General features: G+C 43.1%; 5 protein-coding genes across 5 annotated transcripts; 2 read left to right on the top strand and 3 right to left on the bottom strand.

Annotated features, from left to right (window-relative positions):
• Positions 1-18172: 18172 nt before the first annotated feature.
• Positions 18173-19713, top strand: LOC148064675 (ferritin, liver middle subunit). The gene is made up of 4 exons (XM_087809328.1): positions 18173-18404; positions 19033-19179; positions 19242-19367; positions 19430-19713. Exons 1-4 carry the CDS (start codon positions 18303-18305, stop codon positions 19583-19585), a joined length of 531 nt encoding a protein of 176 aa, XP_087665454.1. The 5' UTR covers positions 18173-18302; the 3' UTR covers positions 19586-19713.
• An 853-nt stretch (positions 19714-20566) lies between these two features.
• On the top strand, positions 20567-31673 carry syt5a (synaptotagmin Va). The gene is made up of 10 exons (XM_087808799.1): positions 20567-20643; positions 21944-22090; positions 22919-22933; positions 29149-29330; positions 29401-29487; positions 29547-29714; positions 29776-29943; positions 30003-30120; positions 31129-31262; positions 31334-31673. Exons 2-10 carry the CDS (start codon positions 21946-21948, stop codon positions 31541-31543), a joined length of 1227 nt encoding a protein of 408 aa, XP_087664925.1. The 5' UTR covers positions 20567-20643; positions 21944-21945; the 3' UTR covers positions 31544-31673.
• A 1195-nt stretch (positions 31674-32868) lies between these two features.
• tnnt1 (troponin T type 1 (skeletal, slow)) lies at positions 32869-48031 on the bottom strand. Its single transcript, XM_087808944.1, has 13 exons — positions 48005-48031; positions 43733-43768; positions 43655-43671; positions 43536-43598; positions 43342-43363; positions 43093-43153; positions 42643-42759; positions 42502-42579; positions 42329-42442; positions 35661-35770; positions 35400-35490; positions 33585-33625; positions 32869-32970 (listed from the first exon to the last, which is right to left on the bottom strand). Exons 2-13 carry the CDS (start codon positions 43756-43758, stop codon positions 32925-32927), a joined length of 786 nt encoding a protein of 261 aa, XP_087665070.1. The 5' UTR covers positions 43759-43768; positions 48005-48031; the 3' UTR covers positions 32869-32924.
• Positions 37012-40251, bottom strand: LOC148064673 (uncharacterized; the record flags this gene model as incomplete). The annotated part of the gene is made up of 4 exons (XM_087809611.1): positions 37012-37030; positions 39488-39563; positions 39608-39978; positions 40076-40251. Coding segments are annotated over 4 exons (642 nt in total), but the record flags the coding sequence as incomplete, so codon positions are not given.
• An 8360-nt stretch (positions 48032-56391) lies between the features above and the next one.
• pih1d1 (PIH1 domain containing 1) lies at positions 56392-66183 on the bottom strand. The gene is made up of 11 exons (XM_087808942.1): positions 66060-66183; positions 65732-65830; positions 65562-65619; positions 64486-64680; positions 59220-59281; positions 59080-59161; positions 58928-59024; positions 57534-57560; positions 57399-57477; positions 56531-56674; positions 56392-56471 (listed from the first exon to the last, which is right to left on the bottom strand). The coding sequence occupies exons 2-11, from the start codon at positions 65810-65812 to the stop codon at positions 56436-56438; spliced, it is 861 nt and encodes a 286-aa protein (XP_087665068.1). The 5' UTR covers positions 65813-65830; positions 66060-66183; the 3' UTR covers positions 56392-56435.
• Between the last annotated feature and the right edge of the window lie 4897 nt (positions 66184-71080).

The following is a 71080-nucleotide window of genomic DNA, read 5'->3' as shown; positions in this document are numbered from 1 at the left end:
CTGTTTATCTTAGCTGCTATAACTAACTTAACTGTTTATCTTTAGCTGCTATAACTAACTTAACTGTTTATCTTTAGCTGCTATAACTAACTTAACTGTTTATCTTAGCTGCTATAACTAACTTAACTGTTTATCTTTAGCTGCTATAACTAACTTAACTGTTTATCTTAGCTGCTATAACTAACTTAAGTGTTTATCTTTAGCTGCTATAACTAACTTAACTGTTTATCTTAGCTGCTATAACTAACTTAACTGTTTATCTTTAGCTGCTATATCTAACTTAACTGTTTATCTTAGCTGCTATAGGCTGAGAATGCTGGAGGAGTTTTAGACACCGAGCTCTGTATATCCTTCTTTTCTGCATTACATTCATCACCTGTGCAGTTTAAACACCTTTTATTTCTCTCCCGGAGCCCCAGGGCTCCACTTCCAGAGCTGCTGCTGATCCAGGATCTTCACCACGTCATCAGATCCAGAGTTCTCTCCAGCACCTCCATGGACTCTCCTACAATCTCCTCTTTTTTTTTCCTCACTATATCCTCCCTCACTCCTCTCCTTATCCATCTGTCTACCCCCCCCATGTCCCTTTTGGGGTCCTCACTGTCCATTGGGGACATTCAAGATCCTAGTGATGAAATATGAGGTTTGATGGAGTCACACTGGTCTACAGTAGCATCATCTGTCCTATGATGACGTGTCACAATGTTATATATTGATAACTTCAACAATGTCAGTCGTGATCCCAACATACCGTGATAAATGTCTGTCCTATTGTATCACAAATACCTGTCAATCACACAAGACTCTCCAGACCAGTGATGCAGGTCCAGAGACTCAACATGTCTCAGTCGCACCACAATGAACATCTGCATGAAATACTATCATCAGGTGTTAGTTGCTCACTGTCATCAGGTGTCAGTTTCTCACTGTCATCAGGTGTTAGTTGCTCGCTGTCATCAGGTGTCAGTTGCTCACTGTCATCAGGTGTCAGTTTCTCGCTGTCATCAGGTGTCAGTTGCTCACTGTCATCAGGTGTCAGTTTCTCGCTGTCATCAGGTGTCAGTTGCTCACTGTCATCAGGTGTTAGTTGCTCGCTGTCATCAGGTGTCAGTTGCTCGCTGTCATCAGGTGTCAGTTGCTCACTGTCATCAGGTGTCAGTTTCTCGCTGTCATCAGGTGTCAGTTGCTCACTGTCATCAGGTGTCAGTTGCTCGCTGTCATCAGGTAACAGTTTCTCGCTGTCATCAGGTTTCAGTTGCTCACTGTCATCAGGTGTCAGTTACTCGCTGTCATCAGGTGTTAGTTGCTTGCTGTCATCAGGTGTCAGTTGCTTGCTGTCATCAGGTGTCAGTTGCTCACTGTCATCAGGTGTCAGTTGCTCGCTGTCATCAGGTGTCAGTTTCTCACTGTCATCAGGTGTCAGTTACTCGCTGTCATCAGGTGTCAGTTGCTCATTGTCATCAGGTGTCAGTTGCTCACTGTCATCAGGTGTCATTTGCTCACTGTCACCAGGTGTTAGTTGCTCGCTGTCATCAGGTGTCAGTTCCTCGCTGTCATCAGGTGTCATTTGCTCGCTGTCATCAGGTGTCAGTTGCTCGCTGTCATCAGGTGTCATTTGCTCGCTGTCATCAGGTGTCAGTTGCTCACTGTCATCAGGTGTCAGTTGCTCACTGTCATCAGGTGTCATTTGCTCGCTGTCATCAGGTGTCAGTTGCTCACTGTCATCAGCTGTTAGTTGCCCGCTGACATCAGGTGTCAGTTGCTTGCTGTCATCAGGTGTCAGTTGCTCACTGTCATCAGCTGTTAGTTGCCCGCTGACATCAGGTGTTAGTTGCTTGCTGTCATCAGGTGTCAGTTGCTCGCTGTCATCAGGTGTCAGTTGCTCGCTGTCATCAGGTGTCATTTGCTCACTGTCATCAGGTGTCATTTGCTCACTGTCACCAGGTGTTAGTTGCTCGCTGTCATCAGGTGTCAGTTGCTCGCTGTCATCAGGTGTCATTTGCTCACTGTCACCAGGTGTCAGTTGCTCGCTGTCATCAGGTGTCATTTGCTCACTGTCATCAGGTGTTAGTTGCTCACTGTCATCAGGTGTCAGTTGCTCACTGTCATCAGGTGTCAGTTGCTCACTGTCATCAGGTGTCAGTTGCTCACTGTCATCAGGTATCAGTTGCTCAATGTCATCAGGTGTCAGTTACTCGCTGTCATCAGGTGTCAGTTGCTCACTGTCATCAGGTGTCAGTTGCTCACTGTCATCAGGTTTCAGTTGCTCACTGTCATCAGGTGTCATTTGCTCACTGTCATCAGGTGTCATTTGCTCACTGTCACCAGGTGTTAGTTGCTCGCTGTCATCAGGTGTCAGTTGCTCACTGTCATCAGGTTTCAGTTGCTCGCTGTCATCAGTTGTCATTTGCTCGCTGTCACCAGGCGTTAGTTGCTCGCTGTCATCAGTTGTCATTTGCTCATTTTCATCAGGTGTCATTTGCTCACTGTCACCAGGTGTTAGTTGCTCGCTGTCATCAGGTGTCATTTGCTCACTGTCATCAGGTGTCATTTGCTCACTGTCACCAGGTGTTAGTTGCTCGTTGTCATCAGGTGTCATTTGCTCACTGTCATCAGGTGTTAGTTGCTCGCTGTCACCAGGCGTTAGTTGCTCGCTGTCATCAGTTGTCATTTGCTCACTGTCACCAGGTGTTAGTTGCTCGCTGTCACCAGGTGTTAGTTGCTCGCTGTCATCAGGTGTCATTTGCTCACTGTCACCAGGTGTCATTTGCTCACTGTCACCAGGTGTTAGTTGCTCGCTGTCACCAGGTGTTAGTTGCTCGCTGTCATCAGGTGTCATTTGCTCACTGTCATCAGGTGTCATTTGCTCACTGTCATCAGGTGTTAGTTGCTCGCTGTCATCAGGTGTCATTTGCTCACTGTCATCAGGTGTCATTTGCTCACTGTCATCAGGTGTTAGTTGCTCACTGTCATCAGGTGTCATTTGCTCACTGTCATCAGGTGTCATTTGCTCACTGTCATCAGGTGTCATTTGCTCACTGTCATCAGGTGTTAGTTGCTCGCTGACATCAGGTGTTAGTTGCTCACTGTCATCAGGTGTCATTTGCTCACTGTCATCAGGTGTTAGTTGCTCGCTGTCATCAGGTGTCATTTGCTCACTGTCATCAGGTGTCATTTGCTCACTGTCATCAGGTGTCAGTTGCTCGCTGTCATCAGGTGTCATTTGCTCACTGTCATCAGGTGTCATTTGCTCACTGTCATCAGGTGTTAGTTGCTCGCTGTCATCAGGTGTCATTTGCTCACTGTCATCAGGTGTCATTTGCTCACTGTCATCAGGTGTCATTTGCTCACTGTCATCAGGTGTTAGTTGCTCACTGTCATCAGGTGTCATTTGCTCACTGTCATCAGGTGTTAGTTGCTCGCTGTCATCAGGTGTCATTTGCTCACTGTCATCAGGTGTCATTTGCTCACTGTCATCAGGTGTTAGTTGCTCGCTGACATCAGGTGTTAGTTGCTCACTGTCATCAGGTGTCATTTGCTCACTGTCACCAGGCGTCAGTTGCTCGCTGTCATCAGGTGTCAGTTGCTCGCTGTCATCAGGTGTCATTTGCTCACTGTCATCAGGTGTCATTTGCTCACTGTCATCAGGTGTTAGTTGCTCGCTGTCATCAGGTGTCATTTGCTCACTGTCATCAGGTGTCATTTGCTCACTGTCATCAGGTGTTAGTTGCTCACTGTCATCAGGTGTCATTTGCTCACTGTCATCAGGTGTTAGTTGCTCGCTGTCATCAGGTGTCATTTGCTCACTGTCATCAGGTGTCATTTGGTCACTGTCATCAGGTGTTAGTTGCTCACTGTCATCAGGTGTCATTTGCTCACTGTCACCAGGCGTCAGTTGCTCGCTGTCATCAGGTGTCATTTGCTCACTGTCATCAGGTGTTAGTTGCTCGCTGACATCAGGTGTTAGTTGCTCACTGTCATCAGGTGTCATTTGCTCACTGTCACCAGGCGTCAGTTGCTCGCTGTCATCAGGTGTCATTTGCTCACTGTCATCAGGTGTCATTTGCTCACTGTCATCAGGTGTTAGTTGCTCGCTGTCATCAGGTGTTAGTTGCTCACTGTCATCAGGTGTCATTTGCTCACTGTCACCAGGCGTCAGTTGCTCGCTGTCATCAGGTGTTAGTTGCTCGCTGTCATCAGGTGTTAGTTGCTCACTGTCATCAGGTGTCATTTGCTCACTGTCACCAGGCGTCAGTTGCTCGCTGTCATCAGGTGTCAGTTGCTCGCTGTCATCAGCTGTCATTTGCTCACTGTCACCAGGTGTCAGTTGCTCGCTGTCATCAGGTGTCATTTGCTCACTGTCATCAGGTGTTAGTTGCTCACTGTCATCAGGTGTCAGTTGCTCATTGTCATCAGGTGTCAGTTGCTCACTGTCATCAGGTGTCATTTGCTCACTGTCACCAGGTGTCAGTTGCTCGCTGTCATCAGGTGTCATTTGCTCACTGTCATCAGGTGTTAGTTGCTCACTGTCATCAGGTGTCAGTTGCTCATTGTCATCAGGTGTCAGTTGCTCACTGTCATCAGGTGTCATTTGCTCACTGTCATCAGGTGTCATTTGCTCATTGTCATCAGGTGTTAGTTGCTCACTGTCATCAGGTGTCAGTTGCCCGCTGACATCAGGTGTCAGTTGCTCATTGTCATCAGGTGTCAGTTGCTCACTGTCATCAGGTGTCATTTGCTCATTGTCATCAGATGTCAGTTGCTCACTGTCATCAGGTGTCATTTGCTCACTGTCATCAGGTGTCAGTTGCTCATTGTCATCAGGTGTCAGTTGCTCACTGTCATCAGGTGTCATTTGCTCACTGTCATCAGGTGTTAGTTGCTCACTGTCATCAGGTGTCAGTTGCTCATTGTCATCAGGTGTCAGTTGCTCACTGTCATCAGGTGTCATTTGCTCACTGTCATCAGGTGTTAGTTGCTCGCTGTCATCAGGTGTCAGTTGCTCGCTGTCACCAGGTGTTAGTTGCTCGCTGTCATCAGGTGTCAGTTGCTCGCTGTCATCAGGTGTTAGTTGCTCGCTGTCATCAGGTGTCAGTTGCTTGCTGTCACCAGGTGTTAGTTGCTCGCTGTCACCAGGTGTCAGTTGCTCGCTGTCATCAGGTGTCATTTGCTCGCTGTCATCAGGTGTCAGTTGCTCATTGTCATCAGGTGTCAGTTGCTCACTGTCATCAGGTGTCAGTTGCTCGCTGTCATCAGCTGTCATTTGCTCACTGTCACCAGGTGTCAGTTGCTCGCTGTCATCAGGTGTCATTTGCTCACTGTCATCAGGTGTTAGTTGCTCACTGTCATCAGGTGTCAGTTGCTCATTGTCATCAGGTGTCAGTTGCTCACTGTCATCAGGTGTCATTTGCTCACTGTCATCAGGTGTCAGTTGCTCGCTGTCATCAGGTGTCATTTGCTCACTGTCACCAGGTGTTAGTTGCTCACTGTCACCAGGTGTCAGTTGCTCGCTGTCATCAGGTGTCATTTGCTCACTGTCATCAGGTGTTAGTTGCTCACTGTCATCAGGTGTCAGTTGCTCATTGTCATCAGGTGTCAGTTGCTCACTGTCATCAGGTGTCATTTGCTCACTGTCACCAGGTGTTAGTTGCTCGCTGTCATCAGGTGTCAGTTGCTCGCTGTCATCAGGTGTCATTTGCTCACTGTCACCAGGTGTCAGTTGCTCGCTGTCATCAGGTGTCATTTGCTCACTGTCATCAGGTGTTAGTTGCTCACTGTCATCAGGTGTCAGTTGCTCATTGTCATCAGGTGTCAGTTGCTCACTGTCATCAGGTGTCATTTGCTCACTGTCATCAGGTGTTAGTTGCCCGCTGACATCAGGTGTCAGTTGCTCATTGTCATCAGGTGTCAGTTGCTCACTGTCATCAGGTGTCATTTGCTCATTGTCATCAGGTGTCAGTTGCTCACTGTCATCAGGTGTCATTTGCTCACTGTCATCAGGTGTCAGTTGCTCATTGTCATCAGGTGTCAGTTGCTCACTGTCATCAGGTGTCATTTGCTCACTGTCATCAGGTGTTAGTTGCTCACTGTCATCAGGTGTCAGTTGCTCATTGTCATCAGGTGTCAGTTGCTCACTGTCATCAGGTGTCATTTGCTCACTGTCATCAGGTGTTAGTTGCTCGCTGTCATCAGGTGTCAGTTGCTCGCTGTCACCAGGTGTCAGTTGCTCGCTGTCATCAGGTGTCAGTTGCTCGCTGTCATCAGGTGTTAGTTGCTCGCTGTCATCAGGTGTCAGTTGCTTGCTGTCACCAGGTGTTAGTTGCTCGCTGTCACCAGGTGTCAGTTGCTCGCTGTCATCAGGTGTCATTTGCTCACTGTCATCAGGTGTCAGTTGCTCATTGTCATCAGGTGTCAGTTGCTCACTGTCATCAGGTGTCAGTTGCTCGCTGTCATCAGCTGTCATTTGCTCACTGTCACCAGGTGTCAGTTGCTCGCTGTCATCAAGTGTTAGTTGCTCACTGTCATCAAGTGTCAGTTGCTCGCTGTCATCAGGTGTCAGTTGCTTACTGTCATCAGGTGTCATTTGCTCACTGTCATCAGGTGTCAGTTGCTCGCTGTCATCAGGTGTCATTTGCTCACTGTCATCAGGTGTTAGTTGCTCACTGTCATCAGGTGTCAGTTGCTCATTGTCATCAGGTGTCAGTTGCTCACTGTCATCAGGTGTCATTTGCTCACTGTCACCAGGTGTCATTTGCTCACTGTCACCAGGTGTCAGTTGCTCACTGTCATCAGGTGTCAGTTGCTGGCTGTCATCAGGTGTCATTTGCTCACTGTCACCAGGTGTCAGTTGCTCGCTGTCATCAGGTGTCATTTGCTGACTGTCATCAGGTGTTAGTTGCTCATTGTCATCAGGTGTCAGTTGCTCACTGTCATCAGGTGTCATTTGCTCACTGTCATCAGGTGTTAGTTGCTCACTGTCATCAGGTGTCAGTTGCTCATTGTCATCAGGTGTCAGTTGCTCACTGTCATCAGGTGTCATTTGCTCACTGTCATCAGGTGTTAGTTGCTCGCTGTCATCAGGTGTCAGTTGCTCGCTGTCACCAGGTGTCAGTTGCTCGCTGTCATCAGGTGTCAGTTGCTCGCTGTCATCAGGTGTTAGTTGCTCGCTGTCATCAGGTGTCAGTTGCTTGCTGTCACCAGGTGTTAGTTGCTCGCTGTCACCAGGTGTCAGTTGCTCGCTGTCATCAGGTGTCATTTGCTCACTGTCATCAGGTGTCAGTTGCTCATTGTCATCAGGTGTCAGTTGCTCACTGTCATCAGGTGTCAGTTGCTCGCTGTCATCAGCTGTCATTTGCTCACTGTCACCAGGTGTCAGTTGCTCGCTGTCATCAAGTGTTAGTTGCTCACTGTCATCAAGTGTCAGTTGCTCGCTGTCATCAGGTGTCAGTTGCTTACTGTCATCAGGTGTCATTTGCTCACTGTCATCAGGTGTCAGTTGCTCGCTGTCATCAGGTGTCATTTGCTCACTGTCATCAGGTGTTAGTTGCTCACTGTCATCAGGTGTCAGTTGCTCATTGTCATCAGGTGTCAGTTGCTCACTGTCATCAGGTGTCATTTGCTCACTGTCACCAGGTGTCATTTGCTCACTGTCACCAGGTGTCAGTTGCTCACTGTCATCAGGTGTCAGTTGCTGGCTGTCATCAGGTGTCATTTGCTCACTGTCACCAGGTGTCAGTTGCTCGCTGTCATCAGGTGTCATTTGCTGACTGTCATCAGGTGTTAGTTGCTCACTGTCATCAGGTGTCAGTTGCTCATTGTCATCAGGTGTCAGTTGCTCACTGTCATCAGGTGTCATTTACTCATTGTCATCAGGTGTCAGTTGCTCACTGTCATCAGGTGTCATTTGCTCACTGTCATCAGGTGTTAGTTGCTCACTGTCATCAGGTGTCAGTTGCTCATTGTCATCAGGTGTCAGTTGCTCACTGTCATCAGGTGTCATTTGCTCACTGTCATCAGGTGTTAGTTGCTCACTGTCATCAGGTGTCGGTTGCTCATTGTCATCAGGTGTCAGTTGCTCACTGTCATCAGGTGTCATTTGCTCACTGTCATCAGGTGTTAGTTGCTCGCTGTCATCAGGTGTCAGTTGCTCGCTGTCATCAGGTGTTAGTTGCTCGCTGTCATCAGGTGTCAGTTGCTCGCTGTCATCAGGTGTTAGTTGCTCGCTGTCATCAGGTGTCAGTTGCTCGCTGTCACCAGGTGTTAGTTGCTCGCTGTCACCAGGTGTCAGTTGCTCGCTGTCATCAGGTGTCATTTGCTCACTGTCATCAGGTGATAGTTGCTCACTGTCATCAGGTGTAAGTTGCTCATTGTCATCAGGTGTCAGTTGCTCACTGTCATCAGGTGTCATTTGCTCACTGTCATCAGGTGTTAGTTGCTCACTGTCATCAGGTGTCAGTTGCTCATTGTCATCAGGTGTCAGTTGCTCGCTGTCATCAGGTGTCAGTTGCTCATTGTCATCAGGTGTCAGTTGCTCACTGTCATCAGGTGTCATTTGCTCACTGTCATCAGGTGTTAGTTGCTCACTGTCACCAGGTGTCAGTTGCTCGCTGTCATCAGGTGTCATTTGCTCACTGTCATCAGGTGTTAGTTGCTCACTGTCATCAGGTTTCAGTTGCTCATTGTCATCAGGTGTCAGTTGCTCACTGTCATCAGGTGTCATTTGCTCACTGTCATCAGGTGTTAGTTGCTCATTGTCATCAGGTGTCAGTTGCTCACTGTCATCATGTGTTAGTTGCTCATTGTCATCAGGTGTCAGTTGCTCACTGTCACCAGGTGTCAGTTGCTCGCTGTCATCAGGTGTCATTTGCTCACTGTCATCAGGTGTTAGTTGCTCACTGTCATCAGGTGTCAGTTGCTCATTGTCATCAGGTGTCAGTTGCTCACTGTCATCAGGTGTCATTTGCTCACTGTCATCAGGTGTTAGTTGCCCGCTGACATCAGGTGTCAGTTGCTCATTGTCATCAGGTGTCAGTTGCTCACTGTCATCAGGTGTCATTTGCTCATTGTCATCAGGTGTCAGTTGCTCACTGTCATCAGGTGTCATTTGCTCACTGTCATCAGGTGTCAGTTGCTCATTGTCATCAGGTGTCAGTTGCTCACTGTCATCAGGTGTCATTTGCTCACTGTCATCAGGTGTTAGTTGCTCACTGTCATCAGGTGTCAGTTGCTCATTGTCATCAGGTGTCAGTTGCTCACTGTCATCAGGTGTCATTTGCTCACTGTCATCAGGTGTTAGTTGCTCGCTGTCATCAGGTGTCAGTTGCTCGCTGTCACCAGGTGTTAGTTGCTCGCCGTCATCAGGTGTCAGTTGCTCGCTGTCATCAGGTGTTAGTTGCTCGCTGTCATCAGGTGTCAGTTGCTTGCTGTCACCAGGTGTTAGTTGCTCGCTGTCACCAGGTGTCAGTTGCTCGCTGTCATCAGGTGTCATTTGCTCACTGTCATCAGGTGTCAGTTGCTCATTGTCATCAGGTGTCAGTTGCTCACTGTCATCAGGTGTCAGTTGCTCGCTGTCATCAGCTGTCATTTGCTCACTGTCACCAGGTGTCAGTTGCTCGCTGTCATCAGGTGTTAGTTGCTCACTGTCATCAAGTGTCAGTTGCTCGCTGTCATCAGGTGTCAGTTGCTCACTGTCATCAGGTGTCATTTGCTCACTGTCATCAGGTGTCAGTTGCTCGCTGTCATCAGGTCTCATTTGCTCACTGTCATCAGGTGTTAGTTGCTCACTGTCATCAGGTGTCAGTTGCTCATTGTCATCAGGTGTCAGTTGCTCACTGTCATCAGGTGTCATTTGCTCACTGTCACCAGGTGTCATTTGCTCACTGTCACCAGGTGTCAGTTGCTCACTGTCATCAGGTGTCAGTTGCTGGCTGTCATCAGGTGTCATTTGCTCACTGTCATCAGGTGTCAGTTGCTCGCTGTCATCAGGTGTCATTTGCTCACTGTCATCAGGTGTTAGTTGCTCACTGTCATCAGGTGTCAGTTGCTCATTGTCATCAGGTGTCAGTTGCTCACTGTCATCAGGTGTCATTTGCTCACTGTCATCAGGTGTTAGTTGCTCACTGTCATCAGGTGTCAGTTGCTCATTGTCATCAGGTGTCAGTTGCTCACTGTCATCAGGTGTCATTTACTCATTGTCATCAGGTGTCAGTTGCTCACTGTCATCAGGTGTCATTTGCTCACTGTCATCAGGTGTTAGTTGCTCACTGTCATCAGGTGTCAGTTGCTCACTGTCATCAGGTGTCATTTGCTCACTGTCATCAGGTGTTAGTTGCTCACTGTCATCAGGTGTCAGTTGCTCACTGTCATCAGGTGTCACTTGCTCACTGTCATCAGGTGTTAGTTGCTCACTGTCATCAGGTGTCAGTTGCTCATTGTCATCAGGTGTCAGTTGCTCACTGTCATCAGGTGTCATTTGCTCACTGTCATCAGGTGTTAGTTTGCTCGCTGTCATCAGGTGTCAGTTGCTCGCTGTCACCAGGTGTTAGTTGCTCGCTGTCATCAGGTGTCAGTTGCTCGCTGTCATCAAGTGTTATTTGCTCGCTGTCATCAGGTGTCAGTTGCTCGCTGTCACCAGGTGTTAGTTGCTCGCTGTCATCAGGTGTCAGTTGCTCGCTGTCACCAGGTGTTAGTTGCTCGCTGTCATCAGGTGTCCGTTGCTCGCTGTCATCAGGTGTCAGTTCCTCGCTGTCACCAGGTGTTAGTTGCTCGCTGTCACCAGGTGTCAGTTGCTCGCTGTCATCAGGTGTCATTTGCTCACTGTCATCAGGTGTCAGTTGCTCACTGTCATCAGGTGTCAGTTGCTCACTGTCATCAGGTGTAAGTTGCTCACTGTCATCAGGTGTAAGTTGCTCATTGTCATCAGGTGTCAGTTGCTCACTGTCATCAGGTGTAAGTTGCTCACTGTCATCAGGTGTCAGTTGCTCACTGTCATCAGGTGTAAGTTGCTCACTGTCATCAGGTGTTAGTTGCTCACTGTCATCAGGTGTCAGTTGCTCACTGTCATCAGGTGTAAGTTGCTCACTGTCATCAGGTGTTAGTTGCTCACTGTCATCAGGTGTTAGTTGCTCACTGTCATCAGGTGTCAGTTGCTCACTGTCATCAGGTGTAAGTTGCTCACTGTCATCAGGTGTAAGTTGCTCACTGTCATCAGGTGTTAGTTGCTCACTGTCATCAGGTGTCAGTTGCTCACTGTCATCAGGTGTCAGTTGCTCACTGTCATCAGGTGTTAGTTGCTCACTGTCATCAGGTGTCAGTTGCTCACTGTCATCAGGTGTCAGTTGCTCACTGTCATCAGGTGTCATTTGCTCACTGTCATCAGGTGTCAGTTGCTCACTGTCATCAGGTGTTAGTTGCTCACTGTCATCAGGTGTCAGTTGCTCACTGTCATCAGGTGTAAGTTGCTCATTGTCATCAGGTGTCAGTTGCTCACTGTCATCAGGTGTCATTTGCTCACTGTCATCAGGTGTTAGTTGCTCACTGTCATCAGGTGTTAGTTGCTCACTGTCATCAGGTGTCAGTTGCTCATTGTCATCAGGTGTCAGTTGCTCACTGTCATCAGGTGTCATTTGCTCACTGTCATCAGGTGTTAGTTGCTCACTGTCATCAGGTGTCAGTTGCTCATTGTCATCAGGTGTCAGTTGCTCACTGTCATCAGGTGTTAGTTGCTCACTGTCATCAGGTGTCAGTTGCTCATTGTCATCAGGTGTCAGTTGCTCACTGTCATCAGGTGTCATTTGCTCACTGTCATCAGGTGTTAGTTGCTCGCTGTCATCAGGTGTCAGTTGCTCGCTGTCACCAGGTGTTAGTTGCTCGCTGTCATCAGCTGTCAGTTGCTCGCTGTCATCAGATGTCATTTGCTCACTGTCATCAGGTGTTAGTTGCTCGCTGTCATCAGCTAAGAGTTGCTCACTGTCATCAGGTGTCATTTGCTCACTGTCATCAGGTGTCAGTTGCTCACTGTCATCAGGTGTTAGTTGCTCACTGTCATCAGGTGTCAGTTGCTCACTGTCATCAGGTGTAAGTTGCTCATTGTCATCAGGTGTCAGTTGCTCACTGTCATCAGGTGTCATTTGCTCACTGTCATCAGGTGTTAGTTGCTCACTGTCATCAGGTGTTAGTTGCTCATTGTCATCAGGTGTCAGTTGCTCATTGTCATCAGGTGTCAGTTGCTCACTGTCATCAGGTGTCATTTGCTCACTGTCATCAGGTGTTAGTTGCTCACTGTCATCAGGTGTCAGTTGCTCATTGTCATCAGGTGTCAGTTGCTCACTGTCATCAGGTGTTAGTTGCTCACTGTCATCAGGTGTCAGTTGCTCATTGTCATCAGGTGTCAGTTGCTCACTGTCATCAGGTGTCATTTGCTCACTGTCATCAGGTGTTAGTTGCTCGCTGTCATCAGGTGTCAGTTGCTCGCTGTCACCAGGTGTTAGTTGCTCGCTGTCATCAGCTGTCAGTTGCTCGCTGTCATCAGATGTCATTTGCTCACTGTCATCAGGTGTTAGTTGCTCGCTGACATCAGGTGTCAGTTGCTCACTGTCATCAGGTGTTAGTTGCTCGCTGTCATCAGCTAAGAGTTGCTCACTGACATCAGGTGTTAGTTGCTCGCTGTCATCAGCTGTCAGTTGCTCGCTGTCATCAGATGTCATTTGCTCACTGTCATCAGGTGTTAGTTGCTCGCTGACATCAGGTGTCAGTTGCTCACTGTCATCAGGTGTTAGTTGCTCGCTGTCATCAGCTAAGAGTTGCTCACTGACAGCAGGTGTCATTTGCTCGCTGACATCAGGTGTCAGTTGCTCACTGACAGCAGGTGTCATTTGCTCGCTGACATCAGGTGTCAGTTGCTCACTGACAGCAGGTGTCATTTGCCCGCTGACATCAGGTGTCAGTTGCCCTCTTCAAAAGTTTACCTTCTCTGCAATAGGGGCGTGTCTCGCAAATTTCCGCGCGGTAGGGGCGTGTCTTTCGAATTTCGTGCGGTAGGGGCGTGTCTCGTGCAGGTACAGAAGGAGGGGGGGATGGTAAACTTAACTTTCTATCATGACCACCTTCTTTTAGTTGATTTTGATTTATCAATTTATTGAAGGAGTTTATAATGTGTGTTGAGTTTGTGACTTCAACAGTGACTATAAGATATAAAGAGAGATCTATAAACAGAGAGATCTATAAACAGAGAGATCTATCAACAGAGAGATATATCAACAGAGAGATCTATCAACAGAGAGATATATCAACAGAGAGATCTATCAACAGAGAGATATATCAACAGAGAGATCTATCAACAGAGAGATCTATCAACAGAGAGATCAATCAACAGAGAGATCTATCAACAGAGAGATCTATCAACAGAGAGATCTATCAACAGAGAGATATATCAACAGAGAGATCTATCAACAGAGAGATCTATCAACAGAGAGATCTATCAACAGAGAGATCTATAAACAGAGAGATCTATCAACAGAGAGATATATCAACAGAGAGATCTATCAACAGAGAGATATATCAACAGAGAGATCTATCAACAGAGAGATCTATCAACAGAGAGATCAATCAACAGAGAGATCTATCAACAGAGAGATCTATCAACAGAGAGATCTATCAACAGAGAGATCTATCAACAGAGAGATCTAGCAACAGAGAGATCTAGCAACAGAGAAATCTAGCAACAGAGAGATCTATCAACAGAGAGATCAATCAACAGAGAGATCTATCAACAGAAAGATCTATCAACAGAGAGATAAATCAACAGAGAGATCTATCAACAGAGAGATCAATCAACAGAGAGATCTAGCAACAGAGAAATCTAGCAACAGAGAGATCTATCAACAGAGAGATCTAGCAACAGAGAGATCTATCAACAGAGAGATCCATCAACAGAGAGATCTATCAACAGAGAAATCTATCAACAGAGAGATCAATCAACAGAGAGATCTATCAACAGAGAGATCTATCAACAGAGAGATCAATCAACAGAGAGATCTATCAACAGAGAGATCTATCAACAGAGAGATCTATCAACAGAGAGATCCATCAACAGAGAGATCCATCAACAGAGAGATCTATCAACAGAGAAATCTAGCAACAGAGAGATCTATCAACAGAGAGATCTATCAACAGAGAGATCTATCAACAGAGAGATCTGTCAACAGAGAGATCCATCAACAGAGAGATCCATCAACAGAGAGATCTATCAACAGAGAAATCTAGCAAAAGAGAGATCTATCAACAGAGAGATCCATCAACAGAGAGATCTATCGCAGACGTCTTCAAGAGCCAGAACACAAAGATTTCACAAAATGGTGGATCTTTATAGTAGAATATTCAGGTTAACGCCTCTAGTCAATTGTACATGTAGGATTGGTCAGTAACTGTAAACACTTGATTCTAAGATGGCCGACGCACGTGGCCGTCGTGGAAATTCACCAAAGGTTGTTGTCTTCAAGAGAGAATCTGTTCCCAGCGACTTGCTGGACTGTTGTGTCTTTCAGTGTGAGTTCTCACACAGGTTCACACAGACTTGCTGGGAATCTGGGATTACTTAATCTTTCTGTGTGTGTGAAAGGCTTTGTTACCTGGGTTTTATGTCTTATGTGTCTTTCTTGGTGTTTCCTGTTTTTATTTTGAAACCTGCTCCCTTCTGTGTCTGTGAGTTTCCTTTCCGGTCCCTTAACCTGCTGATTGTTATTGTCTTCACCTGTCTTGTGTTCTCCTGCTGATTGTTATTGTCTTCATCTGTCTTGTGTTCTCCTGCTGATTGTTATTGTCTTCACCTGTCTTGTGTTCTCCTGCTGATTGTTATTGTCTTCACCTGTCTTGTGTTCTCCTGCTGATTGTTATTGTCTTCACCTGTCTTGTGTTCTCCTGCTGATTGTTATTATCTTCACCTGTCGTGTGTTTTCCTGCTGATCTCGCCAACCACAGCGTCACCATGGCCTTGTGGTACTGGGGCGGTTCGGAGGTGGACATTAGACCCCACGACCTCTGACCTTGTCCTCATCTCACCTTCCTGACCTCTGACCCCCAGGGTTGCCAGTTCCTGCGGCAAACATGTCCCCTGAAGATGCTGCGTTGCCACGGCGACCAGGACTGGCGGGCGTCATCGGTGCTGGAGCACATGTGGAGGAACGCCGTCCAGTGGAAGAGCGTCTGGATCCCCACGGCCTGAGGACCCTCGAGCAGACCTCAGGGCCGGAACCATCATCCACGAGTCACTGGTTCAACTCTGGAGCTGTGAGAGAGTTACACAAATAATAATAAACACATAACTTATTTGATCATTACATTAAAATGTCATGTTGATCCAAATACATGTGAAACAAATTAAAAGTATTTAATTGAAGATAAAATAAAAAATAGTTGAGACGTGTTTTCAAACCTTCACCTTCATTAATGCCTTGCTCAAGAGTCACATTCCTGTTCCACCCACGAATAAAACCTCTTCAACAAACCATGAAGCCTCAACTTCCTGTTTGTTCTTCCATAGGCTCGACTGGAGGGAAGTCATGATTCTGCCGAGTCATGAATCATGACTCGGCAGAATCATGACTCGGCAGAATCGGGACCAGGCGCGTCGAGACTCGAGAGAAAAATGATCAAAAGACTCGATGAGATGTTTGTGAAGGTGCGACGTCGTGAGTTTGTTCTGTAACATCTCGTCTACAGTTCAAAACATGATCACATGATAGTTTGTGTGAGAGTTCGACGCCCGCGTCACATGATCTTTGACTGTTGAGCAATATTGTCCAGACGTTTATCAGCAGTTTTTATTGAAGCATGTGACGTTTATGGTGCAAGTGTTTACGGTGAAGAACGAGGTCAATGACAGCTGCTGATGGAACAACATCTGACTTAAACGTCTTCAATGAAAGACAAGAACCTTCAGAGACGATGAAAGAGAAGAATCTTCAGAGACAATGAAAGAGAAGAACCTTCAGAGACGATGAAAGAGAAGAACCTTCAGAGACGATGAAAGAGAAGAACCTTCAGAGACGATGAAAGAGAAGAACCTTCAGAGACGATGAGAGAGAAGAACCTTCAGAGACGATGAAAGAGAAGAACCTTCAGAGACGATGAAAGAGAAGAACCTTCAGAGACGATGAAAGAGAAGAACCTTCAGAGACGATGAGAGAGAAGAACCTTCAGAGACGAAGACAATGAAAGAGAAGAACCTTCAGAGATGAAGACGATGAAAAAGAAGAACCTTCAGAGATGAAGACGATGAAAAATAAGAACCTTCAGAGATGAAGACGATGAAAGAGAAGAACCTTCAGAGATGAAGACAATGAAAGAGAAGAACCTTCAGAGACGATGAAAGAGAAGAACCTTCAGAGATGAAGACGATGAAAGAGAAGAACCTTCAGAGATGAAGACAATGAAAGAGAAGAACCTTCAGAGACGAAGACGATGAAAAAGAAGAACCTTCAGAGATGAAGACAATGAAAGAGAAGAACCTTCAGAGATGAAGACGATGAAAAAGAAGAACCTTCAGAGATGAAGACGATGAAAGAGAAGAACCTTCAGAGACGATGAAAGAGAAGAACCTTCAGAGACGAAGACGATGAAAGAGAAGAACCTTCAGAGACGAAGAATATGAAAGAGAAGAACCTTCAGAGACGAAGACGATGAAAGAGAAGAACCTTCAGAGACGATGAAAGAGAAGAACCTTCAGAGACGAAGACGATGAAAGAGAAGAACCTTCAGAGACGAAGAATATGAAAGAGAAGAACCTTCAGAGACGAAGACGATGAAAGAGAAGAACCTTCAGAGACGATGAAAGAGAAGAACCTTCAGAGACGAAGACGATGAAGAGAAATGAACGAATGAAACGTAAATGAAAGATTTAACGACTCATTCATACAAAAGAAAGAAACAAAAAGCTTAAGAAACAAAACAAAAAAAGAATCAAACATCTTTAATTATCAAAGTTTGTTTCAAACATTTCCACATAAACACACAATAAACATGAAAACACACACACACTACACACACATCTATACAAACACAATCATTAAGAAGACACAATTAAACTACATTCATGATTTTTGTTTCTTTTGAAATCACAAGACGTTATATGAAGTGATAAAGTAGATAAATATAGTATTCATTAGTTTATACAGAGTGTTGTGATCAGTAAATTATAATCCATCTTAATATGTTTATGATTTAATATTAATTTGATTATTTTTAAATTCTCACACTACAGCACTTTTCTCCTTTAAGCAAACATTCAAATATTCTAAAACGTTAGTTTCTACATGACCTTTGACCCCGTGAATTTCACTTCTGCGTGTGTGACACTGGACTACAAATATTACTTTGAAATAAAGTTTTTTTTAAACGAAACAAACATTAACAGGTTTAAATAAAGTTTTTTTTAAACGAGACAAACGTTTACAAGTTGAAATAAAGTTTTTTTTAAACGAAACAAACATTAACAGGTTTAAATAAAGTTTTTTTAAACGAGACAAACATTAACAGGTTTAAATAAAGTTTTTTTTAAACGAGACAAACGTTTACAAGTTGAAATAAAGTTTTTTTTAAACGAAACAAACATTAACAGGTTTAAATAAAGTTTTTTTTAAACGAGACAAACGTTTACAAGTTGAAATAAAGTTTTTTTTAAACGAAACAAACATTAACAGGTTTAAATAAAGTTTTTTTAAACGAGACAAACATTAACAGGTTTAAATAAAGTTTTTTTTAAACGAGACAAACGTTTACAAGTTGAAATAAAGTTTTTTTTAAACGAAACAAACATTAACAGGTTTAAATAAAGTTTTTTTTAAACGAGACAAACATTTACACGTTTAAATAAAGTTTTTTTAAACGAGACAAACATTTAAGGTTGAAATAAAATCCTTTTAAACGAGACAAACATTAACAAGTTGAAATAAAGTCTTTTTAAAAGAGATAATCATTGACAAGTTGAAATAAAGCGGGAGTTTAACTTGTGAAAACTGCTGCGTCACGGTTAGTTCGGTAATAACCATAAACACGAGACTTCCATGAGTCAGCGTCGACCTCCCGCCGTCACATGTCCCTTCTTTCCAGCCCTCGGATTGGCTGCGACGGTCCGCGTCACGTGACCAGCAGCGACGTATATAAACTCAGGCCGCGCACCGGAGCGTCAGAGAAGACTGAAGAGTTCTTGCTTCAACAGTGTTTGGACGGAACTTTCTTTTTTCTTGACCCTCATTCCACAGATAAAGTCTATTTTTCTACTTCTTCAAGACACGAGCAGCAACAAGATGGAGTCTCAAGTGCGTCAGAACTACCACCGCGACTGCGAGGCCGCCGTGAACCGGATGCTCAACATGGAGATGTTCGCGTCCTACACCTACACGTCCATGGTGAGTCTCGTCTGAAGGTACTGTTGTAGTCGCTTGTGACCTCATCACTGTGCGACCTCATCACTGTGCGACCTCAGGCCTGGACCAGCCGCGGCCCTTTGGCTGTTTTCCTTCCGGAGGTCAAAGTTCATGCGGAAAACGACACTTTTATTTCGTATTGATTTTTTAATTTTTTATTTGTAAATATAACTGAAGGGTTTTCGTTATGAGTATTTATTCATCGACGTGATTTAAGGGAAAAATGTTTTTTATATCTGATTTATTTTTTAAATTCTATACATTAAGAATTATAAAGCGTAGTTATACATTTAAATCTTGTAAATAAAAGGTCAGATTTGAATTAAAAAAAACTCCCAACAAAAGTCAAATAAACAAACGTTACTCTAAGAACTTGATTCGCAGAAACGGGAAGTTGTGTCTCAAAATGGCGCTCAGGAGGTTTGAAGAGAACTTTATTGAGCTCCTGCTTCATGACAAAACCTGCTGTGTCATGCTGGCTCAGCATGAGTCATCACAACACGGCGGTCAGACCGCGGCAGGGCTGACTCGTGATGATGGTGTGTTTTAATATACGTGTGTGTAATGACGGTGTCTGGCCCGCCATGACGAACCTCTTGTCGCCCGCCAGGCGTTCTACTTCTCCCGCGACGACGTGGCGCTGCCGGGCTTTGCCCACTTCTTCCGGGAGAACAGCGACGAGGAGCGCGAACACGCCCACAAGCTGCTGGACTTCCAGAACAAGCGCGGCGGACGCATCTTCCTGCAGGACATCAAGGTGGGTTCTGCTCGCGGTTCTGCTCGCGGTTCACGCCACTGACCCAAAGGTTGTCGGTTCAGAAGCCCGAGCGCGACGAGTGGGGCAGCGGCCTGGAGGCCATGACGGCGGCGCTGCAGCTGGAGAAGAACGTGAACCAGGCTCTGCTGGACCTTCACAAGCTGGCGTCGGACCACAGCGACCCTCACGTGAGTTTGTGTGTGTTGTGACCCCGTGACCCCCGTCGTCTGACCCTCGCTTGCCCTCGCAGATGTGCGACTTCCTGGAGAGTCACTACCTGGACGAGCAGGTGGAGGCCATCAAGAAGCTGGGCGACTTCATCACCAACCTGACCCGCATGGACGCCTACAACAACAAGATGGCCGAGTACCTGTTCGACAAGCACACCCTGGGCAGCAAGAGCTAAACATGCGTGTCACGTGTGTGGGTCACGCGTGTGTCACGCCTGGACCAGCAGGAGTTCATCGACCTCGTGACGCCTTTGTTTGACATCTTCATGTTGAGACGTCAACGCAATAAAAAACATGAGCTCAACACTTTTGTCTTGTACTCGCGTGTGCACACGTACACACACACGTACACACACGCAACGACATGACGACATCTTTGCACAATTAAAACCATGAACCACTTTATTTCAACAATAAACGCGTCAAACTAGCAAAGAATTGAACTTTTGCTGAAGACGTTAAAAGGTAAATCTCGAACAATTAAACAAAAATAATTGCAAATTAAATGGTTTTCCAAAACAATCTGGTCCAGATTAATTTAAAAAAAATTTTTTTTACCCTAAAAGGTTTAAATGATCATGTGACAAACGTCAAGTCAACATTTATTAACATGTTTTCTTCAGAGTATCAAGTAAAACATTTTTTAGACGGAAATCCAAGATCCAAACATTGATCCTTGAGGATCTCCAGGCTCTGAACTTTGTTTCAATGTTAAAGCAGCAGTGTATATATGCGTGCGTATTTGTGTGGGGGTGTGTGCGTGCATGTTTGTGCGTGTGTGTATGTGTGTCTGTATGTATGCGTGTGTATGTATGCGTGCGTATTTGTGTTTGAGTGCCTATGTGTGCGTGTGTATGTATGCGTGCGTGTTTGTGTGTGTATGTCTGTATGCGTATTTGTGCGAGTGTCTGTATGCGTGTGTATGTATGTGTGCGTATTTGTGTGTGAGTGCCTATGTATGTGCGCGTGTGTATGTATGCGTGCTTGTTTGTGCGTGTGTGTATGTATGCGTGCGTATTTGTGTGTGTGCGTGTGTATATATGTGTGCATGTTTGTGCGTGTGTGTATGTATGCGTGCGTGTGTGTGTCTGTCTGTGTGTGTGTGTGTTCAATAAGTCGCAGGATAACGACAGATTACCAGAAGAAGCTCCAGGTGTCGTCAGTCGTCAGTCGAACAGACTTCGTTGCTCGGAAACATTAAAAACCTCCGAAGTGAACTAAGAGCATCAAAGTGGTGAGTTTGACATTGATTGATTGACAGATGTTTGTGTGTTTAGTTTAACATCGACTGATTGACAGTTGTTTGTGTGTTTATCTTCCTCTCAAGTCTAGTTTAAAAGATTGAACGTTTGATCAAACAAACTGAAATAGTTTGACTCGTCGTGTTATTGACATTTTAATGAATAAACGAGTGTGATTTAAAGTCTTTTAATGAATAAACGAGTATAATTTAAAGTCTTTTAATGAATAAACGAGTATAATTTAAAGTCTTCAGGTGAGATTAGATCAAGTTTGAAGCAGTAGAATGATCCGTGTTTGCTTTACAAACTGTTCATCTGTTGATTTACTCATGTATATCTTATTAATATTCATTTCTACCATATGAATATTCATGTATATCATATTAATATTCATTTCTACCATATGAATATTCATGTCTATCATATTAATATTCATTTCTATTATATGAATATTCAAATAAATCGTGAACGAGTGGATGAAATGATGTGGATTAAAACACCAGATTAGTCTGTTTATAGATTTCTTTCTTTTTTACATCCGTACATTTCTACATTTCTATATTCATGAAACATAGTCTAACGTGTACTTTTATTTATGCTAATATTCTGTCGTCACTTAAATATTTCTCTCAGACTTTCTCTTGATTTGAAAACAGATGTTTAATCAGCAGGATTAATGACACACACACACACACACACACACTCACACACACGCACTCGCACACACACTAAAGGTGGGGGGGCACAGTTAATTTGTTTAAACCGGGGATTGTGGGATTAGCTCGGGTTGATAATCTGTGACCGACTCGTCTGCTCTGAACCTTCGTGTTGTTGCTTCAAAACTAATTAAAAACAAGAATCATTTTGACTCCGAAAGTCATGAAAGTTTGAACCTGCGACCTTCAGTGTTAATAATATAATAATCATATAATAATAATAATATAATAATAAAGTATAATAATAATAATAACATAATAATCATATAATAATAATAATAATATATAATAATATAATAATTATATAAAAATAACATGATATATATATATAATATATATATATATAATATAATAATAATGTTATAATATAATAATAATGTTATAATATAATAATTATATAATAATAGTATATTATAATAATAATATATAATAATAGTATAATAATAATAATATATAATAATAATTATATAAATATAAAATAATAACAAGAATAATATAAGAATAATATAAGAATATAAGAATAATCTAAAAATTTAACGAGCAAACGATCAATAAAACATTCCTCCGTGTCCCGCAGTGATGCGATTGGTCGGCGGCGCCGCGGTCCGCCTCCGGCGGGCGGTGAAGGAGAGGGAGGAGGAGCCTCCAGCAGCTCCGCCTCCTTCACACCATCAGTTCACCAGCATGAAGAACAAATTCTTCGACGAGTTGACGCACCTGCCGAGTGAGCGCACACCTGAACACTTACCTGAACACACACCTGAACACACACCTGAACACTTACCTGAACACACACATGAACACGCACCTGCCGAGTGAGTGCACACCTGAACACACACCTGAACACTTACCTGAACGCACACCTGAACACTTACCTGAACACAAACATGAACACGCACCTGCCGAGTGAGCGCACACCTGAACACACACCTGAACACTTACCTGAACACACACATAAACACGCACCTGCCGAGTGAGCGCACACCTGAACGCACACCTGAACACACACCTGAACACTTACCTGAACCCACACCTGAACACTTACCTGAACACACAAATGAACACGCACCTGCCGAGTGAGCGCACACCTGAACACGCACCTGAACACACACCTGAACAAACACCTGAACGCACGCATGAACGCACACCTGAACGCACACATGAACGCACACATGAACGCACACCTGAACACTTACCTGAACACACAAATGAACACGCACCTGCCGAGTGAGCGCACACCTGAACGCACACCTGAACACACACCTGAACACTTACCTGAACCCACACCTGAACACTTACCTGAACACACACATGAACACGCACCTGCCGAGTGAGCGCACACCTGAACACGCACCTGAACACACACCTGAACAAACACCTGAACGCACGCATGAACGCACACCTGAACGCACACATGAACGCACACATGAACGCACACCTGAACACACACCTGAACACACACCTGAACACACACTTGAACACACACTTCAACTCTTTTCTCATCCTTTCTTTTCTCTCCCTCATGTGACTGTGGGACCCATTCACGCTGCAGACCATAAACTCAAAAGTAAGTTCACCTGTTCAGGTGTGTCAGCGTGCTCGTGTTGTTGTGTTGTCAAATGACGGGTGTTCCAGTTGTGTTGTCAAATGATGGGTGTTCCAGTTGCGTTGTGTCAAATGATGGGTGTTCCAGTTGTGTTGTCAAATGACGGGTGTTCCAGTTGTGTTTTCAAATGACGGGTGTTCCAGTTGTGTTGTCAAATGATGGGTGTTCCAGTTGTGTTGTCAAATGATGGGTATTCCAGTTGTGTTGTCAAATGATGGGTGTTCCAGTTGTGTTGTGTCAAAGGATAGGTGTTCCAGTTGTGTAATCAAATGACGGGTGTTCCAGTTGTGTTGTCAAATGATGGGTGTTCCAGTTGTGTTGTCAAATGACGGGTTTACCAGTTGTGTTGTCAAATGATGGGTGTTCCAGTTGTTTTGTCAAATGACGGGTAAGTAAGTAAGTAAGTCATTTTTATTTGTATAGCGCTTTTCCAGACCAGGGTCACAAAGCGCTTAAACAATCAAAACAACATTCAATAAAGTATATACTTTAAAGATAAAAAAAAAAACTGATAACACAACAGGAGTTCCAGAAAATCAAGGAAAAGCCTGAACAAATAGAAACGTCTTAAGATGTTTCTTAAAGGAGTCAGTAGATCATCAAGAGCAAAGAGAGAGAAGATCGTTCCAAAGCTTAGGAGCAACAGTCTGAAAAGATTTCTCTCCTCTGGTCCTGAACCGTGTGCAAGGAACCATAAGTAGATTCTGATCCACAGACCTCAGAGCCCGAGCTGGGGTGTAAGGCTGGATCAGATCAGTGATGTAAGGAGGAGCCTGACCATGAACAGATCTGAAAGTAAGAACCAGAATCAACTGCAGGCGAGACAGCTCCTTCTTGTTAAGACATGAAAACAAACTGTTACAATAGTCCAGACGAGAAGAAACAAACGCATGGATTATAAGATCCAGATCATGTTCTGACAACATTTTCCTAAGTTTAGAGATTTTTCTCAGTTGAAGGAAACAGTTTCTGGTCAGTTTTCTGCAGTGTTGAACAAGATACATGTCTTTATCAAATACAACACCCAGGTTTCTCAGGCTCAGTTTGACAGACTGACCTAAGTCACCCAAGTACTGACTCAACCCTGGAACCTTATCATCAGGAGCAATCACCAGAGTTTCAGTTTTGTCCACATTTAGCAGTTGTGTTGTCAAATGACGGGTGTTCCAGTTGTAAGTAAGTAAGTAAGTAAGTAATATTTATTTATATAGCGCTTTTCGAGACCAGGGTCACAAAGCGCTTTAACAATCAAAACAATACTCAAAACAGTACATACTTCAAAGATCAAAGACAACACCGAGAACAACACAGGAGTTCGAGAAATTCAAGGAAAAGCCTGAACAAATAGAAACGTCTTAAGATGTTTCTTAAAGGAGTCAGTAGACTCCATCAAGCGCAAAGAGAGAGGAAGATTGTTCCAAAGCTTAGGAGCAACAGACTGAAAAGATTTCTCTCCTCTGGTCCTGAGCCGTGTGCGTGAAACCATAAGTAGATTCTGATCCACAGACCTCAGAGACCGAGCTGGGGTGTAAGGCTGGATCAGATCAGTGATGTAAGGAGGAGCCTGACCATGAATAGCTCTGAAAGTAAGAACCAGAATTTTAAAGTTGATCCTGAAAGAAACTGGAAGCCAGTGAAGAGTTTTAAGGATCGGAGAAATGTGAGTTCTCCTACTTGAGCGGGTCAGAATTCTCGCTGCAGAGTTCTGAATCAACTGCAGACGAGACAGATCCTTCTTGTTAAGACATGAAAACAAACTGTTACAATAGTCCAGACGAGAAGAAACAAACGCATGGATTACAAGCTCCAGATCATGTTGTGACAACATTTTCCTAAGTTTAGAGATTTTTCTCAGTTGAAGGAAACAGTTTCTGGTCAGTTTTCTGCAGTGTTGAACAAGAGACATGTCTTTATCAAATACAACACCCAGGTTTCTCAGGCTCAGTTTGACAGACTGACCTAAGTCACCCAAGTACTGACTCAACCCTGGAATCTTATCATCAGGAGCAATCACCAGAGTTTCAGTTTTGTCCACATTAAGCTGTAAAGTGTTTTCACTCAGCCATTGTTTGATTTCTAGCAAACAATTGACTAAGCTGTTCAGCCTTTGGGGCTCAGTTGGGTCAAAAGAGCAGTAGAGCTGGATGTCATCAGCAAAAATGTGATAAGAAACATCTGGAAATCTCTGAATGATTTTACCAAGGGGAATCAAGTACAGCAAAAACAAATAAAGGACCCAGAACAGAACCTTGAGGGACTCCACACAACAGATCTGCCGATTCAGACCTCATTTGATTGGCAGATACACTAAAACTGCGCCCAGAAAGGTAAGATGAGAACCATTCTAACACAGACCCAGACAGTCCCACTTCATCCCTTAGTCTTCTCAGCAGGATCTGGTGATCAACTGTGTCAAAGGCTGACGACAGATCCAAGAGAACCAGAACAGTGAATTTACCAGAGTCAGCCGACATCATGATGTCACTGGACACTTTCAATAAAGCTGTCTCCGTAGAGTGATGTTTACGGAAGCCAGACTGAAACTTCTCATGGATGTCGCTCTGATCCAGGAACAAAGACAGCTGCTCAGACACCACCTTCTCCAAGATCTTGGACAAGAAAGGGAGCTTAGAAATAGGCCTGAAATTACTGAGGTCAGTTGGGTCTAAGCCTGGTTTTTTGAGCAGAGGCTCCACAATGGCATGTTTAAATGCATTGGGAAAAACCCCTGTGGAAAGGGAGAGGTTCACCATATTGGTAACCCAGGGGCCAATTACATCAAATACTTTTATAAAAAGCCTACAAGGAAGGACGTCATCTGAGCAAGAGGAGGGTTTCATCTTGTTCACTAGTGCTGAAATATCACCCAAAGATACAGCAGTGAAGGATGACCAAGAGGAGGAGATGGGCTCAGAGACAGTAGGGGTTCCCAACAAAGGGGGAGAGATTTTCTCTTTGATCAATTTAATTTTGTCAATGAAAAATCTCAACAATGCATTGCTGTCAGCTTCACAGAAGACCGGCGTGATTTGAGGAGCAGGAGACACGAGAGAATTAATCGTGTCAAACAAAACTTTGGGGTTTTTCCTATTTGCTGCTACCAGTTTTCTGATGTAATCAGATCTAGCAGTTTCTACCATCTCATTGTAAGAAGTCAACAGATCCCTGAGGTGAAGTCTGTGCACCTCAAGTTTAGTAGACTTCCAGAGACGCTCAGTCTTTCGACAAAGTCTCTTCAGACTCAGGAGATCTTCATTTGTCCAAGGGCACCGTTTTTTCTGAATTTTCAAGTTCGATTTAACAGGTGCCACTTGATCCAGTATTTCAACACAATGATCAGTGTAACAGTGAATCAAACTGTCCACATCTGGACAGTCATCAAAGGAAAGACGGTCAAACATAGCAGAAAAACTGTCTGCAGTATCGGCTGAGATGACACGCCTCTGAGACCTAACTTTCAAAGGCTTAGGTTCAGGGATGAAGTCCAGGTTGAACAAGACAAGAGAATGATCACTCAGATGGACATCATGTACAGATACATTAGAAATGTTCAGGCCAAGAGTAAAAACTAAGTCTAAAATGTGGCCTTTTTGATGAGTGGGTTCAGAAACATGTTGCTCAAAATTAAAGGCTTCAGTTAAAGTTAAAAGTTCTTTAGCAGAACAAGATGTGACGTCATCAACATGAAGATTAAAGTCTCCAAGAATAAGAACAGATTCCATCTGAATAATGGAAGATAAGAAGTCACTAAAGTCTTTCAAGAACACCGCCGCAGGACCAGGCGGACGGTAGATTGACACACAATAGAAAGGTCTTGTAGAACCAACCAAGATCATCTGAGACTCAAAAGAAGTGAATTCCTGTGTCTGAATCACTTTGCAAGAACAACTCTCCCTAAAAACAGTAGCAAGACCTCCTCCACGACCAGAGAGGCGAGGCTTCCCCAGGACAGCGCTCCCTACTGGACAGAGTTCGTTCAGATGAATAAACTCTTCCTCTCTCTGCCAAGTCTCAGAAAGACATAATAAATCCAAATTAACTCTTGTGAAAAGATCATTAAGAATAAAGGATTTATTAGTAATGGAGCGAACATTAAGAAGTCCCACATTCAGCACCAATGACGTCACTGACGACGCCGCGTCACTGACAGGCGCACAGAGCGGGATCTTTTGAAGCGAACAGCGGTCACGTGGGTACCAGCTGTCACTGAAGTTCAACTCGGTTGTAAAAGTCGAATTAAAGAGAGGAAATGAAAAAATCTTACCACCTTTCGTTGAGGTCTGGACAGACGGCAGCGCTGATGTGTCGTCACACACAGTGAGAGGAATGTCGATCAAACATCGATGACGTTCGATGACGTCAGAGTTGTTCCGATCGATCGCAACTGCACGTCTCATCCTGACCTGTACTCCAGCCCGACTCGATCCCTTGTGGAAATCGCCCGGTACTCGAGAGATCAAACGATATTCCACAGAGTCCGAGTCGATGAGAAGCGGAGCCGGAAACACGTTCACCGGACGTTGGTAACTGTCGCGAGTGAAGTCCTCCATCGACTCTCTGATGTTGAAAAGAGAATCACGATCATAGATCCGAGATGCTTGAGACATATCTTAAGTGATATGAGCATAATATCCGGACAAGTAGTCGTTAAAACGACTGTTTTTGGCAATTATTGCAGGAGCTTACGTTTCAAGCAGCCGATCAAAGGCTCACCGGAAGCGGAAGTGATCAATCTCCGTAGAACACCCATCAAATGATGGGTGTTCCAGTTGTGTTGTCAAATGACGGGTGTTCCAGTTGTGTTGTCAAATGACGGGTGTTCCAGTTGTGTTGTGTCAAATGATGGGTGTTCCAGTTGTGTTGTCAAATGATGGATGTTCCAGTTGTGTTGCCAAATGGTGGGTGTTCCAGTTGTGTTGTCAAATGACGGGTGTTCCAGTTGTTTTGTCAAATGACTGGTGTTCCAGTTATGTTGTCAAATGATGAGTGTTCCAGTTGTTTTGTCAAATGACTGGTGTTCCAATTGTGTTGTGTCAAATGACGGGTGTTCCATTTATGTTGTCAAATGATGGGTGGTCCAGTTGTGTTGTCAAATGACGGGTGTTCCAGTTGTGTTGTCAAATGATGGGTGTTCCAGTTGTGTTGTGTCAAATGATGGGTGTTCCAGTTGTGTTGTCAAATGATGGATGTTCCAGTTGTGTTGCCAAATGGTGGGTGTTCCAGTTGTGTTGTCAAATGACGGGTGTTCCAGTTGTTTTGTCAAATGACTGGTGTTCCAGTTATGTTGTCAAATGATGAGTGTTCCAGTTGTTTTGTCAAATGACTGGTGTTCCAATTGTGTTGTGTCAAATGACGGGTGTTCCATTTATGTTGTCAAATGACTGGTGTTCCAGTTGTGTTGTCAAATGACGGGTGTTCCAGTTGTGTTGTCAAATGACGGGTGTTCCAGTTGTGTTTTCAAATGACGGGTGTTCCAGTTGTGTTGTCAAATGACGGGTGTTCCATTTGTGTTGTCAAATGACGGGTGTTCCAGTTGTATTGTTAAATGATGGCCGTTCCAGTTGTGTTGTCAAATGGGTGTTGTGTTGAGAGCAGTCTCTCAAGAACAACAATCCCAGGAAGTACCTGCACCTGTTATTGTTAGTGGGCGTGGCTTATCAGTAAGACAGTTATCTCCAGGGTCTGTGGTAATCTTAATTGGCGACAGCGTCTGAAGAGTGTATGGTCACCGGGGGGCGTGGCCTATAGGTTTTGGGGGGCTGCACATGTGGAAGATGCACAGTTACGAAGGCGCCCCCTGGAGGGGGGAGGGGCGTGGTTACACGGCGGACATAGAACACATGTCAAAAAGGGCGTTGGCTCAAGATGGGTCACCTTGTTGGTTCTCCCCCGTCTTGACGTACCGCAAGGCAGCAGGTGGTCCGAAGGGAAGTTGGTCTATCAAGACATCCTCACGAGTGTATCCGGGATCATCTGAGTGCTTATGGCCACAGAAGGGGGGCTTGTTGACAGGCTTCGGTACGTCAGGGGCTGTAAAACCAGCAGGTGGTTTTCAGAACCTTACATGGGGAACCAAAGGATGTTTGAGTAGCAACTTATCAGGGGCTCAGACATCCATGGTTCAAGAAGGGGTGGGTTGATCTGGTAAAAAGACACTAATCAGTCCCTGGTTCCAGTGCCCATGTGGGCGGTGGGAGCCATCGTGGTAGTGGTCCTGGCCCTGGTGGCGTGCATGGGCTTGTGCATCTACTTCAAGTGCATTAACAAGACAAAGAAGCCCAAAAAGGTCCGTGAGAGGAAGGGAGGACGAGGACGGCGCAAGAAGGACAAGGATGGAGAAGACGGGGACGAGAAGAAGGTAAGGACGGGTTAAGGTACACCTTAAGGTCCCTGATCATGCTCTACCATCTACTCGTTGTGTCTGCCAGGAAGGAGAGGACGGGAAAGAAGAGGAAGAGAAAGAGTTCTTTGGCAAGTTGGAGTACACTCTGGACTACAGTTTCACTGATAACCAGGTACACCAGGAGAACCGTACGAAGTCGTTCACAGTCTCTGACCCGTCCGTCTCTTCTAGCTCATCGTGGGAATCCTGCAGGCTCAAGACCTGGCTGCCATGGACATGGGCGGCACCTCCGACCCCTACGTCAAGGTCTACATGCTGCCGGATAAAAAGAAGAAGTTTGAGACCAAAGTCCAGCGCAAAAACCTGTGCCCGGTCTTCAACGAGACCTTCACCTTCAAGGTCAGTCGCTGGTCCTAGCAAGAGCCTCCCTGAGGTCGCTGACGAAACCTTCTATGGGCAGATCCCCTATGCAGAGCTGGGCGGTCAGACTCTGGTCCTTCAAGTATTTGACTTTGACCGCTTCGGGAAGCACGACCTCATCGGTGACATCAAGATCCCCATGAACACCGTGGACCTGGCACAGCCCATCCACGAATGGAAGGATCTTGTGGGAGGAGAGAAAGAGGAAGTGAGTCACTGTGCTTGAGTTTACGTTGGATTCTTGAACGTCACCTCTCGCTCCTGCAGCAAGAGAAACTCGGCGACATCTGTATTTCCCTGCGATACGTCCCAACGGCCGGGAAGCTGACGGTCAACATCATGGAGGCCAAGAACCTGAAGAAGATGGACGTCGGAGGACTTTCAGGTGAGAGTTTCCTGATGCTATATTTCTTGGTATAGTGTAGTCTGTTGCACCTCGTAGAGTAATAGAGTAATACTACAAATACTGGCAAAGTAATACTAGGAAGACTGGTGGAGTAATACTACAAAGATTGGCAGAGTAATACTAGGAAGAACGGCAAAGTTATACTAGAAGGACTGGTGGAGTAATACTACGAAGACTTGCGGAGGAATACTAGGAAGACTGGGAGAGTAACATTCCAAAAACTGCCAGAGTAATACTACGAATATTGGCGGAGTAATAGTACGTAAACTGGCAGAGTAATACTAAAAAGATTGATTGAGTAATACTAGGAAGACTGGTGGAGTAATACCACAAACACTGGCGAATTAATACTAGGAAGACTGGTGGAGTAATACTACAAAGATTGGCTGAGTAATACTAGGAAGAACGGCAAAGCTATACTAGGAAGACTGGTGGAGTAATACTACGAAGACTGGCGGAGGAATACTAGGAAGACTGGGAGAGTATCACTCCGAAAACTGCCAGAGTAATACTACGAATATTGGCAGATTAATACTAGGAAGAACGGCAAAGTTATACTAGGAAGACTGGTGGAGTAATACTACGAAGACTGGCAGAGGAATACTAGGAAGACTGGGAGAGTAACACTCCAAAAACTGCCAGAGTAATACTACGAATATTGGCGGAGTAATAGTACGAAAACTGGCAGAGTAATACTAAAACGATTGGTGGAGTAATACCAAGAACACTGGCGAAGTAATACTAGGAAGACTGGTGGAGTAATACTGCAGCCGTGTAGCTTACCAAAGTCGTACTAAAACATTTTTTAAAGATTTTTTAACTCAATATTAAACATAAAATAAGTATTGAGGTCAGTAAGTAAAACCAGAATTAATATTAATATAAGCAAAAGGATTAAAGTCCAGAAATACGGTCTCATGGTCTGATGCTAACGCTAAGAGTGTCATGATAGCTTTAAGTGTGATCAAGAAACTCTTCCTGTTTCAGATCCGTTCGTGAAGGTGGTTCTGCAGCACAACGGGAAGCGACTGAAGAAGAAGAAGACGTCGGTGAAGCAGAACACACTGAACCCATACTTCAACGAGAGCTTTAGCTTTGAGATCCCATTTTCCCAGATCCAGGTTTGGAACTTGGTTTCAAGGTCGCGCCCAACGCTGAACTCATGAGTGTGTGTGTGTGTGTGTGTGTCCAGAAACTGCAGGTGGTCATCACCGTGTACGACTACGACAAGCTGGGCAGCAACGACGCCATCGGCAAGTGCTGGATCGGCTACGGCGCCTCCGGCGTCGGGCTGCGCCACTGGTCGGACATGTTGGCGAACCCCAGGCGTCCGGTGGCGCAGTGGCACACGCTGCAGCCGGAGGAGGACGTGGACGCCGCCCTGAAGGCTCCCATTCGTTAGCCTTTCGACCGGGGACTGGATCCACGTTAGCGTCGGTTTGAGGTGGATTTAGTTACTGATCACAAGTCCATCTTGTACGGCAACAGTCGCCGAGTTTATTCTACGGAACAATTTATTGTTTTCTGTGTCATTTTGATATTTATCTGATTTGTTGTTCGTGTGAGATTCTACCAGAGCTCGGTGCTGCCTCCAGTGGACATTACATGGAAGTGTTTTACAGTAAACGCATAATATTTGACACTGTATCGTCAAGAATGTGTTGATACAACGATACAAGGATATATAGTGTTAGTGTAGTAACAATATGTTTAGTATTGTCCAGTACTCTTGACTCTGGTGTTGTGTTGTTTTCAAACCAAAGTATGTCCAAACATCAGGTTTAAAAACATGCTGTATCCTCTCGTCCTCAGTCATCGTTCTTCCTGTAGCTGCGGAGGATGTAGCGACGATGATCAATATTTCCTAACGTCCATAATATATATATATATATATATATATATCGTCTCAGATACGTCACGACATGTATCAACATACACCCGACATAAGAGAAACACAGGAAAATAAACACATCGATTGACTCTGATCGTCCCAAAGTGTTGTGTGTGTTGTGTGTGTGAAGATAAAGATGATTTGAAACATGGTTCCATCTTCATCGACTCACTTCTCTCAGCGTAACTTTGACGGCAGGCGAGACAACGATGTGCGAGCGAGTCGCTGGATTATCAGGTCCTGGTGAGTGACGCAGGGACACGTGAGCCAGGACTTCTGTCGGACAGGGAGGTGGAGACTTGATTAACACCAGGACCAGCAGGAGTACGAGGACGACCGGTGAACGGGAAACGTGCCAGTTCAATTCAACAAACCCTGAGTCACAATGACCTTTCAGTTTGACTCACAGCTTTGACTCGTTCCTACGGTAAAGATGAATCGTGAGTTTTGATGAACACATGAGATCAAAATATTCTCGTTTAGATATCAACAAGCCTGGAGTAAACATGCAGTGATGAACTTGTCCACTAGGGGGAGCTCAGTCACACAAGTATGAACGACTCTACTGAATTATTCAATCGGAAAATCAGAGTTGCTTTAATTTAGAAAATCAATAAAAATGTCTAATAAAATAGTCAAGTGTAATGAGTCATCATGTTAGCAACAAGCTGAGTCATCAAAGGATCACCAGACAGGAAGTTGGTCTAACTCATGGATCTGAATCACTGTAGACCTAAGTCTCTCAGACCGTTGACCAGGTTCAACCTTCCTTACGATACAAAGTCTCCTCTGACACACACAGACTTGTGAAGTGATGGAGAAGAAGGAAACAAAGATAGAGTGAAGATGCTTTTATTGTCCACACAGAGAGAAGAAGATTCATCCACAAGAATCACTTCCAGCGACCTCCGACCTTTCCTTTACCGTGAACCTTCTTACTGCAGGAGGACCAGAGGAGACACAGTCAGGGAGGGAGGGAGGAAGGGAGGGAGGGAGGGAGGGAGGAAGGGAGGGAGGGAGGAAGGAAGGAAGGAAGGAAGGAAGGAAGGAAGGAAGGAAGGAAGGAAGGAAGGAAGGAAGGAAGGAAGGAAGGAAGGAAGGAAGGCAGGCAGGGAGGGAGGGAGGGAGGGAAGGAGGGAGTGAGGGAGGAAGTAAGGAAGGAAGGAAGGAAGGAAGGCAGGGAGGGAGGGAGGGAGGGAGGGAGTGAGGAAGGAAGTAAGGAAGTAAGGAAGTGAGGAAGGGAGGAAGGAAGGAAGGCAGGGAGGGAGGGAGGGAGGAAGGAAGGAAAGGAAGGAAGGAAGGAAGGAAGGAAGGAAGGAAGGAAGGAAGGAAGGAAGGGAGGGAGGGAAGGAGGGAGTGAGGGAGGAAGTAAGGAAGGAAGGAAGGAAGGAAGGCAGGGAGGGAGGGAGGGAGGGAGGGAGTGAGGAAGGAAGTAAGGAAGTAAGGAAGTGAGGAAGGGAGGAAGGAAGGAAGGCAGGGAGGGAGGGAGGGAGGGAGGAAGGAAGGAAAGGAGGGAGGGAGGGAGGAAAAAGAAGGTGTAGAAATGACTCACAACTTCTGAGCGTGTTGGATCCGGTTGAGCAGCACAATGATCTGCCGAGAGAGAGAATGTTTGGAAAAGGGGTTTGAAACGAGTCAGAGTTTGTGTTTTAAACGAGTCGGATCTTGTGTTTGAAACGAGTCGGATCTCGTGTTTGAAACGAGTCGGATCTCGTGTTTGAAACGAGTCGGATCTCGTGTTTGAAACGAGTCAGAGTTTGTGTTTGAAACGAGTCAGATCTTGTGTTTTAAACGAGTCAGATCTTGTGTTTTACACGAGTCAGATCTTGTGTTTGAAACGAGTCGGATCTTGTGTTTTACACGAGTCAGATCTTGTGTTTTACACGAGTCAGATCTTGTGTTTTAAACGAGTCAGATCTTGTGTTTTAAACGAGTCAGATCTTGTGTTTTAAACGAGTCAGATCTTGTGTTTGAAACGAGTCGGATCTCGTGTTTGAAACGAGTCAGAGTTTGTGTTTGAAACGAGTCAGATCTTGTGTTTTAAACGAGTCAGATCTTGTGTTTTAAACGAGTCAGATCTTGTGTTTTAAACGAGTCAGATCTTGTGTTTGAAACGAGTCAGATCTTGTGTTTTAAACGAGTCAGATCTTGTGTTTTAAACGAGTCAGATCTTGTGTTTGAAACGAGTCGGATCTTGTGTTTTAAACGAGTCAGATCTTGTGTTTGAAACGAGTCAGATCTTGTGTTTGAAACGAGTCAGATCTTGTGTTTTAAACGAGTCAGATCTTGTGTTTTAAACGAGTCAGATCTTGTGTTTTAAACGAGTCAGATCTTGTGTTTTAAACGAGTCAGATCTTGTGTTTTAAACAAGTCAGATCTTGTGTTTTAAACGAGTCAGATCTTGTGTTTTAAACGAGTCAGATCTTGTGTTTGAAACGAGTCGGATCTTGTGTTTTAAACGAGTCAGATCTTGTGTTTTAAACGAGTCAGATCTTGTGTTTTAAACGAGTCAGATCTTGTGTTTTAAACGAGTCAGATCTTGTGTTTGAAACGAGTCAGATCTTGTGTTTTACACGAGTCAGATCTTGTGTTTTAAACGAGTCAGATCTTGTGTTTTAAACGAGTCAGATCTCGTGTTTTAAACGAGTCGGATCTTGTGTTTTAAACGAGTCAGATCTTGTGTTTTACACGAGTCAGATCTTGTGTTTTAAACGAGTCAGATCTTGTGTTTTAAACGAGTCAGATCTTGTGTTTTACACGAGTCAGATCTTGTGTTTTAAACGAGTCAGATCTTGTGTTTTAAACGAGTCAGATCTTGTGTTTTAAACGAGTCAGATCTTGTGTTTTACACGAGTCAGATCTTGTGTTTTACACGAGTCAGATCTTGTGTTTTACACGAGTCAGATCTTGTGTTTTAAACGAGTCAGATCTTGTGTTTTAAACGAGTCAGATCTTGTGTTTTACAAGAGTCAGATCTTGTGTTTTAAACGAGTCAGATCTTGTGTTTTACACGAGTCAGATCTTGTGTTTTACACGAGTCAGATCTTGTGTTTTACATGAGTCAGATCTTGTGTTTTACACGAGTCAGATCTTGTGTTTTACACGAGTCAGATCTTGTGTTTTAAACGAGTCAGATCTTGTGTTTTAAACGAGTCAGATCTTGTGTTTTAAACGAGTCAGATCTTGTGTTTTACACGAGTCAGATCTTGTGTTTTACACGAGTCAGATCTTGTGTTTTACACGAGTCAGATCTTGTGTTTTACACGAGTCAGATCTTGTGTTTTAAACGAGTCAGATCTTGTGTTTTACACGAGTCAGATCTTGTGTTTTAAACGAGTCGGATCTTGTGTTTTACACGAGTGTTCACCTCATATTTCTGGTGCTTCATGTGCTCCATGTAGTCGAACTTCTCAGACTCCAGCTGGTAGATCCAGTTCCACATCTCCTGCGCTCGTTGTCTAAACCACATGAAACAAATACTAGCGATGGACACGACAGCCACTAGAGGGCAGTGTTGTGATAAACACTATTGACTAATTGTTTTCAATTATTCAGCAAATAAATAAATATTGAAAATAAGTTTAGCGTTTGAAATGTCAAACATACATACAGACGTCTTCAAACTCACTTGAGTGAATCTTCTCTCAAGCTCTCGATGGTCAACGGCTCTCGTCGCTCATTCAGAGTCTTTTTCTTGATCTCTAGACCGGTCAGACGTTTTCCTTTCCTGGTCTCCGCCTGCAGGAGAAAAACAGTTCAGAGCCGTCACTCGACATTATGACTCGTGTCTCGACTCTTCTTTTGACTCTTCTCTTGACTCTTCTCTTGACTCTTCTCTTGACTCTTCTCTTGACTCTTCTTTTGACTCTTCTCTTGACTCTTCTCTTGACTCTTCTTTTGACTCTTCTCTTGACTTTTCTTTTGACTCTTCTTTTGACTCTTCTCTTGACTCTTCTCTTGACTCTTCTCTTGACTTTTCTTTTGACTCTTCTTTTGACTCTTCTCTTGACTCTTCTCTTGACTCTTCTTTTGACTCTTCTCTTGACTCTTCTCTTGACTCTTCTTTTGACTCTTCTCTTGACTCTTCTCTTGACTTTTCTCTTGACTCTTCTTTTGACTCTTCTCTTGACTCTTCTCTTGACTCTTCTCTTGACTTTTCTTTTGACTCTTCTTTTGACTCTTCTCTTGACTCTTCTTTTGACTCTTCTCTATACTCTTCTCTTGACTCTTCTCTAGACTCTTCTTTTGACTCTTCTCTTGACTCTTCTCTTGACTTTTCTTTTGACTCTTCTTTTGACTCTTCTCTTGACTCTTCTCTTGACTCTTCTTTTGACTCTTCTTTTGACTCTTCTCTAGACTCTTCTCTTGACTCTTCTCTTGACTCTTATTTTGACTCTTCTCTTGACTCTTCTCTTGACTCTTCTTTTGACTCTTCTCTTGACTCTTCTCTTGACTTTTCTTTTGACACTTCTTTTGACTCTTCTTTTGACTCTTCTTTTGACTCTTCTTTTGACTCTTCTCTTGACTCTTCTTTTGACTCTTCTCTATACTCTTCTTTTGACTCTTCTCTTGACTCTTCTCTTGACTTTTCTTTTGACTCTTCTCTTGACTCTTCTTTTGACTCTTCTCTTGACTCTTCTCTTGACTTTTCTTTTGACTCTTCTTTTGACTCTTCTTTTGACTCTTCTCTAGACTCTTCTCTAGACTCTTCTCTTGACTCTTCTTTTGACTTTTCTTTTGACTCTTCTCTTGACTCTTCTTTTGACTCTTCTCTCGACTCGACTTGACTCTTCTCTCGAGTCGACTCTTCTCCCGACTCTTCTCTCGACTTGACTCGACTCTTCTCTCGACTTGACTCTTCTCTCGACTCTTCTCCTGACTCTTCTCTCGACTTGACTCTTCTCCCGACTCTTATCTTGACTCGACTCTTCTCCTGACTCTTCTCGCAACTCGACTCAACTCTTCTCCTCACCCTTCTCCTAACTAAACTTCTCTGGACTTTTCCACCGACTCTTCCCTTGACTCGACTCTTCTCTCGACTCTTCCCTTGACTTCTCCCGATTCTTTCCTCGACTCTTCTCACGACTCATCTCTCGACATCTCTCTCAACTCTTCTCCCGACTTGATTCTTCTCTTTATTCTTCTCTCGACTCTTCTTCTGACTCTTCTCTAGACTCTTCTCTTGACTCTTCTCTTGACTCTTCCTTTGACTCTTCTCTAGACTCTTCTCTTGACTCTTCTCTTGACTCTTCTCTAGACTCTTCTCTAGACTCTTCTCTTGACTCTTCTCTAGACTCTTCTCTAGACTCTTCTCTTGACTCTTCTCTAGACTCTTCTCTAGACTCTTCTCTTGACTCTTCTCTAGACTCTTCTCTTGACTCTTCTCTTGACTCTTCTCTTGACTCTTCTCTAGACTCTTCTCTTGACTCTTCTCTAGACTCTTCTCTCGACTCTTCTCTAGACTCTTCCTTTGACTCTTCTCTAGACTCTTCTCTAGACTCTTCTCTAGACTCTTCTCTTGACTCTTCTCTTGACTCTTCTCTTGACTCTTCCTTTGACTCTTCTCTTGACTCTTCTCTAGACTCTTCTCTTGACTCTTCTCTAGACTCTTCTCTTGACCCTTCCTTTGACTCTTCTCTAGACTCTTCTCTTGACTCTTCTCTTGACTCTTCTCTAGACTCTTCTCTAGACTCTTCTCTAGACTCTTCTCTAGACTCTTCTCTTGACTCTTCTCTAGACTCTTCTCTTGACTCTTCTCTTGACTCTTCTCTATACTCTTCTCTAGACTCTTCTCTAGACTCTTCTCTAGACTCTTCTCTAGACTCTTCTCTAGACTCTTCTCTTGACTCTTCTCTATACTCTTCTCTATACTCTTCTCTATACTCTTCTCTATACTCTTCTCTAGACTCTTCTCTAGACTCTTCTCTTGACTCTTCTCTATACTCTTCTCTATACTCTTCTCTATACTCTTCTCTATACTCTTCTCTATACTCTTCTCTTGACTCTTCTCTTGACTCTTCTCTATACTCTTCTCTATACTCTTCTCTAGACTCTTCTCTAGACTCTTCTCTTGACTCTTCTCTATACTCTTCTCTAGACTCTTCTCTAGACTCTTCTCTTGACTCTTCTCTATACTCTTCTCTATACTCTTCTCTATACTCTTCTCTATACTCTTCTCTATACTCTTCTCTTGACTCTTCTCTAGACTCTTCTCTTGACTCTTCTCTTGACTCTTCTCTATACTCTTCTCTATACTCTTCTCTATACTCTTCTCTATACTCTTCTCTAGACTCTTCTCTAGACTCTTCTCTTGACTCTTCTCTATACTCTTCTCTTGACTCTTCTCTATACTCTTCTCTATACTCTTCTCTTGACTCTTCTCTATACTCTTCTCTAGACTCTTCTCTTGACTCTTCTCTATACTCTTCTCTATACTCTTCTCTTGACTCTTCTCTATACTCTTCTCTAGACTCTTCTCTATACTCTTCTCTATACTCTTCTCTATACTCTTCTCTATACTCTTCTCTATACTCTTCTCTTGACTCTTCTCTATACTCTTCTCTAGACTCTTCTCTTGACTCTTCTCTATACTCTTCTCTAGACTCTTCTCTAGACTCTTCTCTTGACTCTTCTCTAGACTCTTCTCTAGACTCTTCTCTTGACTCTTCTCTATACTCTTCTCTATACTCTTCTCTTGACTCTTCTCTTGACTCTTCTCTTGACTCTTCTCTATACTCTTCTCTATACTCTTCTCTTGACTCTTCTCTATACTCTTCTCTAGACTCTTCTCTTGACTCTTCTCTTGACTCTTCTCTATACTCTTCTCTAGACTCTTCTCTAGACTCTTCTCTAGACTCTTCTCTTGACTCTTCTCTAGACTCTTCTCTATACTCTTCTCTTGACTCTTCTCTTGACTCTTCTCTATACTCTTCTCTTGACTCTTCTCTTGACTCTTCTCTATACTCTTCTCTTGACTCTTCTCTATACTCTTCTCTTGACTCTTCTCTATACTCTTCTCTATACTCTTCTCTTGACTCTTCTCTATACTCTTCTCTATACTCTTCTCTAGACTCTTCTCTAGACTCTTCTCTTGACTCTTCTCTATACTCTTCTCTATACTCTTCTCTATACTCTTCTCTATACTCTTCTCTTGACTCTTCTCTATACTCTTCTCTAGACTCTTCTCTCGACTCTTCTCTATACTCTTCTCTATACTCTTCTCTAGACTCTTCTCTAGACTCTTCTCTTGACTCTTCTCTATACTCTTCTCTATACTCTTCTCTTGACTCTTCTCTATACTCTTCTCTTGACTCTTCTCTATACTCTTCTCTAGACTCTTCTCTTGACTCTTCTCTATACTCTTCTCTAGACTCTTCTCTTGACTCTTCTCTATACTCTTCTCTATACTCTTCTCTTGACTCTTCTCTATACTCTTCTCTAGACTCTTCTCTATACTCTTCTCTATACTCTTCTCTTGACTCTTCTCTATACTCTTCTCTAGACTCTTCTCTTGACTCTTCTCTATACTCTTCTCTAGACTCTTCTCTAGACTCTTCTCTTGACTCTTCTCTTGACTCTTCTCTTGACTCTTCTCTATACTCTTCTCTTGACTCTTCTCTATACTCTTCTCTAGACTCTTCTCTAGACTCTTCTCTTGACTCTTCTCTATACTCTTCTCTATACTCTTCTCTTGACTCTTCTCTTGACTCTTCTCTTGACTCTTCTCTATACTCTTCTCTAGACTCTTCTCTTGACTCTTCTCTATACTCTTCTCTAGACTCTTCTCTAGACTCTTCTCTTGACTCTTCTCTAGACTCTTCTCTTGACTCTTCTCTATACTCTTCTCTATACTCTTCTCTTGACTCTTCTCTTGACTCTTCTCTTGACTCTTCTCTTGACTCTTCTCTATACTCTTCTCTATACTCTTCTCTTGACTCTTCTCTATACTCTTCTCTAGACTCTTCTCTTGACTCTTCTCTTGACTCTTCTCTATACTCTTCTCTAGACTCTTCTCTAGACTCTTCTCTAGACTCTTCTCTTGACTCTTCTCTAGACTCTTCTCTATACTCTTCTCTTGACTCTTCTCTTGACTCTTCTCTATACTCTTCTCTTGACTCTTCTCTATACTCTTCTCTTGACTCTTCTCTTGACTCTTCTCTATACTCTTCTCTTGACTCTTCTCTATACTCTTCTCTATACTCTTCTCTAGACTCTTCTCTAGACTCTTCTCTTGACTCTTCTCTATACTCTTCTCTATACTCTTCTCTATACTCTTCTCTATACTCTTCTCTTGACTCTTCTCTATACTCTTCTCTAGACTCTTCTCTTGACTCTTCTCTATACTCTTCTCTATACTCTTCTCTAGACTCTTCTCTAGACTCTTCTCTTGACTCTTCTCTATACTCTTCTCTATACTCTTCTCTATACTCTTCTCTATACTCTTCTCTATACTCTTCTCTATACTCTTCTCTTGACTCTTCTCTATACTCTTCTCTAGACTCTTCTCTAGACTCTTCTCTAGACTCTTCTCTTGACTCTTCTCTATACTCTTCTCTTGACTCTTCTCTATACTCTTCTCTAGACTCTTCTCTTGACTCTTCTCTATACTCTTCTCTAGACTCTTCTCTTGACTCTTCTCTATACTCTTCTCTATACTCTTCTCTTGACTCTTCTCTATACTCTTCTCTAGACTCTTCTCTATACTCTTCTCTATACTCTTCTCTTGACTCTTCTCTATACTCTTCTCTAGACTCTTCTCTTGACTCTTCTCTATACTCTTCTCTAGACGCTTCTCTTGACTCTTCTCTATACTCTTCTCTATACTCTTCTCTTGACTCTTCTCTATACTCTTCTCTAGACTCTTCTCTATACTCTTCTCTTGACTCTTCTCTATACTCTTCTCTAGACGCTTCTCTTGACTCTTCTCTATACTCTTCTCTATACTCTTCTCTTGACTCTTCTCTATACTCTTCTCTAGACTCTTCTCTATACTCTTCTCTAGACTCTTCTCTTGACTCTTCTCTATACTCTTCTCTATACTCTTCTCTAGACTCTTCTCTAGACTCTTCTCTTGACTCTTCTCTAGACTCTTCTCTAGACTCTTCTCTATACTCTTCTCTTGACTCTTCTCTTGACTCTTCTCTTGACTCTTCTCTTGACTCTTCTCTTGACTCTTCTCTATACTCTTCTCTATACTCTTCTCTTGACTCTTCTCTATACTCTTCTCTAGACTCTTCTCTTGACTCTTCTCTATACTCTTCTCTAGACTCTTCTCTAGACTCTTCTCTAGACTCTTCTCTTGACTCTTCTCTAGACTCTTCTCTATACTCTTCTCTTGACTCTTCTCTTGACTCTTCTCTATACTCTTCTCTTGACTCTTCTCTATACTCTTCTCTATACTCTTCTCTATACTCTTCTCTTGACTCTTCTCTATACTCTTCTCTTGACTCTTCTCTATACTCTTCTCTTGACTCTTCTCTATACTCTTCTCTTGACTCTTCTCTTGACTCTTCTCTATACTCTTCTCTTGACTCTTCTCTATACTCTTCTCTATACTCTTCTCTTGACTCTTCTCTATACTCTTCTCTTGACTCTTCTCTTGACTCTTCTCTATACTCTTCTCTATACTCTTCTCTTGACTCTTCTCTTGACTCTTCTCTATACTCTTCTCTTGACTCTTCTCTTGACTCTTCTCTTGACTCTTCTCTATACTCTTCTCTATACTCTTCTCTTGACTCTTCTCTATACTCTTCTCTTGACTCTTCTCTTGACTCTTCTCTATACTCTTCTCTATACTCTTCTCTTGACTCTTCTCTATACTCTTCTCTTGACTCTTCTCTTGACTCTTCTCTATACTCTTCTCTATACTCTTCTCTATACTCTTCTCTTGACTCTTCTCTTGACTCTTCTCTATACTCTTCTCTTGACTCTTCTCTATACTCTTCTCTATACTCTTCTCTTGACTCTTCTCTTGACTCTTCTCTATACTCTTCTCTATACTCTTCTCTAGACTCTTCTCTTGACTCTTCTCTAGACTCTTCTCTTGACTCTTCTCTATACTCTTCTCTATACTCTTCTCTAGACTCTTCTCTTGACTCTTCTCTAGACTCTTCTCTTGACTCTTCTCTAGACTCTTCTCTAGACTCTTCTCTAGACTCTTCTCTAGACTCTTCTCTCGACTCTTATCTCGACTCTTCTCTCGACTCTTCTCTCGACTCTTCTCCTGACCCTTCACTCGACTCTTCTCCCGACTCGACTCTTCTCCTGACTCTTCTCTCGACTCGTCAATCAACTCACCTTCGTCAGGAACCCTCCAAAGTTGGCGCCCATCCCAGAGAGTACTTTCTTCTTCTTGGCTTCATCGTCAGCCTTCTTCTTGGCCTCCTCCTCCTCCTTCCTGTGACGTTCCTCCTGGATGGAGGGAGCAGATGTAAAAGTGCTTCACGCTGGACAAGGAAGGGTTTCCTCACGGTGATCCTGTTCTGCCGGTCCTTCTCCCTCTCCGCCCGGACCCTCTGGATCTCCGCCCGCTCCGAGCGACGGTTGTCCTGTTGAAGGAAGAGATGTTTGTCGTCCGAGACTTCCAGAGCGACCTTGAGACACGAGCGTACGATTCTGTCCTTGAGTCCGATCAGCTCCTCCTCGTCCTTCTTCCTCTGCTCGAAGTGCACGTCGATGAGCGTGTGAAGCTCCAGCAGGTCCTTCTCCATCCGCTTCCTGTGGATGTCCTGAGAGAAGAGTCCACGTGACGCTCACACATTTGAATTGGATTGAAAAAAGTCTTGGAAAAAGTCGGTTTTCTTTGATTGAAATTGATTATTTAATTGAAGCAAATGTTTGTTTTAATTAAACATGTTGTTCGGGATTAAAGAAACTTTTTTTTATTGAAACTACTTATTTATGTATTGATTTAAAAAAAGTAACCTATCAATTGTTTAAAGCAATTTGATTTTTAAAACATAATACTGTTCTATTTAAAAAACGAATTAAATGTATAGTTAAGTGAAAAATAAAATAGGAAATGATTAACAGAAGATAAAGTCATTAAAAATCAAACTAACATCAAAGTCCACTCGATCTCCTTCTGGAATCTTGGGCGGAGCCAGCTGAGGAACCGGAGGTCTGAAGGAAAACCATGTGAAATATTATCAACTTCAAGAACGAGACGTTCTGATTTGCTCCCAAAGTCCAAAACTTCCATAAGTCTAGGTCTAGTTGCAAATGTTTTTATAATGTAGCCATTAACGATGTGTAGATAAACACATGAAAAGATTCAAAGTTTGTATTTGACGAGCAACAAAAGAACTCACTTGGGTTTGGGACGTTCCTCCTCTGCTGAAAGAAACAGAAGCTGTTCATCAAATCTTTCACACATATGTTCCACAGGCTTGTGTTTCATTCATGATCAGCTGTGAATTAACTATAGAACGAAACATTCCAACCAACATGTTCGTGGTGCGTCTGTTACTAATGTCGCCCTCTAGTGGAATCAATCCAGCCTCACCTGTTTCATCCTCCACCGGCTGCTCCTCCTGCTCCTCCTCCTCCTCTTCCTCCACCTCCACCTCTGCAGTCAGACCAGGATGAAGAGACAGTCCATCACATGTTGACCTTTGAACTCACCCTCCTCCTGATGCTCCCTGGAGAAGGAAAGGAAAGAGAAGTTACACATGAACGTTGAGCTGACGACTCTGAACTTACTCGTAGTCGTCTTCTACGTCCGACATGATGATGATGCTGCACAGAAGAAGAGGAAGAGGAAGAGGAAGAAGAAGAAGAGGAAGAAGAAGAAGAGGAAGAGAAAGAAGTAGAAGAAGGGGGAAAGAAAGAAGAGGAAGAAGTAGAAGAAGAGGAAGTAGAAGAAGAAGAAGAGGAAGAAGAGGAAGAGGAAGACGTAGAAGAAGAGGAAAAGGAAGAAGAGGAAGAGGAAGAAGTAGAAGAAGAGGAAAAGGAAGAAGAGGAAGAGGAAGAAGTAGAAGAAGAGGAAAAGGAAGAAGTAGAAGAAGAAGTAGAAGTAGAAGTAGAAGAAGAGGAAGTAGAAGAAGAAGAAGAGGAAGAGAAAGAAGTAGAAGAAGGGGAAAAGGAAGAAGAGGAAGAGGAAGAAGTAGAAGAAGAGGAAGTAGAAGAAGAAGAAGAGGAAGAGGAAGAAGTAGAAGAAGAGGAAAAGGAAGAAGAGGAAGAGGAAGAAGTAGAAGAAGAGGAAAAGGAAGAAGTAGAAGAAGAAGTAGAAGAAGAGGAAAAGGAAGAAGTAGAAGAAGAAGTAGAAGAAGAAGAAGAAGAAGAAGTAGAAGAAGAGGAGAAGAAGAAAAAGAAGAGGAAGAAGTAGAAGTAGAAGTAGAAGTTGAATAAGAAGAAGAAGAAGAGGAAAAGGAAGAGGAAGAAGAAGAAAAGTCACATCAGTTGTTCTTCACATGGAAACCAAGTCAATATTCATGTCATTACACTTGAGCTGTCAATCAAAGTGACAAGAGTCCTAATAAATCAAATCATATACAAAACTATATATAGTTAATTTCATGACAACATATATTGTTGTTGTCCTGAACAACAGTCGCATTAGAACAACAATGAAGTTATCTTTTTTAATTCCATGTTCACATCAAAACAACACAAAACTACGAGAATGATTTAAAAACACACATCATTCAACTTATTCAACACAACAACTACACAAACTAGAGACAGCAACACAACAGTTTCTAAATACAACGAGTCTCTTTGAACGTCTGCCTGCGACCCCGGCTGGCTGCTCACTCCTCATTGTTTCCACATGAGGTGAGAATAACCAGAGATGATTGACGACCTCACACGACCCCCGACCTCTGGCAGGAGGACGAGCGCCGTTCTCTCTTCTGTCGTCGGGTCACAGGTGTCTGTCCCGGTTCCAGGCTCGTGACCTCAGGAGTCCAGTGTCGGCGCCTCAGGACCGCCAGAGTCACTGGAAAGCAGCGCGTCAGGGACGACCAGAGCACGAACCACGAGAGTTACTGGAAAGCAGCGCGTCAGTGACCACCAGAGCACGTACCACGAGAGTTACTGGAAAGCAGCGCGTCAGGGACGACCAGAGCACGGACCACGAGAGTCACTGGAAAGCAGCGCGTCAGGGACGACCAGAGCACGGACCACGAGAGTCACTGGAAAGCAGCGCGTCAGGGACGACCAGAGCACAGACCAGGAGAATAAAACCTCACTCATGGTGCAACTCCCATGATGCTTTGCTACAGCCTGCTCTACTTAGTGATTGATTCATGTTGTTCATTCATAGAAATGAGCGTTAGTCACCACGCGTCATCAATGATCTACACCTCCGAGGCACTCGTTGTACAAACATACAGCTGGAGGAGGAGTGAAGCCATTATTACGTCATAATAGACTCTCGTAACCTCTCGTTCGTCCAGATTTCAGAGCAACTTTATAAAGTAATACGTTGAAAACATGGTCATGATGAGAAGTTAGTGTGTCTTGAGAGTGACAGTGAGTGACAGGCAGTGACAGGAAGTGACAGGTAGTGGCAGTGAGTGACAGTGAGTGACAGGCAGTGACAGGAAGTGTTAGGTAGTGACAGTGAGTGACAGTGAGTGAAAGGTAGTGACAGGAAGTGACAGTGAGTGACAGGGAGTGACAGGTAGTGACAGGTAGTGACAGTGAGTGACAGGGAGTGACAGGTAGTGACAGTGAGTGACAGTGAGTGACAGTGAGTGACAGGCAGGTACAGGAAGTGTTAGGTAGTGACAGTGAGTGACAGTGAGTGAAAGGTAGTGACAGGTAGTGTTAGTGAGTGACAGGTAGCGACAGTGATGTCACTGCAGTAGTGGATGGTTTATTGCCAAATGAAGCCGAGGAGAATCAAACGGGGTTTAAGGTCCAGTTTCAGCAGCAGCCGGACTGATCCAGGATCTATTCAAGGACACGTCTGGTCATAATGGAGTGACAGCGTCTCATTAACATCCAGCAGCTATTGTTTAGTATTTATAGCTTCCAGAGGGAGGAGGAGAACATTCCTGATGGATTTGAGGAATACTATTAATATGTTGCTGCAGAATGAATGTTGATGATGAGAAGAAATAAAAACATTGACGAAATAATGATTGATTTCCATGACAATGTATCGACGTTCAAAAGAACTGAATCTTTTATCATCGTTTTTATGGTTTACATTAAAGCACGTATAATTATTTTTTTAACAATTAACATACAAATATTCACAGTGTTCATGTTTGTGTTGCAACTAAACCTCCGGCCTCTAGATGGCAGCAGTCGTTTCGTCCTCCGCAGCAAAGGGAAGAATGATGACTGAGGACGAGAGGATACAGTGAGTCCAGCAGCTTTTAAAGCTGATGTTTGGACATATTTTGGTTTGAAAACAAATGAAAGTAGTTACGACTTCGTCAAGAGTCATGTGGTCTGTAAATACTACAACACCAGAGTCAAGTACTGGACAATACTACACATATATACTTGTTACTACACTATCACAACACCAGAGTCAAGTACTGGACAATACTACACATATATACTTTTTACTACACTATCACAACACCAGACTCAAGTACTGGACAATACTACACATATATACTTTTTACTACACTATCACAACACCAGAGTCAAGTACTGGACAATACTACACATATATACTTTTTACTACACTATCACAACACCAGACTCAAGTACTGGACAATACTACACATATATACTTGTTACTACACTATCACTACACCAGAGTCAAGTACTGGACAATACTACACATATATACTTGTTACTACACTATCACTATACATCACTATATATATATCACTGTATATTGTGACACGTATCAACAAATTACAAGTTTTTGGGTCTAAAGCTAATAAAGATGTTGTGAGTTCATCTTCAGCTAAAAGCGTCTCTGGAACAAAATAAACCAGGACAAAGCAACTGCAGGATCTTGGGAACACGTGACGGGAGAACTTTCCTCTGGATCAGTCAAGCATATGGTCGTCATGGTCGGAGGGTTGGGGGGAAGCCAAGGGCTCGGCGGGGGATCATCCGTGACCAGAGAACAGCCTCGTTGGACACGAACACTAACCACAATTCCACTCTCGTCCAAGATTCCCAACATGGACCTTCAGACATCTTCAGTGACCAGGGTCAGAGTTCATCTTCAGTGACCAGGGTCAGAGTTCACCTGCAGTCCTCAGGTGCTAGCAGTTAGCATAGCTAGCTAAACATGCTACAATCTTGACAAACACAATCTTCCTCATGGACTTATTTGTCGAAGTGACTCAGAACGCAGCAGTAATTTACACATGAAGTCAAAAGAATGAAAGCATTTAAGTCTTAGTTCAAGTGAAAACTAATAGTTGCTTTGATGTACCTTCACGATTTTAGGTGTTTTAAGGTGTAAATGGGACTTTAAATTACTTGTAAACATGAATAAAAATGTCAATAAGGCGACATTATTATTAATATAATTGTTATAAGAAACATTTTCTCTCCTCATTGGCAAAACAATGCAGCAACACACACATGAACACACACAGGAACACACACATGAACACACAGAGTAACACACACATGAATTGTTAGATTTAAATTATTATACACTCATATCATCATCAATCATATACGCCATACTTAAAGTAAGCTTGGATCAGAATTAAAGTTACGAAACCGGTAATTTAAAACATCTGTTTATCTGCACGGAAGAGAAAATAACCCCCACCGAGAACATTTGAGTGATTAGATTACAAGAAAACAAATTAGGATGTCTCTCTACGGGGGATCGTGACACAGGGAACTTGAAAGAACCATTTGGCCGGAAAGGACGACCCCCTGGGCGGGAAATTTGCCTTAAATATAGAGATGTTTCTACAGCTTGGGACCTTTTCTCCCGGGACTATTGACCTGTACAGCCGCAACACACACATGAACACACACATGAACACACACCTGAACACGTCCGTCCTAGAGGAGAAAAGCAGGAAACAGACGTACCTGTGTGGAGGTGTGAGATCAGCTGACCTGCAACAGAAGAAGAAGAGAGTGTGAGTCCAGCAGGATGACGACACTTTTATACTGTGAGAGAGAATTTCTCGGTGTTTGAATAAACACGACAAGAATAACTGTGAGTGTGTGTGTGTGTGTGTGTGTGTGTGTGTGTGGATTAACCAGAGGCTCGATGAGCAGCTCAGGGTTGAACAGAGGGATGACCTCAGTGGACAAATGGAGGAGCAGGTGGAGCAGGAATGACGGACGAGGATCACACAACATTTGTCGCTCGAGTTCAAGCCACAGTTTGACAAGTGAGTCAAACCCTCGTCTTTTCAGTGTCAACATTCGGGCGAACAAGGAGAAGCAATCGATCCGTCTGGTCACAGGAAGTCGGAGTATCCATGGCAACAGGGATCGATTGCTATTTACATTTAAATGTTTAACATTGATTTTCTTTTACAATCAATTGTTTACGCTGAATATTTTCTTTAGCTCATTTACATATTGAATTGAAAAAGAAAACTGCGAGAACAAGTAGTTACGAATTTAAAAATATTTAATTAATTTTTTATTATTTATTGATCACATGACAGATTGATCAAGTAGCTCGGTACTCGTTTGGTATTGTCTGGTGGATCCATTATTTTAATTTACATTTATTAAATGATGATGATGAAGATGACGATGATGATGACGATGGCGACGACGATGACGAAGATGATGACGATGATGAAGATGATGATAAAGATGATGATGAAGATGATGATGAATATGATGATGAAGATGATGATGAAGATGAAGATGATGATAAAGATGATGATGATGATGATGATGAAGATGATGAAGATAAAGATGATGACGATGAAGATTCAAAGATTTTTAAAGATTCAAAGCGTTGTATTGTCATAGGTACTACGTACCGTGAAGTTCTTACTTTGTACCCCCAACAAAAGTGCACAGTAAACATACAGTATATATATATATATATATACATATATACACATTAGGAATAACTAAAATATAAAAACACAGCAACAAAAGTACACGTAGTGCATGAGGTAGATGTGGTTTAACTGTTAGTTACTGGAGTCTGATGTTGGAAAGAAAGAGTTCTGAGGACACATCCCTGTGGCACACCGGTGTTTATGGTGATGCTCAGTGAGGTCTTGTCCCCGATCCTGACCGACTGGGGTCGGCCTGTCAGGAAGTCCAAGAGCCAGTCACAGAGGGTGTGGTGCAGACCGAGTGCAGACCGTATGTGGGGAATGACTGTGTTGAACCGGAGCTGTAGTCGATAAAGAGCATCCTTACATAGGAGTCTTTGTTCTCCAGGTGGAGGAGGGGATAATGGAGGGCAGCAGCAATGGCATCTGAGGGCGATCTGTTGGACCGGTAGGCATACTGTAGGGGGGTCCAGTGTGTCTGGTATGTTGCTCTGAATGATGGCCAGCACCACTCGCTCAAAACACTTGGCTATGATCGGAGTGAGTGCTACTGGTCTGTAGTCATTCATAAAGGTGGGTGGGTTTTTCTTGGGGAGGGAGACGATGGTTGTGGTCTTGAAGCAGGTCGGAACAATGCTCTGGCTGAGGGAAAGGTTCGTTCGCACACGCTCTGAGGGCCCGGCCAGGGATGTTGTCTGGTCCTGCTGCTTTACTAAGGCCACATTTTAGACTTAGTTTTTACTCTTGGCCTGAACATTTCTAATGTATCTGTACATGATGTCCATCTGAGTGATCATTCTCTTGTCTTGTTCAACCTGGACTTCATCCCTGAACCTAAGCCTTTGAAAGTTAGGTCTCAGAGGCGTGTCATCTCAGCCGATACTGCAGACAGTTTTTCTGCTATGTTTGACCGTCTTTCCTTTGATGACTGTCCAGATGTGGACAGTTTGATTCACTGTTACACTGATCATTGTGTTGAAATACTGGATCAAGTGGCACCTGTTAAATCGAACTTGAAAATTCAGAAAAAACGGTGCCCTTGGACAAATGAAGATCTCCTGAGTCTGAAGAGACTTTGTCGAAAGACTGAGCGTCTCTGGAAGTCTACTAAACTTGAGGTGCACAGACTTCACCTCAGGGATCTGTTGACTTCTTACAATGAGATGGTAGAAACTGCTAGATCTGATTACATCAGAAAACTGGTAGCAGCAAATAGGAAAAACCCCAAAGTTTTGTTTGACACGATTAATTCTCTCGTGTCTCCTGCTCCTCAAATCACGCCGGTCTTCTGTGAAGCTGACAGCAATGCATTGTTGAGATTTTTCATTGACAAAATTAAATTGATCAAAGAGAAAATCTCTCCCCCTTTGTTGGGAACCCCTACTGTCTCTGAGCCCATCTCCTCCTCTTGGTCATCCTTCACTGCTGTATCTTTGGGTGATATTTCAGCACTAGTGAACAAGATGAAACCCTCCTCTTGCTCAGATGACGTCCTTCCTTGTAGGCTTTTTATCAAAGTATTTGATGTAATTGGCCCCTGGGTTACCAATATGGTGAACCTCTCCCTTTCCACAGGGGTTTTTCCCAATGCATTTAAACATGCCATTGTGGAGCCTCTGCTCAAAAAACCAGGCTTAGACCCAACTGACCTCAGTAATTTCAGGCCTATTTCTAAGCTCCCTTTCTTGTCCAAGATCTTGGAGAAGGTGGTGTCCGAGCAGCTGTCTTTGTTCCTGGATCAGAGCGACATCCATGAGAAGTTTCAGTCTGGCTTCCGTAAACATCACTCTACGGAGACAGCTTTATTGAAAGTGTCCAGTGACATCCTGATGTCGGCTGACTCGGGTAAATTCACTGTTCTGGTTCTCTTGGATCTGTCCTCAGCCTTTGACACAGTTGATCACCAGATCCTGCTGAGAAGACTAAGGGATGAAGTGGGACTGTCTGGGTCTGTGTTAGAATGGTTCTCATCTTACCTTTCTGGGCGCAGTTTTAGTGTATCTGCCAATCAAATGAGGTCTGAATCGGCAGATCTGTTGTGTGGAGTCCCTCAAGGTTCTGTTCTGGGTCCTTTATTGTTTTTGCTGTACTTGATTCCCCTTGGTATAATCATTCAGAGATTTCCAGATGTTTCTTATCACATTTTTGCTGATGACATCCAGCTCTACTGCTCTTTTGATCCAACTGAGCCCCAAAGGCTGAACAGCTTAGTCAATTGTTTGCTAGAAATCAAACAATGGCTGAGTGAAAACACTTTACAGCTTAATGTGGACAAAACTGAAACTCTGGTGATTGCTCCTGATGATAAGATTCCAGGGTTGAGTCAGTACTTGGGTGACTTAGGTCAGTCTGTCAAACTGAGCCTGAGAAACCTGGGTGTTGTATTTGATAAAGACATGTCTCTTGTTCAACACTGCAGAAAACTGACCAGAAACTGTTTCCTTCAACTGAGAAAAATCTCTAAACTTAGGAAAATGTTGTCACAACATGATCTGGATCTTATAATCCATGCGTTTGTTTCTTCTCGTCTGGACTATTGTAACAGTTTGTTTTCATGTCTTAACAAGAAGGAGCTGTCTCGTCTGCAGTTGATTCAGAACTCTGCAGCGAGAATTCTGACCCGCTCAAGTAGGAGAACTCACATTTCTCCGATCCTTAAAACTCTTCACTGGCTTCCAGTTTCTTTCAGGATCAACTTTAAAATTCTGGTTCTTACTTTCAGAGCTATTCATGGTCAGGCTCCTCCTTACATCACTGATCTGATCCAGCCTTACACCCCAGCTCGGTCTCTGAGGTCTGTGGATCAGAATCTACTTATGGTTCCACGCATACGGCTCAGGACCAGAGGAGAGAAATCTTTTCAGGCTGTTGCTCCTAAGCTTTGGAACGATCTTCTCTCTCTTTGCGCTTGATGGAGTCTACTGACTCCTTTAAGAAACATCTTAAGACGTTTCTATTTGTTCAGGCTTTTCCTTGAATTTCTCGAACTCCTGTGTTGTTCTCGGTGTTGTCTTGATCTTTGAAGTATGTACTGTTTTGAGTATTGTTTTGATTGTTAAAGCGCTTTGTGACCCTGGTCTCGAAAAGCGCTATATAAATAAATATTACTTACTTACTTACTTACTTACTTACTTTACGGGGGTTGATTTTCCTCGGTGCTTTGTTGACCTGTTCTGGTGATATGGTTGGTGGGGGGGTTGAGGGGGTCCAGGTATGTTTGTGTTGCCCCTCTGTTCTGTGGCCAGAGTCTTCAAAGCAGGTATAGAAGGTGTTGAGGTCAACTGTCTGTGGAGTTGATAGTGCTGGTGGTGGTCCTCTTATAATCAGTGATGTGCTGCAGGTCTTGCCACATCCGCCCGGAGTCGGCAGAGGAGTAGAAGCTCCAGCTTCTCCTTATACTTCCTCTTGGCCGTTGTGATGGCCTTCCTCAGTCCATACTTGGCAGCTTTGTACTCCGCCTCGCTGCCTGACCTGAAAGCAAGAGCACGTAGCATGTGGCATACTTGACTGTTGATCCAGGGCTTCTGATTAGGGAACTTTGTGACCTTTATTGTGGGCACGATGTTCTCCACACAAGTGCTGATGCAGCAGGTCACATAGTCCGCATAGTCCTCAACACAGACAGAAGAGTCCTCCAGCGTAGCCGCATCCTTGAATATGTCCCAGTTAGTCCGTGCAAAGCAGTCTTGCAGGTGCTCTCCGTGTCTGGAGTCCACAGTTCAATCTAGTGGTTTGTAGGCCGACGTACATAAAGATATGGTCTGAGTGTCCAAAGTGGGGGCGTGTTGCAGCCCTGTATGCACCCCGTATGTTGCTGTAAACATGGTCCAATGTGTTTTTATCACGGGTGGTGATAGAGATAATGATGATGATGATGATGATGAAGAAGATGAAGAAGATGAAGATGAAGATGAAGATAAAGGTAAAGATGATGATGTTGATGAAGATAAAGTTAAAGATGATGATGATGAAGATGATAAAGATGAAGACGATGAAGATAAAGATGATGATGAAGATGATGATGACGATGATGATGATGAAGATGATGAAGATGAAGAGAAAGATAATGATGAAGAGAAAGGTAAAGATGATAAAAACGAAGATGATGATGATGATAAAGATGAAGACGATGAAGATAGAGATGATGATGATAAAGATGATGATGATGATGATGATAATGATAATGATAATGATAATGATGAAGACGAAGATGAAGATGAAGATAAAGATGATGATGATGATGATGAAGATAAAGGTAAAGATGATAAAGAAGATGATAAAAACGAAGATGATGATGATGAAGATGATGATAAAGATAAAGATGAAGATGAAGATGATGATGATGATGATGAATAAAAGGTGTGTTACCTGGTGTTTCAGATGCAGCTCCAGTGATTCCTGGTCAGACTTCATCTTCCCTGCAGCAAGTATCTGGGTCAGACTGACCCCTCTATGACATCATCACTCACAAACATATATCACTGACACAGTATTATTGAGGAACGCAGTTGACCTTGAGTTTAAGTTCATTTTATTGTTTGTTTGTGTTCCTTGAAGGCTACGAGGACACGACCGGCATGGTGACTGTGAGGACCTGCAACACAAGACTCTCATGGGTCACGGTCCTCCACGGGTCGGGTCGGCGCCGCTCACCTGTGTGGAGGTGTTGAACTGAGCCACGCTGGCCTCCTGGTCCACGAGCAGAGGGTGGAAGAAGTCCAGGTGGAAGAGCGAGGGTCGCGCAGACAGCACCAGTCGATCCTCACCCACGTCCAGCACCAGAGAGCGAGCAGAAGCCTGGAAGACAAGGGGGACGTGGCCCGAGTCAAATGGAAGGAAATATTGACTCAACTTTAATGTTGTTTTTTCAACCATTGAATTCAATTTAATGTTTAATTCATTTGTTTTTTTATCAATTACATTTTTTCAAATGTAATATTTTTAAAATGAACAATTATTTTTACACACAGTTTAATACCCTTAAACTTAAAAAATAAATGTTACATTCTTTTTTAATTCAATATATATATGTTGGTATAATAGAGTCTCCAGACCAAACTAACAGAGCACAGAGCTACTGATCAGACTCTCAGCCAATCATGTGATGCGCAGATGATCATGTGACTCATCGATCAAATACTCTCGTGTCGAATTTCAAAAACCAAGGCGTTAAAAAATATTTTATTTAGAAAATATATTTTTGAATTATTGGAATAAGGATATCAAACGTCATGTTTAATAAAAATCTTTTTTTTTAATTAAATTATTTACAAAAAAAACAACCTTTCAGTCGAAAATGATTTAATTTAATCAACAAATAATAATAAGCTATTTTAAATCCATTAATCAATGTTCTGTTGACACAGAAGTAATAATAATAAGAATAATAATAATAAAAGTTACATAATAATAACTTGTAAATAATAACTTTTTATTATAATAAAAACATATTTGAATGATTCTTTTTCAAAGGTTTGTGAGAAAACAACTCAATGTTCCCACATAAGTTCACGTCGCTCACCACTCCGGGCAGTTTGACCTCTGCCACGAGGAACTCGGGGTCACCAGCAGGGGGCTCCACCAGCAGAGAGAACTCTGGCCTGAAGACAAAACACTGAGTCGCTGCAGGAACGAAGGAGTCGAGCGAGAGTTTCACCTCCGGACACTTGTGTGGCTGGTTTCTCTGGGGGAGGAGAAAGAGTTTGATTCTTCATGATGACATTTGTCCAACAATGAAGCAGTTTCATCACGAATGTGTGGAGAAAGAAAAAGAGATTCTTCATGATGAGACTTGTCCACCAGATAAGATTGAGAATCTCCTCTGTGCTTTGTTGACCTGTTCTGGTGATATGGTTGGTGGGGGGGTTGAGGGGGTCCAGGTATGTTTGTGTTGCCCCTCTGTTCTGTGGCCAGAGTCTTCAAAGCAGGTATAGAAGGTGTTGAGGTCAACTGTCTGTGGAGTTGATAGTGCTGGTGGTGGTCCTCTTATAATCAGTGATGTGCTGCAGGTCTTGCCACATCCGCCCGGAGTCGGCAGAGGAGTAGAAGCTCCAGCTTCTCCTTATACTTCCTCTTGGCCGTTGTGATGGCCTTCCTCAGTCCATACTTGGCAGCTTTGTACTCCGCCTCGCTGCCTGACCTGAAAGCAAGAGCACGTAGCATGTGGCATACTTGACTGTTGATCCAGGGCTTCTGATTAGGGAACTTTGTGACCTTTATTGTGGGCACGATGTTCTCCACACAAGTGCTGATGCAGCAGGTCACATAGTCCGCATAGTCCTCAACACAGACGGAAGAGTCCTCCAGCGTAGCCGCATCCTTGAATATGTCCCAGTTAGTCCGTGCAAAGCAGTCTTGCAGGTGCTCTCCGTGTCTGGAGTCCACAGTTCAATCTAGTGGTTTGTAGGCCGACGTACATAAAGATATGGTCTGAGTGTCCAAAGTGGGGGCGTGTTGCAGCCCTGTATGCACCCCGTATGTTGCTGTAAACATGGTCCAATGTGTTTTTATCACGGGTGGTGATAGAGATAATGATGATGATGATGATGATGAAGATGATGATGAAGAAGATGAAGAAGATGAAGATGAAGATAAAGGTAAAGATGATGATGTTGATGAAGATAAAGTTAAAGATGATGATGATGAAGATGATAAAGATGAAGACGATGAAGATAAAGATGATGATGAAGATGATGATGACGATGATGATGATGAAGATGATGAAGATGAAGAGAAAGATAATGATGAAGAGAAAGGTAAAGATGATGATAAAAACGAAGATGATGATGATGATAAAGATGAAGACGATGAAGATAGAGATGATGATGATAAAGATGATGATGATGATGATGATAATGATAATGATGAAGATGATGATGATGAAGATAAAGGTAAAGATGATAAAGAAGATGATAAAAACGAAGATGATGATGATGATGATAAAGATGAAGATGATGATGACGATGATGATGATGATGAAGATGATGAAGATGAAGAGAAAGATAATGATGAAGAGAAAGGTAAAGATGATGATAAAAACGAAGATGATGATGATGATAAAGATGAAGACGATGAAGATAAAGATGATGATGATGATGATGATGATGATAATGATAATGATAATGATAATGATGAAGATGAAGATGAAGATGAAGATGATGATGATGAAGATAAAGGTAAAGATGATAAAGAAGATGATAAAAACGAAGATGATGATGATGAAGATGATGATAAAGATAAAGATGAAGATGAAGATGAAGATGAAGATGAAGATGATGATGATGAATAAAAGGTGTGTTACCTGGTGTTTCAGATGCAGCTCCAGTGATTCCTGGTCAGACTTCATCTTCCCTGCAGCAAGTATCTGGGTCAGACTGACCCCTCTATGACATCATCACTCACAAACATATATCACTGACACAGTATTATTGAGGAACGCAGTTGACCTTGAGTTTAAGTTCATTTTATTGTTTGTTTGTGTTCCTTGAAGGCTACGAGGACACGACCGGCATGGTGACTGTGAGGACCTGCAACACAAGACTCTCATGGGTCACGGTCCTCCACGGGGTGGGTCGGCGCCGCTCACCTGTGTGGAGGTGTTGAACTGAGCCACGCTGGCCTCCTGGTCCACGAGCAGAGGGTGGAAGAAGTCCAGGTGGAAGAGCGAGGGTCGCGCAGACAGCACCAGTCGATCCTCACCCACGTCCAGCACCAGAGAGCGAGCAGAAGCCTGGAAGACAAGGGGGACGTGGCCCGAGTCAAATGGAAGGAAATATTGACTCAACTTTAATGTTGTTTTTTCAACCATTGAATTCAATTTAATGTTTAATTCATTTGTTTTTTTATCAATTACATTTTTTCAAATGTAATATTTTTAAAATGAACAATTATTTTTACACACAGTTTAATACCCTTAAACTTAAAAAATAAATGTTACATTCTTTTTTAATTCAATATATATATGTTGGTATAATAGAGTCTCCAGACCAAACTAACAGAGCACAGAGCTACTGATCAGACTCTCAGCCAATCATGTGATGCGCAGATGATCATGTGACTCATCGATCAAATACTCTCGTGTCGAATTTCAAAAACCAAGGCGTTAAAAAATATTTTATTTAGAAAATATATTTTTGAATTATTGGAATAAGGATATCAAACGTCATGTTTAATAAAAATCTTTTTTTTTAATTAAATTATTTACAAAAAAAACAACCTTTCAGTCGAAAATGATTTAATTTAATCAACAAATTATAATAAGCTATTTTAAATCCATTAATCAATGTTCTGTTGACACAGAAGTAATAATAATAAGAATAATAATAATAAAAGTTACATAATAATAACTTGTAAATAATAACTTTTTATTATAATAAAAACATATTTGAATGATTCTTTTTCAAAGGTTTGTGAGAAAACAACTCAATGTTCCCACATAAGTTCACGTCGCTCACCACTCCGGGCAGTTTGACCTCTGCCACGAGGAACTCGGGGTCACCAGCAGGGGGCTCCACCAGCAGAGAGAACTCTGGCCTGAAGACAAAACACTGAGTCGCTGCAGGAACGAAGGAGTCGAGCGAGAGTTTCACCTCCGGACACTTGTGTGGCTGGTTTCTCTGGGGGAGGAGAAAGAGTTTGATTCTTCATGATGACATTTGTCCAACAATGAAGCAGTTTCATCACGAATGTGTGGAGAAAGAAAAAGAGATTCTTCATGATGAGACCACCAATTAAGCAAGCAACAAGTCTGGATGTGTTTAGTTTCGACATTCTTTAGATAAGATTGAGAATCTCATGACTACTAGTTTTGCTTTGGTGTGTGTGTCTGTTACACAGGTATGTGTGTCTGCTCCACAGGTGTGTGTCTGCTCCACAAGTGTGTGTCTGCTCCACAAGTGTGTGTCTGCTCCACAGGTGTGTGTCTGCTCCACAAGTGTGTGTCTGCTCCACAAGTGTGTGTGTCTGCTCCACAAGTGTGTGTGTCTGCTCCACAGGTGTGTGTACGCTCCACAGGTGTGTGTCCGCTCCACAAGTGTGTGTCCGCTCCACAAGTGTGTGTGTCCGCTCCACAAGTGTGTGTGTCTGCTCCACAAGTGTGTGTCTGCTCCACAAGTGTGTGTGTCTGCTCCACAAGTGTGTGTGTCTGCTCCACAAGTGTGTGTCTGCTCCACAAGTGTGTGTCTGCTACACAAGTGTGTGTCTGCTCCACAAGTGTGTGTCCGCTCCACAAGTGTGTGTCTGCTCCACAAGTGTGTGTGTCTGCTCCACAGGTGTGTGTGTCTGCTCCACAAGTGTGTGTGTCTGCTCCACAAGTGTGTGTGTCTGCTCCACAGGTGTGTGTCTGCTCCACAGGTGTGTGTCCGCTCCACAAGTGTGTGTCCGCTCCACAAGTGTGTGTGTCTGCTCCACAAGTGTGTGTCTGCTCCACAAGTGTGTGTGTCTGCTCCACAAGTGTGTGTCTGCTCCACAAGTGTGTGTGTCTGCTCCACAAGTGTGTGTGTCTGCTCCACAAGTGTGTGTGTCTGCTCCACAAGTGTGTGTCTGCTCCACCGGTGTGTGTGTCTGCTCCACAGGTGTGTGTGTCTGCTCCACAAGTGTGTATGTCTGCTCCACAAGTGTGTGTGTCTGCTTCACAAGTGTGTGTGTGTCTGCTAGACAAGTGTGTGTGTCTGCTCCACAAGTGTGTGTGTCTGCTCCACAAGTGTGTGTGTCTGCTCCACAGGTGTGTGTGTCTGCTCCACAGGTGTGTGTGTCTGCTCCACAAGTGTGCGTGTCTGCTCCACAAGTGTGTGTGTCTGCTCCACAAGTGTGTGTGTCTGCTCCACAGGTGTGTGTCCGCTCCACAGGTGTGTATCTGTTACACAGGTGTGTGTCCGCTCCACAGGTGTGTGTGTGTGCGTTGTGTTCTAAACACCAGTTGTGTGAACAACATTGCTCACATGTATCTATTATTTGTAATATAAATAAAATATATTATTATTACTGAGGCTGCAGCTCCTGGATCACCGGCCGACTCTTGGTGCGAATGTTCTGCTCTGTGATGGAGCCCAGGAACTTCCTGTTCTTCAGAACCTTCCAGTCTGCAGAGCAGATGAAGGTGAGCACCAGAGTTAGAGAGCAGCCGGACCACCTCACCTCTGCTGAGCTCCAGCTGGTACTTGTTCTCCAGACCCTCCAGACACACCATGATCACAAACTGCTGGAACAACTGCTCCTTCTGCCGGAAAAGAACATTCTTGATGGTCATGGTCGTGATCAGGTCAACATCGTCTCACCTGACACTTGCTGAAGAAGTCTCGGTTGATGACCACGTCATACGCTGTGCAGCCCTGAGAGCCTGAGACGATGAGACATGAGACGATGAGACATGAGACGATGATGAGACATGAGATGATGAGACATGAGACGATGAGACATGAGATGATGAGACATGAGATGATGAGACATGAGACGATGAGACATGAGATGATGAGACATGAGATGATGAGACATGAGATGATGAGACATGAGATGATGAGACATGAGATGATGAGACATGAGATGATGAGACATGAAACGATGAGACACGAGATGATGAGACATGAGATGATGATGAGACATGGGATGATGAGACATGAGATGATGAGACATGAGATGATGAGACATGAGATGATGAGACATGAAACGATGAGACATGAGATGATGAGACATGAGATGATGAGACATGAGATGATGAGACATGAAACGATGAGACACGAGATGATGAGACATGAAACAATGAGACATGAGATGATGAGACATGAGATGATGATGAGACATGGGATGATGAGACATGAGATGATGATGAGACATGGGATGATGAGACATGAGATGATGAGACATGAGATGATGAGACATGAGATGATGAGACATGAGATGATGAGACATGAGATGATGAGACATGAAACAATGAGACACGAGATGATGAGACATGAGATGATGATGAGACATGGGATGATGAGACATGAGATGACGAGACATGAGATGATGAGACATGAAACGATGAGACATGAGATGATGAGACATGAGATGATGAGACATGAGATGATGAGACATGAAACGATGAGACACGAGATGATGAGACATGAAACAATGAGACATGAGATGATGAGACATGAGATGATGATGAGACATGGGATGATGAGACATGAGATGATGAGACATGAGATGATGAGACATGAAACGATGAGACATGAGATGATGAGACATGAGATGATGAGACATGAGATGATGAGACATGAGATGATGAGACATGAGATGATGAGACATGAAACGATGAGACATGAGATGATGAGACATGAGATGATGAAACATGAGATGATGATGAAACATGGGATGATGAGACATGAGATGATGAGACATGAGATGATGAGACATGAGATGATGAGACATGAGATGATGAGACATGAAACGATGAGACATGAGATGATGAGACATGAAACAATGAGACATGAGATGATGATGAGACATGAGATGATGATGAGACATGGGATGATGAGACATGAGATGATGAGACATGAGATGATGAGACATGAAACGATGAGACATGAGATGATGAGACATGAGATGATGAGACATGAGATGATGATGAGACATGGGATGATGAGACATGAGATGATGAGACATGAGATGATGAGACATGAGATGATGAGACATGAAACGATGAGACATGAGATGATGAGACATGAGATGATGAGACATGAGATGATGAGACATGAAACGATGAGACATGAGATGATGAGACATGAGATGATGAGACATGAGATGATGAGACATGAGATGATGAAACATGAGATGATGATGAGACATGGGATGATGAGACATGAGATGATGAGACATGAGATGATGAGACATGAGATGATGAGACATGAGATGATGAGACATGGGATGATGAGACATGAGATGATGAGACATGAGATGATGAGACATGAGATGATGAGACATGAGATGATGAGACATGAAACGGTGAGACATGAGATGATGAGACATGAGATGATGAGACATGAGATGATGAGACATGAGACGATGAGACATGAGATGATGAGACATGAGATGATGAGACATGAAACGATGAGACATGAAACGATGAGACATGAGATGATGAGACATGAAACGATGAGACATGAGATGATGAGACATGAAACGATGAGACATGAGATGATGAGACATGAAACGATGAGACATGAGATGATGAGACATGAGATGATGAGACATGAAACGATGAGACATGAGATGATGAGACATGAAACGATGAGACATGAGATTTTGAGACATGAGATGATGAGACATGAGATTTTGAGACATGAGATGATGATGAGACATGGGATGATGAGACATGAGATGATGAGACATGAGATGATGAGACATGAGATGATGAGACATGAGATGATGAGACATGGGATGATGAGACATGAGATGATGATGAGACATGGGATGATGAGACATGGGATGATGAGACATGAGATGATGATGAGACATGAGATGATGAGACATGAGATGATGAGACATGAGATGATGATGAGACATGAGATGATGAGACATGAAACGATGAGACATGAAACGATGAGACATGAGATGATGAGACATGAAACGATGAGACATGAGATGATGAGACATGAAACGATGAGACATGAGATGATGAGACATGAAACGATGAGACATGAGATGATGAGACATGAAACGATGAGACATGAGATGATGAGACATGAAACGATGAGACATGAGATTTTGAGACATGAGATGATGAGACATGAGATTTTGAGACATGAGATGATGATGAGACATGGGATGATGAGACATGAGATGATGAGACATGAGATGATGAGACATGAGATGATGAGACATGGGATGATGAGACATGGGATGATGAGACATGAGATGATGAGACATGAGATGATGATGAGACATGGGATGATGAGACATGGGATGATGAGACATGAGATGATGATGAGACATGAGATGATGAGACATGAGATGATGAGACATGAGATGATGATGAGACATGAGATGATGAGACATGGGATGATGAGACATGAGATGATGATGAGACATGAGATGATGAGACATGAGATGATGATGAGACATGGGATGATGAGACATGAGATGATGATGAGACATGAGATGATGAGACATGGGATGATGATGAGACATGAGATGATGAGACATGGGATGATGAGACATGAGATGATGAGACATGAGATGATGAGACATGAGATGATGAGACATGAAACGATGAGACATGAGATGATGAGACATGAGATGATGAAACATGAGATGATGATGAAACATGGGATGATGAGACATGAGATGATGAGACATGAGATGATGAGACATGAGATGATGAGACATGAGATGATGAGACATGAAACGATGAGACATGAGATGATGAGACATGAAACAATGAGACATGAGATGATGATGAGACATGAGATGATGATGAGACATGGGATGATGAGACATGAGATGATGAGACATGAGATGATGAGACATGAAACGATGAGACATGAGATGATGAGACATGAGATGATGAGACATGAGATGATGATGAGACATGGGATGATGAGACATGAGATGATGAGACATGAGATGATGAGACATGAGATGATGAGACATGAAACGATGAGACATGAGATGATGAGACATGAGATGATGAGACATGAGATGATGAGACATGAAACGATGAGACATGAGATGATGAGACATGAGATGATGAGACATGAGATGATGAGACATGAGATGATGAAACATGAGATGATGATGAGACATGGGATGATGAGACATGAGATGATGAGACATGAGATGATGAGACATGAGATGATGAGACATGAGATGATGAGACATGGGATGATGAGACATGAGATGATGAGACATGAGATGATGAGACATGAGATGATGAGACATGAGATGATGAGACATGAAACGGTGAGACATGAGATGATGAGACATGAGATGATGAGACATGAGATGATGAGACATGAGACGATGAGACATGAGATGATGAGACATGAGATGATGAGACATGAAACGATGAGACATGAAACGATGAGACATGAGATGATGAGACATGAAACGATGAGACATGAGATGATGAGACATGAAACGATGAGACATGAGATGATGAGACATGAAACGATGAGACATGAGATGATGAGACATGAGATGATGAGACATGAAACGATGAGACATGAGATGATGAGACATGAAACGATGAGACATGAGATTTTGAGACATGAGATGATGAGACATGAGATTTTGAGACATGAGATGATGATGAGACATGGGATGATGAGACATGAGATGATGAGACATGAGATGATGAGACATGAGATGATGAGACATGAGATGATGAGACATGGGATGATGAGACATGAGATGATGATGAGACATGGGATGATGAGACATGGGATGATGAGACATGAGATGATGATGAGACATGAGATGATGAGACATGAGATGATGAGACATGAGATGATGATGAGACATGAGATGATGAGACATGAAACGATGAGACATGAAACGATGAGACATGAGATGATGAGACATGAAACGATGAGACATGAGATGATGAGACATGAAACGATGAGACATGAGATGATGAGACATGAAACGATGAGACATGAGATGATGAGACATGAAACGATGAGACATGAGATGATGAGACATGAAACGATGAGACATGAGATTTTGAGACATGAGATGATGAGACATGAGATTTTGAGACATGAGATGATGATGAGACATGGGATGATGAGACATGAGATGATGAGACATGAGATGATGAGACATGAGATGATGAGACATGGGATGATGAGACATGGGATGATGAGACATGAGATGATGAGACATGAGATGATGATGAGACATGGGATGATGAGACATGGGATGATGAGACATGAGATGATGATGAGACATGAGATGATGAGACATGAGATGATGAGACATGAGATGATGATGAGACATGAGATGATGAGACATGGGATGATGAGACATGAGATGATGATGAGACATGAGATGATGAGACATGAGATGATGATGAGACATGGGATGATGAGACATGAGATGATGATGAGACATGAGATGATGAGACATGGGATGATGATGAGACATGAGATGATGAGACATGGGATGATGAGACATGAGATGATGAGACATGAGATGATGAGACATGAGATGATGAGACATGAGATGATGAGACATGAAACGATGAGACATGAGATGATGAGACATGAAACGATGAGACATGAGATGATGATGAGACATGGGATGATGAGACATGAGATGATGAGACATGAGATGATGAGACATGAGATGATGAGACATGGGATGATGAGACATGAGATGATGAGACATGAGATGATGATGAGACATGAGATGATGAGACATGAGATGATGAGACATGGGATGATGAGACATGAGATGATGATGAGACATGAGATGATGAGACATGAGATGATGAGACATGAGAGGATGAGACATGAGATGATGAGACATTCAACAGTGAGGACAATCAATACATGTACTCACTGTTGTCCAGTTCAGTGTGCGGCTCGCCGAGGCTCATGGGAACTCTGAAGCCGCTGGGATCTTCTGACTGGAGCAGTTCGACCAGTTCCTCTGTGGAAAGTTCTGGTGGAGGCGGAACAGAATTGGACTGGCAGATGTTGACAAAGACCTTTGTATCCAGATTGTCCTTGACCGAGTGTGTTTTCACACACATCCCTGGACGAAGACACAGACGATTGGACGTGAGACATATTAATGGAGAATGATGGAGATCTAGTGTGTGTTGTTCTTCTCTTTGCACTTTGTTCTTGTTCCTCATGAAATCAATAACAAGTCAGTTTCTTAACCGGACACATTCTTTTTTAGATTTTTGGATACACAAGTTCTCACAAGTACACAACATCTCGTTTCCTGGTTTCACTCTTAGCCACGAAGACAAAGGTCTCGTTGAACCAACGTCTTCTTGTGCTGCACAAAACAAACGACTCTTTATAGAAGTTTCTACATGAACTACATGAACATTTTTTTAATATTGAGATTATTGATGCGATTGTTTTTGTCAATGTCCTCTTTTTTTTTATGCATTTAAAAAAAAAAATCGAACACAATAAATGATTAACTTTACATTCAAATGTATTTCTCTTTGATTCTCAAGATAAAAGTTATTAAGCAATTTTTATGATAAAGTCAAATTAATCATAATGAAAATAAAGGTTTATCTAGTTACTGTAATTACACTTGGAAACACACATAACATATTCACTAAAAACACTAAAAACTAGTGTAAAAACGTGCTAAGAGTGTAAACATTTATATTTATGAGTCGATAATAAATCATACTAACACACACACACACACACACACACACACACACACACACACACACACACACACACACACACACACAGTCTTTACAATCTTTAGGATGAGTTTGTTCATTCAGACTTTTTAACCCTTGCGTCGTCTCTGGGTCAAGGTGACCCACAATGGATACCGCCAACGCATTTGTTTAATGGGTTACGGATCCAAAACGGTTTGTTTTTCTTGGAAAAGTAAAGCATGTTGTGCTGGAGTCGGTCAACGACGCAGCCTCTCACCAGGTTGTGGGCGGATCATCTTGGACTCTGGACCCTCCGTCTGGACCTTCTCCATCGTCTACAAACACCGAGACAGGAAGTGTTTGAAGCAGGACAGACATGGCTGCGGTCAAGCACCAGCTCCCTGATTTATCGTTGGATTCAAAAATACATCTGGCCGTGAGTCTGACCTGCAGCAGCAGCTGTTGATAAATCTCATCTTGTTGCTGTAACTCCAGCTCCGACTGTAGGAGCGACGAGTCTGTTGTCATGGTTACACTCTGTGACACCTGCCAATACAAAAACACAATAGTGTCATTTCAGAGGTAGCATATATAATCATATATATATATATATATATATATATATATAGTAATCATTGCGCTCATAAACTATACGTGTGTGTTTTTAATGCAACACTTTAGCAAAACATTAGCATAGTTAGCACATTAGCAGCTAGCCCGGTGAATAAACTGTCAGCTCTCGGTAACGAGTGAACATTGACAGTCAAGTACATACGTGACAATGATCGGTGACATTTGTGTCGTATGGACACGTTTAACGAGCTTCACAGGCAGAAGTTAAACACGTTAATAAAATGGTTAAACATGTTTGAAAATGGTTTGTTTTCCCTCACTTCCGGCAAAACGGCGGAAATGATGTAACAACTGCAGTGTTTTGAATTTCAATATAAATAATCAACGGATACATTTTTCGTATTTGCTTCTTGGGTTGTTTTTTGTTTTGTTTGTTTTTAACCCAGGTTTGCTATTAGAGTTGTAATAAATAGTAAATTGCTATTTCGTATGGTTAATATTCATCTGAAGTGGGATCGCTTTAGGCGGCTTCGGTTTTACTTTGAAAAGCTGTGACGTTGCGCCTTTGCGTCACGATTTAAATGACACATTTTTTTTTTTTTTTTGTTAAAATAGAGATTATCAAAAAATGTTTTAAAAATAAACCTTTTATTTAAAGGCAGGGAAAAGTTGCTTTCGAGAAACGCGTCATCCAATCATGCAGCTGCGATACTTGACTCAGTTTATGATTTAACGTCATTTAAAACGATAACATTTAATTCATGACAAAGAGAAATAGTATTTTTTCTTTTGTCATTACACTCAACCTCAAAATGACTTCATAGACGCAACACAATTGTTCATCTTAATATTAGTATAATGATCACAACACAACATAAACATAAAAAAATCTTGTTCTTTATTCATTCACAGATATAAGTGGAGGTTCACTAGAGCTGCTGATATGACACGAACAATAAAATACAAAAACAGTGATAATATCCAGACTGTAAAAATACATGCTGTATCGGCTCAGGTGGTCGTTCAGACCAGGACCAGGTTCTGTTTTAGACCCGGGTCACATTTCTCTGGCCCGTGACAAATGATTATTGATGATCCGAGAGGAAGCGACTCCTGCAGGACGAGAAGAATCTGAACCAGCTTCGAGAAGCTTCAGGGTCAAGAACTTCACCCACATCAAGTGTCCAGACAAAAGCAAACGAGCCGCGATACGTTGTTGACATCGAACCGTGTTCATTAATACTTTGGCTAAAACATACTTTCTTTAAATGGTTGATACAAACACGTCTTGTCGATGACAGCCAGCGTCTTGACGAGACTTTGAGACTTGAGAGCGTCGCACCCTCAACCTGAACCTGTGTCAGTCTGAAGCTCCTCGTTCAGTCCAGAATCCTCGGCTCGTCTGCCTCCTGATGATCCACCGAACCTTCTGGGCTGAAGAACAGACAATAATTACAAACGACAACAATGTTATCTTGACAATATTTTTCATGTTCATCGTTCAAATATCTGCTCGGATTGTCGCGATATTATCTTTCACGATATCGACATTCAACAGTTTCCATTAGTAGGAATTAAATAAATATCTGCGGCGTTTGTTGATGTTTGTGCTGCAATTAAACCTCCGGCCTCTAGAAGGCAGAAGTCGTTACGTCCTCCGCAGCTGAAGGAAGAATGATGGCTGAGGATGAGAGGATACAGTGAGTCCAGCAGCTTTTAAAGCTGATGTTTGGACATATTTTGGTTTGAAAACAAATGAAAGCAGTAACGACTTTGTCAAGAGTAATGTGGTCTGTAAATACTACAACACCAGAGTCAAGTACTGGACAATACTACACATATATACTTGTTACTACACTATCACAACACCAGAGTCAAGTACTGGACAATACTACACATATATACTTGTTACTACACTATCACAACACCAGAGTCAAGTACTGGACAATACTACACATATATACTTGTTACTACACTATCACAACACCAGAGTCAAGTACTGGACAATACTACACATATATACTTGTTACTACACTATCACAACACCAGAGTCAAGTACTGGACAATACTACACATATATCCTTGTTACTACAATATCACAACACCAGAGTCAAGTACTGGACAATACTACACATATATACTTGTTACTACACTATCACAACACCAGAGTCAAGTACTGGACAATACTACACATATATACTTGTTACTACACTATCACAACACCAGAGTCAAGTACTGGACAATACTACACACATATCCTTGTTACTACACTATCACTGTATATCTTATCCTTGTACCGGGATACTATCAACATGCAAATACTCACCAGGTACTCGATCCTCTGGCGTCTCATGACAAGGTAGACGAGGAGTGGCAGGATCAACGTGAGGCTCCAGGACACAGCGAGGAGCGCCACAGTGCTGCCTGCGGACGGAGAGACGACTTGAACAACATAAACTCAGCGGCGCCACCTACTGACATCTGAATAAAACACATTCAAAAGATTTATTTATTTATTAAAGAACATTTTCAAACGTCAAACCCTTCAAAACCTTTCTGGCTCCAGATGGACCTGAAGCCGCTGCTCATGCTGCAGTAAATAACATCAAAAAACAACTCAAATAACAACAAACTAAAATACATCAAAACTAATGGTCAGGTCATGGTTTAGATGAAAGAGACACAAACAAAGCAATGATCACATAAAGGTTTTAAAAAAAGGATTTTCAGTTCAACTTCAAATACAACTTTTCCAAAATACATTGAAGAAATATTTGACGTTTGATTCTTTGAAGATTTATCCTCGAACATGTGCATTTTTAGGATCAAATGAAAGAGAAAATGGAGGAAACAAGTGATTTTTGAGGATAAGGTGACTTGATGAATATTTCTTACTCGTGCACTCGACTTGTGTGTCGTGTTCGGCCGAAGGAACCATCGGATCGAACGTTGTTGTTGCTTCAGTTGTTGTTGCTTCAGTTGTTGTTGCTTCAGTTGTTGCTCCAGGTGTCGTCGCCGCGGTTCTGCCTGAGGACGTGAAACAATCGTCACGACTACGACTCGTCGACTCTCGCAACATAACTGCGGTTCTAAGTGTTTTCAAAGTCAAAAACTTGCTCACCTTCGCGTCTGAACATCGGGCAGACGAAATCTGAGAAGAAGATTTTACATCTTTATACGTGGTCTTCTCGTCCTCCTTCATCCCTTCATCTCTTCATCCTTTCATCCCCTCATCCCTTTACCCTTTCATCGCTTCATCCCCTCATACCTTTATCCTTTCATCTCTTCATCCTTTCATCCCTTCATCCCTTCATCCTTTTATCTCTTCATCGCTTCATCTCTTCATCCCTTCATCCTTTCGTCTTTTAATCTCTTTATCCCTTCATCTCTTCATCCCTTCATCCTTCCATCTCTTCATCCCTTCATCTTTTCGTCTTTTCATATCTTTATCCCTTCATCTCTTCATCTCTTCATTTCTTCATCCTTTCATCTCTTCATCTCTTCGACTCGTCATAAGGTAAGGTAAGGTAAGGTAAAACTTTATTGATCCCTCAGGAGGTCTCCTTCGGGAAATTGTTTTTTACCAATAGCCAGCAATTTTTCATAAACAATAAAATAAAAAATAAAAAATAATACATAAAAAATAAAATAAGAAGAAGAACAAAAAGAGGAAGAACAAGATGACACAATCTAAGTCTAAAGATAAAGATAAAGAACATAGGTCAAAGAAAAACAACAAAGACAAAGGATACAAAGACTAACATGGAACAGAACATCCAGATACTCTCACTGTACTCCTGCCCCCGAACTCAGAATTGTACAATTTAATAGCCCGAGGGATGAATGAGTCCCTGAGTCTATTTGTTTTGCACCTGGGTAGGAGCATTCGTGCACTCATTCTGCTTCTCTGCTCACTGATGACAGTGTTCAGAGGATGACTGTCATCATCCATGATGGACAGTAGTTTGTTCAATGATCTCCTCTCAGCAACTGTCACCAGTGAGTCCTGCTTCATTCCAACCACAGAACCAGCCTTTCTGATCAACCTGTCCAACCTGTTGACACTCCTCTTGGACACATTTCCACCCCAACACACCACAGCATAGAACGGGACACTGGCCACCACAGACTGGTAGAACATGCAGAGGAGCTTCTTGCAGATGTTCAATGATCGAAGCCTCCTCAGAAAGTAGAGTCTACTCTGAACCTTCTTATATACATGGTCTGTGTTGCAGAACCAGTCCAGTTTACTGTCCAGCCACACGCCGAGGTACTTATAGTTGTCCACTATCTCCACCTCGTCGCCTCTGATGGACACTGGACGTGGCTTTGTCCTCGACCTCCCGAAGTCCAAGACCAGCTCCTTGGTCTTTGAGATGTTCAGCTGCAAGTGGTTCCTCTCACTCCAGTCCACAAAGTCACTTATCAGACTCCTATACTCCTCTTCGCTGTTGTCCCTGATGCATCCAACAATGGCAGTGTCGTCAGCATACTTCTGGACGAGACTCAGCTCTGAGTTGTAGCAGAAGTCCGAAGTGTAGATGGTGAAGAGGAGATGGGCCAGTACTGTCCCCTGAGGTGCTCCTGTACTGCACACCACAGTGTCAGACTTGATGTCCTTCAGCCTGACATACTGTGGTCGATCAGTAAGATAGTCTGTAATCCAGGAGACCAGACCAGGGTCCACATGCATCTTAGTCAGTTTGTCCTGGAGCAGAGTGGGTTGGATAGTGTTGAAGGCACTAGAAAAGTCCAGGAACAGGATTCTCACTGAACCGCTTCCTTTATCCAAGTGGGAGTAGGTCCGATGCAGGAGATGAAGGATGGCATCTTCCACACCAACTGCTGGCTGGTAGGCAAACTGCAGGGGGTCTTGCGCGTGCTGGACTTGTGGCCTGAGATGTTTGAGGACCAGCCGCTCCAGTGTCTTCATCAGCTGCGAAGTCAGTGCCACCGGTCTGTAATCGTTCAGCACACTCGGTCGGATCTTTTTAGGGACTGGAACGATACAGGAAGTCTTCCACAGAGTTGGTACTTTCCCCAGCCGTAGACTGAAGACATGCTGGAGCGGCTCAGCTAGTTCAGCAGCGCAGGTCTTTAGCAGTCGAGCAGACACCTTATCAGGACCAGCAGCCTTCCCTGGACGAATCCTCCGAAGTACATCCTGTACCTGGAGTGAGGTGAAGCTGGGAAGTGGTTGTGTGGAGCTGAGGGGGGCACAAG

Source organism: Callionymus lyra, chromosome 15 (assembly GCF_982586985.1).
Source record: "Callionymus lyra chromosome 15, fCalLyr1.hap1.1, whole genome shotgun sequence".
NCBI classification, from domain to species: domain Eukaryota; kingdom Metazoa; phylum Chordata; class Actinopteri; order Syngnathiformes; family Callionymidae; genus Callionymus; species Callionymus lyra.
Note: the sequence above shows the minus strand (reverse complement) of the source record. Positions and strands in the feature narration are given on the sequence as shown.

What these genes read in the sequence shown, in the direction of transcription:
- LOC148064675 (XM_087809328.1), top strand. Translation starts at nt 18,303, where the DNA reads ATGGAGTCTCAAGTGCGTCAGAACTACCACCGCGACTGCGAGGCCGCC. An exon ending in TCTTCCTGCAGGACATCAAG is followed by an intron (nt 19,180 to 19,241) that starts GTGGGTTCTGCT and finishes TTGTCGGTTCAG; the next exon opens with AAGCCCGAGCGCGACGAGTG. An exon ending in CGGACCACAGCGACCCTCAC is followed by an intron (nt 19,368 to 19,429) that starts GTGAGTTTGTGT and finishes TTGCCCTCGCAG; the next exon opens with ATGTGCGACTTCCTGGAGAG.
- syt5a (XM_087808799.1), top strand. Translation starts at nt 21,946, where the DNA reads ATGCGATTGGTCGGCGGCGCCGCGGTCCGCCTCCGGCGGGCGGTGAAG. An exon ending in AAGACGGGGACGAGAAGAAG is followed by an intron (nt 29,331 to 29,400) that starts GTAAGGACGGGT and finishes TGTGTCTGCCAG; the next exon opens with GAAGGAGAGGACGGGAAAGA. An exon ending in GGACGTCGGAGGACTTTCAG is followed by an intron (nt 30,121 to 31,128) that starts GTGAGAGTTTCC and finishes TTCCTGTTTCAG; the next exon opens with ATCCGTTCGTGAAGGTGGTT.
- tnnt1 (XM_087808944.1), bottom strand. Translation starts at nt 43,758, where the DNA reads ATGTCGGACGTAGAAGACGACTACGA. An exon ending in TCGGACTCAAGGACAGAATC is followed by an intron (nt 42,580 to 42,642) that starts GTACGCTCGTGT and finishes TTCCTTCAACAG; the next exon opens with GACAACCGTCGCTCGGAGCG. An exon ending in ACCGGCAGAACAGGATCACC is followed by an intron (nt 42,443 to 42,501) that starts GTGAGGAAACCC and finishes CCCTCCATCCAG; the next exon opens with GAGGAACGTCACAGGAAGGA.
- pih1d1 (XM_087808942.1), bottom strand. Translation starts at nt 65,812, where the DNA reads ATGACAACAGACTCGTCGCTCCTACAGTCGGAGCTGGAGTTACAGCAA. An exon ending in CCAGCTGGAGCTCAGCAGAG is followed by an intron (nt 59,025 to 59,079) that starts GTGAGGTGGTCC and finishes TCTGCTCTGCAG; the next exon opens with ACTGGAAGGTTCTGAAGAAC. An exon ending in AGGTCAAACTGCCCGGAGTG is followed by an intron (nt 56,675 to 57,398) that starts GTGAGCGACGTG and finishes CTTGTCTTCCAG; the next exon opens with GCTTCTGCTCGCTCTCTGGT.